The 72089-nt window shown below is 43.0% G+C and overlaps 3 protein-coding genes and 1 pseudogene across 3 annotated transcripts in view; 2 read left to right on the forward strand and 2 right to left on the reverse strand.

The window, feature by feature from the left end:
• The window catches only part of LOC139782128 (uncharacterized), a 9296-nt gene extending 3536 nt beyond the window's left edge, over positions 1 to 5760 (reverse strand). Inside the window, exon 1 of the mRNA XM_071721079.1 lies at positions 5400 to 5760. Coding sequence (XP_071577180.1) covers positions 5400 to 5760 — 361 coding nt within the window. The remainder of the gene's footprint in view (positions 1 to 5399) is intronic.
• A 14299-nt stretch (positions 5761 to 20059) lies between these two features.
• Positions 20060 to 37573, reverse strand: LOC139782129 (uncharacterized). Its single transcript, XM_071721080.1, has 4 exons — positions 37506 to 37573; positions 37141 to 37434; positions 29959 to 29970; positions 20060 to 20327 (listed from the first exon to the last, which is right to left on the reverse strand). The coding sequence occupies exons 1-4, from the start codon at positions 37571 to 37573 to the stop codon at positions 20060 to 20062; spliced, it is 642 nt and encodes a 213-aa protein (XP_071577181.1).
• Positions 37574 to 42490: 4917 nt separating this feature from the next.
• Positions 42491 to 44358, forward strand: LOC139782130 (uncharacterized; annotated as a pseudogene).
• Positions 44359 to 67668: 23310 nt separating this feature from the next.
• On the forward strand, positions 67669 to 69351 carry LOC139782131 (putative nuclease HARBI1). The gene is made up of 5 exons (XM_071721081.1): positions 67669 to 67786; positions 67865 to 68065; positions 68352 to 68546; positions 68659 to 68874; positions 68954 to 69351. Exons 1-5 carry the CDS (start codon positions 67669 to 67671, stop codon positions 69349 to 69351), a joined length of 1128 nt encoding a protein of 375 aa, XP_071577182.1.
• Positions 69352 to 72089: the final 2738 nt, after the last annotated feature.

The following is a 72089-nucleotide window of genomic DNA, read 5'->3' on the forward strand; positions in this document are numbered from 1 at the left end:
TTCACTTTTCGATGACTTTACCTTCATATTTTTATACACAGAATGGTGAAAGAAATCGAATAATAATATTAATTTTTATATTTGCAATTTTCAAATTAAATGCGTCTACAAAATGCAATCAAAGTTTTTAAAATAATTTTTTCTGTTTTCTTTTTACAACAATCGATTCCTTTCATTATTCTATGTATAAAAGTATCGAGGTAAAGTCAATCGAAAAGTCAATACGTTACAAAATATTTCATATTTTATATTTAAAAAATATCATTGACAAAATTTGAAATATCTCAGAAAATTCTTTGATTCTTTTATGAGCCTTTTTTCATGTGATCCAATTATTCTGTTTCTACCTGTTTAATGTAACGGTAACGATAAGTTATTTCTTTCAATGAGTAATGAGTAACGGTAACAAGTTACTTCTTTCAATAAGAATAACGAGTTATATACAGTAACGATGAGTTACTTTTTCAATGAGTAACGAGTAACGGTAACGAGTTACTTTTCTCAATGAGAATAACTAGTTATATACGATAACGATGAGTTACTTCTTTCAATGAGTAACGAATTACGGTAACGAGTTACTTTTCAAACGTAACTTTCTCTGATATTATATTATTAATTAATACACCCTAAGATTATATTATTAATTAATGATTTATTTATTTGAAATATATTATTATAAAATATTCTTAAAATATATATTGGGACAACTTTGCCGAGTGCTTCCGCACAAGACTCTCGTATAGTAATGTAGCGTAACGTAACGTAGATCAACGCACAAAAAACGTATAACGCCTTAACCGATACGTTTTTCGTGCGCTGACCCACGTTATGTTACGCTGCATTACTATACGAGAGTCTTGTGAGGATACTCTTAAAGTCATGATGAACGAATATCTAGAGACGGAGCACGCGCTCTGAATATGCTCCGATACGCGTGCAATTTCAAGTGAGAAGGCATTCCTGTCCCCGTGTGTACAAGAGCAGGTAAAATCACTAATGCCACCTTTTTTATAATTACCAAAGACAATATGCCTTTCCAGACAGTAGATAATGAAGGAACCTGATGAAAACTACTGTGCCTCTTTATTCTGTACCTGGAAGAAAGTCAATCACAAAAAATGGAAGAAAAATATGAATACCTAAGGGCATGTGAAAAACAAAAATTGGAAAAAATTGATTATTTCTCGGTAACGGCAGATATCTGGACCGATGTACTCAACACCATCAGCTATTTAGGGATGACTGTTCACTACGAATTTGAAGAAGAATTACTATTGTTGTGCCATGCCTTGAATCGGAGCTCAGGGCCGGCACCGGGTCCTTGAGATCCGCCGAATTGGAGGGAGAGAGGACACTGGAGATATTGTGATTGCAGTCGGGTTTAATAAACAGATTGTTTTATTGACGCACTTATTAATTTGTCACTACCCTGACTTGCGGGTTACAAAAGATTAACGTTACGGTTGACTCGCGGTACGCGCGCGGTTCTTCGACTGCCCGCCGTTCATTGGAAGGGCGGGCTTTTTATCGCGCTCGGTATTGCTGACTTAGCAGTCAGCGCTTTTGATTTCGGAATCAGAGGCCTAGCGGGCTGGTGATGTCCAGAATGCCCATATATGGTCATTACCGCGACTCGTGCTGGCCTTCGCGTCAGCGGTCCTCGTCGCTAGGGTCAGATTTCCTATAGGCGGCAACTCGGAGTTGCCAAGTGCAATAATTGATCTTTAATACGTTGTGCGCTCACAACATCCCTTCCCCCGCGGAAAAAGAAAAACTGAGGTATACGAAGATCTTCGTTATTTATTTATTTGTGTTTTTCTTTTTCTTGAGAGGTTACAATCTAATTTTCTTATATGCTAATATGTATGCTGTGGTTTTCCCCTTTAAATTCTTAATGCTTCCCTTTTTTCTTTATTACATAAATGATTACAAGTATAATGGTTACTACGGCTACAATTATGGTCGCGGAACCTACAGGATATACAATATTCTTATTTGCAAAAACGCTTGGTTGGTTATTTTCCACTTCTTTTTTAATTTCATCTAGACTTAAACTTAATTTTATTAATTCCGACGGATCTTTGATTACTGGTTCTAACTTTATTTCTTTTTCGGAATCTAATTTGTTGTCTAAAGTTATACTTTTTTCTATGGTATTAGTTATATTGAATTCTGGTAAATACATTTGTACATATTTAGTATAAATTCGGTTTTTTGTTTCTAAAATTATATCTGGTGTAGTTATTTTACAATTACCGCGTAATGTTATTTTTCCGGTTTTTTCAATTTTAATTTTATTTTCTGGCAGCTCATTACATTGAATTATTATTTCCGATATTTTTGTAGTGGAATATAACCATGTTTGAGTTTCGGCTAATGTTATCCAGAATGTTACATTTGAAATGATGTGACGTTGTCTACGGTTTTCTAGGTATCTAGGTGCTTTTACAAAAAGCTGCACCTCGCTTGGTGCATTCGCAGTTACAAAATACACGGGAAAATTTGGTTCGCATATAAACTTAGTAGTTTCTCGCGTACATTTATTTAAGTCGCTTTCTTTTAATATTATATAATTATGATTTTCTCGGTTTATTCCTAATAGTGTGTGTGAAGGTTCTAGTAGGGTAATACATTATGGTAATACATTATGGTCGTTATGTATTGGTACAGGTGTAATTTTTATTATTTCGTATACCGGATATGCTATTAATTGCTTTCGGTAGGTATTTTTATGTATTCTTACTCTTGCCTATTCTTTTTCTATATATATTTTTAATTTTCAGTAAAGGTCTTTAGTCTGTTTGCGTGTACGCGTAACGTTTTTCGTCCTTTTTTAATTATGTAATTTACGTCATTAATTTTTTCCATTACTGTGTACGGTTGTGACCGGAACAACGAATGGAATGATAAAAATCTTTATTATAGCTACTTACTACTTGGGCTGAAATTACGGTCGTCACTGTATTTTCAGGCATCAATACAGAAAGCCTAGTTAGCTGCGTTGCCCCGTCCTTCCTCTCAGCGTAATGGCTGTCGTCTTCTACGTCGCGGACGTGTTCAAGGCCGTCGGCCACGCCCTTGTTATGCGAAGCGTAATATGCGGATGTACGGATAGGATATTCACTGGGGTCGCGAATAAAGACTCGTTGTTTATTATAAACAAATAACAAAGTTTATTTCTGCTGTAACACTTTCGAATGCGGACGCGTTCGCTCGCACGCGTATCTGCGATGAGTTTTCTCGAAACGACGTGCCGCCTATGTTAGTTACAAGGCGCTAGGAATTATCACTTCCCGTTATCGCGCAATACTAATCACGATTATAATTATCACGCTACTCACGCTAGCGGACAACGGGATAAGAACTCGCGGCTCGAATTTGTGATGCGTAACCGATACGTGTTAACGCTTCGAAATCTCACGAAGAACTGTCCGGGAGAAACGGTCTCGGCTCCCCCACTTTATCTCGGCGCACGCGCGGTGCTACCTATTTCGGCGCGAAGCCGCTAACACGCTCTGCTCGCTCATTGGCCAGTCGGACTTCGGGGTGTAAATGGTACGACTCCATTTGCACCCTGTGCTCTCTATGTGCTGAGTCGTTCTTTGGGCTTAGCACTTTCTCGACAAGTGCTACTCTAAAGTGCAACAACGTGAGTTGGCTTTCGCTCGCTTTCCGTGCGTGAACCAATCACGCTGCTGCACGCTCGTACCTCGCGCAACGCGCAACAGGAGTCACTCGATTTGCACCGAGTAACTCTTCAAAAGTCACAAAAACGAATCACGAGTCTAGGTAAGTATTCACAGATAATTTTACCCATTATTAATCTATTTTTCTTTTTTACCCAGGATCCCATTTCAACACCGTAACCGACGTAAGTAAAGGTAAGTATCAAAGGTAAGTATAAGTGACTTAATTCTATCGCACGCATAATTATAAGTAAATCTAATTTAATCAATCTCTAAATCGGCAGGGAATAATATGAAAGTGTCAAAATCATTATGAAATAGTTAAATGGGCTGAAAGCCGTCAAAGGTGTAACAAAGTACTGTAAAGTGTAATAAAGTGTAATCACAAATATGAAATAATTGTCAAATGTAAAATAAATCCTAAAATTAATGTGTTTCGCCTGGATTCGCTCCATTTGGCTGTTCTCGTTACTGAAAATAAAGATTATTAATAATAAACTGAAAATAAAATGTTTTTAAGAAAATCTGCACCTAAAGTGCTAAAAGTGTTGTCAAAAGTGTAGAGCCGTCGCTGGCTCATCTCGCATGCTTAATCCTAAGATGTAGGTGTAAATAGTGTAGAAAGTGTAACAAAAGTGTAGAGCCGTCGCTGGCTCATCTCGCACGCTTATTTTAAGCCGTCGAGTGTAGATGGTGTAAAAAGTGTCGGAAAAGTGTAGAGCCGTCGCTGGCTCATCTCGCACGCTTATTCTAAGTCGTCGAGTGTAGATGGTGTAACAAGTGTTGGAAAAGTGTAAATGTTTAAAATGTGTCTAAATACGCAAATCTTAATAAAATACTCGGGAATTCGTCCCGCTCGTTGTCAATGTAAGGATATCACTCAAAATAAATGCATAATATAAAATATGTCGAATTATCGACGCTGGCTGGAATTACTTGCAATTATATAGACTTAAATATAAAAATGAATGGTAAATGAACTATTTGACTCGACTGTTACTCGCGGATCAATCGTGGATCGACTTCTATGCTTAAAATTAATATGTATAATGTGAATAATGTATAAAGTGTAAGGACTATGTCCATGTTCGGGAAACAGGTAAGTATAGGGAAAAATATTATTACTGAAATTATTATAAACTCTTTAAATCTCATCTTAATGACTTTTACGGTGAATAATTAGGTTCTGAACTTGTTTTAGCTGCATATAATAAAAGGATCATGTAAATGATAAAAAAGGTAAAAAGGATTAATATAAATGTTATTATCGTAATGTAAAATCTATCTGAAGGCATCTCTAATGAATTTATATCTATGGGAATGGATAATTAAGGTAATTCGTTTATGTTGTGTTTCACAATGTATGAATCTTGTCTTTATTAAAATGTCGTTATCCTTGTACTCTAATGTATCAAGTGTATGGTAAGTGTAAATATCTTTTATAATTAGTCCTAATGCTAACGCGCTGGCTCGCTGCCATATATCTTTATAAAATATCTGTACTTCGTGTACCTGAATGCACTATAAAACGTCAAACCGACTATCTGTCGTATCTCGCAATATAATATTAATAAAAATGACTCGAATTTATGAACGTAATATCTAAATGCTAATAAAATCTGTTCAATATAAAATCTCTTAAAATTACTTTGCACAAATACATAACTAAAAGGGATATCTTGTGTTACAGCTATGTGTAAACACTTCCTGCACCTTGGTCCTGATGACAGGTTTCCTCCGGTTGCAGCTCCTGCTGCACCTCCTCCTCTGCTGCAAAAATCTGGCTTCCGGGCGATGTTCTTTCCACGAATTGCGTGTTACCCTTTGCCATTAACCTCTGGACCTCCTCGTCCGGTAGTTCCTCGAACTGGGGTGACTCGGTAACGCCCTCGTCTGCTGTCGGGCCTCCCTGAGTCAGGATTTGCTGCTGTTCAGCTTCCTGGTGTGCTCCGCTCGGCTGCACCTGTTGCACCTTTTGCACTTCGGCCTTCCCGTTGTCGTGGGACATGTCAGGTGTCTCACCGGTAGAGTCCCGGCTCTCTGGGGAATTCGCTACTTTAACATGCGATCCCATGGTCCTATCCACTGGGATTCTAGCTTCTTTGATCTTCCTCGCCGAACCATTTCGTCATATAACAGTACTGGATCTCCTGCTTTAAATGTTTCTATATTCGTTTTTTTATCGTACTGTTGTTTCGCCTTAATCTTTTCATGCTTGGTGTGTTCTCTAGCTATTTCGTTTGTTACGCGTATTCTTTCTCGAAGTTCTTGTGCGTAATTGTCGTAGGTATATGTCAGTTTTGGCGGTTTCGTTAGAGCTGTCGGTAATAAGCTTGATAACCGTAAACTAATTCGAACGGTGTAAATCCTGTCGTGGTGTGGGGGGTTGTGTTATATGTAAACATCGCATAGGGCAGCCATTCATCCCAGTTCGTCTGATCTTCATTTATATAGTGTCTTAAATATTCGGCTAATGTGCGGTGCGTCCGCTCCAATGCTCCGTTACTTTCTGGGTGATAAGCTGTCGTTTGTATTTTTTCAATTTTTAATAATTTACACACGTTTTTAAACATTTCGCTAGTAAAATGTGTACCCTGATCCGTGAGTACTTTTTCCGGTATTCCGTGTTCTAACACGATTTTGATAACAAAAGCTTTTGCGACTGTAGCTGCTTCTTGATTTTCTACGGGAATTGCTTTACTAAATTTTGTCAGGCTATCTTGAAAAGTCAAAATATATTTATTTCTGTTATCCGTAGTAGTTAATGGTCCTACAATGTCAAGGGCGCATTTTTCGAATGGTCTTTGTGGAGTATCCGTAATTGATAAAGGCATTTTCGTATTTCTGCTCAATTTATTCTTTTGGCAGTATTCACATTTATTTATATGGTAATTGTTTAGATGGGGGGGATCACCTTGGATGACCTTTATATTTTAGTATGTTGTCAAGGTCACCCTCCTGAGTGACCTTCAGAAGGTTCAGCCCGCGCTCGTTATTCGTTAAAAGTTATTAACAAAAAAAGTTTGGAAAATATAGCAGCTATTTTGAGTATTGGAAGGCATAAATGACTAATATATATGTCGAAATAGTTCACAACTTCTATAAAGCAGGGCATACACACGTGTGTATGTGCTCTGCTTTAATGAAAATTACAACTTCTATAAAGCAGTGCATACACACGTGTGTCTGTGCCCTGCTTTATAGAAGTTGTGAACTATTTCGACATATATATTAGTCATTTATGCCTTCCAATACTCAAAATAGCTGCTATATTTTCCAAACTTTTTTTGTTAATAACTTTTTAACGAATAACGAGCGCGGGCTGAAACCTTCTGAAGGTCACTCAGGAGGGTGACCTTGACAACATACTAAAATATCAAGGTCATCCAAGGTGATCCCCCTCATCTAAACAATTACCATTTATATAATCTTCGACATCCTTAGTAATTCCATTTCAATTGTGAGTTAATCGGATTCGATTTATAGTTCTTGTGACTCCCTGGTGTCCTCCCATAGGTAAATTGTGATACTCGTGTAATATTTGCAGTTTCTCTTCTTCCGAGTATTCGCTCGGCCTTTCTTCTTGATAAATGTTATTTACTTGTGAGTCCTCCACTATCGGGTTTCGACTCAATGCGTCAGCGTTCGCATTCATTTTTCCTGCCTTGTGGACGATCTCGTAATCGTACTCTTCCAGCTTGAGTCTCCATCTAATTAATCTCGAGCCGGGGTCTTTTACGTTAAATAACCATATTAATGGTCTATGATCAGTAATTATTTTAAATTTCGTTCTATATACATAAGTAGGTAAACTATGACAGTTGTAACTCACCGCGGGGTATCGGGTTACACAAGGGTATCGGATTTCGCGGGGGGGGGGAGGTACCGCGTTTTCGCCGCGCCGCGGGGGAGGGGGGGGTACCGCGTTTTCGGGGCGCCGCGGGAAGGGGGAGGGGTGACCGCGTTCGCGTTTTCGTCGTGCCGCGGGGGGTAAGGGGTCCGCGTGCAACGGCCGCGTCGGTCCGCGTGACGTCACACGGCACGCTCGCGTTATCTCCCCCGTTCGAAGCTCTCGCTCCCGGCCCCCGTTCGCGCGCGTCTTCTCGTTCGCGGCCCCGTTCGAAGCTCTCGCTCCCGGCCCCCGTTCGCGCGCGTCTTCTCGTTCGCGGCCCCGTTCGCGTTCTCGTTCACGATCGCGTATCTTTTGACTTTTCTTCGCCAACGATATTTAATCGTTTAGATCTTCGCAATATTTAATTTTTAATATTACATTTAAGTAAACGATAAACGAAGACAGCTTAATTCTAATGACAGGGAATGGGATGAACGGTAGATAAAAAGGAAAAATCGTTTAAACTTTTTACCATATTATATACTTATTTATTTGTCATGTGGCATGAAATTTGTGTCGACAAAAATTCATACAAATAGGTTAGATTACTATATCCGTAACTTCGGAATAAGGATTGGCTCTGAGGAGCGGGGCGTGTCGGGCTTGGTCGGGAAGCGGGTTTGGCTGACGTGCCGGGCCTGGGCGAGGTGAACCGATCGGCGTTCTCGCGCCGGTCCCCGGGATCCGAGCTCGGTCCCGTGCCTTGGCCTCCCGCGGATCTTCCTTGCTGCGAGGCTTCCGTGGCGGCGCGAGCCGTCGTGGTCGTCCTCTTCGGCCGCCATTCAACGCTCAGCTTAGAACTGGCACGGACTAGGGGAATCCGACTATCCCCGCTGGTTGCTGGCTGTCCGGGTACGCGGATGACGTGTACCTAGGGGTCAGCGGGGAGACCTGGCGGGAGGCACAGAGGTTGGCCAACGTGGCAGCCGCTATAGTGGTGCGCGCAATAAAGGGGCTGGGCCTCCGGGTGGCTCCGCAGAAGACCCAAGCCTGCTGGTTTTACAACCGACTAAAACGCGGCCCTGGCAGGCCGCGCAGGATTCTGACGGGTAGACCGGGCCGACCCGTCAGGGAACACAGTATGGTGTCTGCCGGGGCCGGGCGGGCTCTGCGGGAACCGCCTCCTGGGGGCCTCTGCCTGGAAGTAGAGGGAGTCCGTGTCCCTATTACCCACGAGATGAAATATCTCGGGGTATGGTTGGGCGGCACGAGCAGCTTCAGTGCGCACGTCGACCGCGCAGTCCCCAAGGCGAAGGCTATGGCCAACAGCCTGGCCAGGCTGTTGCCGAACTTGGGGGGCGCAGGCGGACACGTGCGTCGCCTGTATGCTATGACGGTCCACTCTGTACTCTTGTACGGAGCGCCGATATGGTCAGATAGGGTCGCAGAGAATCCGGCGCTCTGCGGAAGGCTCGCGGGTGTCCAGCGCCTCATTGCGCAACGGGCATCGCGAGCCTACAGGACCGTCTCGCATATCGGGGCGACTGCCCTCGCCGGGATCCCTCCGGTGGATCTCCTCGCTAGATGTCACGCGAGGGTCTACCGGAGGATCAAGGAAATCGAGGCAAGAGTGGGCGAAGTCACGCCCAGGGCGAGGGCTGCACTGAGGTTGCAGGAGCACGAGACCATGCTCCAGGAGTGGGACGAAAGACTCCTGGACCCCCGCATGGTCTCCGGGAAGAGAATCCGTGAGGCCGTCCAGCCAATTCTCCGCGATTGGGCGGAGAGAAGGGGACGCGGCCTCACGTTTCATTCGACACAGGTGCTCGCTGGACACGGCTGTTTCGGCGAGTTCCTGTACCGAATAGGGAAGGAGCGCACTACCGGCTGGCACCACTGCCCGGAGGCAGTGGACACGGCGCAGCACACTCTGGAGTGGTGTCCGGCGTGGGAGGAGGAGCGCCGTGTCCTCCGGGCGGTGTTGGGGGACGACCTCTCCCCGGCGGCTGTACTGCTGGCGGCAGTCGAAGCACGGGGAGAGGAAAAGTGGCGAGCGTTCACCTCCTTCTGCGGCCGGGTTATGGCGCAGAAGGAGGCGGCGGAACGCGTCAGGAGAGGGGAAGTGGCCCCTCCTGACAATGATGGGAACGGGAGGGGGGCGGCGGTGGACAGCCACCACCACTGCCCCCGAGACAAGGACGAGGACGACGACAGCGGCAGCAGCAGCAACAGCGGCAAGGGCAGCAGCAACAGCAGCGGGGTCGTCGTCGTCGCCGGGATAGGAGCAGCGGGGATGGGGGTCGGCGACGGGACGGAACACCTCCGTCGCCGACGCCATGCCCCCATACTCGCGCCGCAGCAGCGGCAGCAGCACTGAGAGGGACGAGCCGCTACAGCAGCGGAAGCAGCAACGAGGAGCCGCAACCGCCGCGACGACGCGACGGACAACACCCTCTCGCGGCATCCTCCTCCTCCTCCAAAGAGAGAGAGGCGGCGGGGGATAGGTGACGGCGGGGAGCGGGGATGGTCGGCTCATTGGAAATCCGCGCCACGGTCTTGCTGTAGGCCTCTTATAGGCCTGCTCCCCATTTCGCTCTAAGCGGAATGGGAGCGCCGTGGACGCGGGTGATGATGCCGCCCCTCCCCCTCCCCCCATGCTGGTTCCCGCCCCCGGGCGGGATTTCGGACAGAGGATAAGGAGAGGAGGCCCCCCACCCTTGTGGGAGGCAGATCTCGGGGGCGTGGGCGCGTGGGCGGGGACAACCACGCGTCCGCAGCAAACGCCCCCGCACGAAAGGTGACGGGTTGGGGAGGTGGTGTCCCTCCAACCTGTCACACAAACAAAGGTTAAGGTTAGGCCAACAAGGCCTCGAGGCCACAAGGCCTCAGAATAGGCGCCCACACTGGGCGAGAGGCGCGGGGGGGTCCTGGACGAATCATTACGCTACCCGGGTCCCCCCTACCGCAAACGCGCCGAGATGGACACCCGCGGGGGTTTTTAGCCGGTAGGTATCCGGCACTCCCCTTGCCTCTCCCCGGAGGCAGGGGGGTCTTCCCCCCTCCTCTCATAGAGGGGGGCTACTGGGCCACATACCGGGCTTGCCCGGGAACCCAGTAGGCGAAGATTTTCCCTGCGTCAAAAAAAAAAGGTTAGATTACTATGCACTTTATTCCCCTGATGGGGTTGAAAGGGCGTTTTTAGAGACGCCAACCCTTTACAAAATCATCTTACATTGACTCGCTTTCTGCCGCCTAAATATATATTGCTTATAGATAAGTTACAAAATTGATATAACGTTTTCTTAAAAGCGCAACCTTAACTGAGGAAGTAAGAGAATAATGGGAGTTCAAGGCAACTTCTTTACCTGAAACACACAAATGTAACTAGATGATTAATATAAAGCAATGTTTATTCAATATTTTGTATTGGAAAAACGAGTAACTTACCAGTGTTCTTCTTCTTCTTCTTCAAAGTCCTCCATATCGAATAAACGACGTATTCCAAAAATATCGATGTCCCCGGAATTTTCCCAGATTTCAGCGTTATTTTCCTGGTCAATCGTACTAAACCAATGCACCCAACGCTGGCGCGCCAAATTTACGAATCCTCGTATATTTATCTCGTGCATGTATATATGGTGCTGAAAACAGGATAAACAAAAATTTAAAAAAATGTAAAATCTATGAAAATATTCATACCTACCGGATTGCGAGGGATCCGAATCCTCACCATATTATTTAGTTCTATTTCAATTACGGGCATGTTGTCTACCCATATCCACTGTAACAAAAAAAGAAAGATTATTTTAAATATTTAAAAATTATTAAAAATATTTTAAATATACAATTATGTGTACTTACTCCTGCAGCGGGATAAATAACTTCGATGAAATCTTCAATTCTTGCTTCCATTCTTCCGCTAGTATGTCGCTTAATCACGCCTCAGAATCACGTCGGCTTAACTGACTACAAAGGCTGAACCAGAGCTCAATTTGAACCAGAGCATCACCGAAACTAAATTAAGAATGAGTCATTTAAATAACGAAGAAAGAAAAACGTTAGAACAAATATGCGATGATTATTGCGATGTATTCCATTTAGAAGACGACAAGCTAACGTGTACCCCGGCGGTGAAACACGAGATCCCGACGCGAGCAGATAGCGCGCCGGTGAACGTCCGACCTTATCGCCTGCCAGAGCGAACCAGACGCTCGGTGATTGATTCGCGCTCTTCTGTTGTGAGTATGTCGGCCGTGTTCAGTCACCGGTGCCTCTTCTAGAGTTACATGCGGCGTGATTATTTCGACGGGCTTCTCTGTTACGTTTACTACGCTTATTGGACAGAGAAAATCTATCGGTTTTACCATACAATTACCGATGAATACTCCCGGAATTATCTCTTCACCCTTCACGATACCTACTCTGTTAGTATTGGTTATCGCGGATATTATGGTTTCACTGCGCGGCGGTAAGGTAAACTTTCGATACGGCTGCAGTTTAAATGTCGCGGTACCGATTTTCAATCGATTTTCGGAGTGATTGGGAACGGCTCGATGTTTTTTCAGGAAGTCGATTCCCAGAATCCCTTCATAATCTATTGGGAAATTGTCTCTTACTACGTACATGGTATGCCGTATGGTTTCCTTGCCTACGAGAATTGTGGCTCGTATTTTTCCGAGGGTGTATATTTGATGTCCAGTTACGCCCGTTAGCGCTATTTTCTTTTCTCATAGTTTAGTCTTATCTTTTAGTTTACCTATCTTTATGAAGGTGATGGCGGCTCCGGAATCAAGCAAAAAATTTAGTTTCCCCTTAGTTGCTTCTCGCATCGGGAGAGTGACAAGGTCTAGATTAAAATTCTTATCTGGTTTACCTGTTACTTGAGCTACTCGGTACTCGAGCACGTGTCGCGTCTTATGCTTTCTTGATCTCTCTTCTTTGTCGCTCCTGCTGCTACTGCTGTCGCTATAAGACGTTTCCTCGTCCGACTCCGGTGTCTTAATTCCTCGACTCTTTTCGGTCGCATTTATTTGTTTCTTTTCCCGCGGATTATATTTAGATGGGCGAGTCCGTTCTTTCTCGGGTCGTCCGTTTAGTGTCCAACAGTCCTCTCTTTTGTGTCCTGGGGGCCTATTACGTATCTTTAAAGGAGTGAAAATGCGAAAAGTGAGCAGTGAGCAGCTCCCCCTATTTTGTATGCATTCACCTCGTAAAAATACGAAAATATTCCCGGGAATTTGCTCGTCATGAATTTTATTAACAGTTGAAGAGTGAGTTTAATCGAAGGTTTATTAATTGGTGAAATCGGCCCTTTTAAGTGCTATAAATAATAGAAAAATAGCAAATAACACGCACGTCAACGTCGTGACTGATTATTAATTATTAAAGTACAAATAATAAGAAATAAATTTTTTTGAAAAGCAAAAAAAAATATTGTTGAAGTACATGAAAGAACATGCCGATTTTGGTAGAGAACGTCTGCGTTGTGCGGGTGAAAATAATTGAATAATGGTAAAGGAAATTTTATGTTACAATGAATTTTCATTATGTTGAAATTATAGGTTATAATTATGAAATAATATGTATATTGTTCCAAAAAATTTATAGGATCAAATGTGGCAAGAGATCGCCTTGAAATTAAATTTGAATGGAAATTGTCCACAGAAACTGCCCAAAGAGTGGAATAAGGTATTTAAAACAAGTGAATAATTAATCAATTATAAAAGAAATCTTAATTTTAAGTGATAATACAATAGTTTCCCGACATGTTTTCGCAAAATATAATTTAGAATAACTTACAGACTTGGAGAGACTGGAAGGGGAACACTTTAAAAAAGGCAGCGGACAATAAAGCTTATGCTACAGGTACTGGTGGTGGACCGCCAAAAGTAAAGATGTTGACCAACTTAGAGATGAAGCTCCTCGACTTCTTAACTCCAGAAGCCAGTGGCTTAGATGATATCGCTTAAGGTGGATTTCAATATTTGACGCCAAAAGTAAGTAATGAATCAATAAAATCGATGCTGTTTTATGCAGTGTTATTAATCATGATGAATTTTATTTTTCTATGAATATAGCAATCAAATATAAAAACTCCTACACCATTGGAAGATGCTCTTAATATTAATATAACCTCAAGGAAAATGCAAAGACTGCCAGTATCCAGTACATTATTTCAAGCAAAATCTAATTGCACGGAGTTTTCAACACCTAAAGTATTTGATTCCCTGAATGACGATGATTCTCTGAATGACGATGATTCGGACATAGAATTTTCGGTATTAACTACAAGCAATAACAAAGAAAATATTAAAAACCAAGAAACTGCATCACGTGAAACTGAGACAATTGCTCGAAAATTAAAGCGTGATACCTTAAGTAAAATGCCTTCAGTACCCAGTACATCATTTCAAGCAAAGTCTAATTGTACTGAAATGGAGTTTTCAACACCTAAAGTATTTGATTCTCTGAATGACGATGATTCTCTAAATGATGATGATTCGGACATAGAATTTTCGGTATTAACTACAAGCAATAACAAAGAAAATATTAAAAACCAAGAAACTGCATCACATGAAATTGCTCGAAACTTAAAGCGTAATAAAACCGCAAACGAGGAAGTTGATTACTCTTTGACTGGGAAATCACCAAAGACACAGTTTAAAGGTATTTATTATTTACATGTATATTTAATTGAATATAATGTTATCTTATTGGAGATGCAAGTGTAACTTTTTATATTTTTATGTAGGCAATAAAACAAAGACTGCAGAGACTGCTGTTGATTTATTACGACACAAGATGCAAATAAAAGAAGAAGAAAACGAGCGAGCAAGAAAAAATGCGGAGGAACGGATACAAATAGAAAGAAAAAAATTACGATTAAAAGAAGATAAACTTCAATTTGAAAAGTCCAAGTTCCAGTACATGACAACAGTCCATACTGAATACCTGGGACAATTGGAAAACATAAATAGCAATATTGTTGAATTGCGAGAAGTTGTAGAAAGATTCGATAGCTCACATTAAACATAAAGTCTTGTTTATTACATAAATATCGTACCAAAGTCTTTATTAATGTTATAAAATGTTACATAAAAAACATGATTTTTTATATTTTATCAAAATACATTGTTTATGAATAGATTTAAAAAATTGTGTTGTCTTGTGTAAAAATCTGCCAATAGAAAAATATAGGAATATTAAAAATATATACAATTTTAATTGTTACATCAATCTATTTTTTATCTAAAGTTATTACTGCATTTAGTAATATCTTTGAATAAAAAAAAAGATTAATTTGTAAAATATGTCCGAATCAGTCGTTCCCGAACTTCAGTCCCATTTTCCAGCACACGAGGATTATCCACTTCATCTCGATCAATTTCGTCGTAATATAATTCGTCCTCTGGAAGTCGCCAGTGAACACCAATATTGTGTAAAACGCATACAGCGTTGACTATTCGAGCTGAATGATACAACATATTTGCAGAATTATAATTTTCTTCTAATCAGAATGTTATATGGTAACTCACCTGCAACTTGTGGTGAATAATGCAAAGCTCTTTCTTTACGCAAGCATCGCCATCTTCCCTTCAAAACACCAATGCAACGTTCTACCGACGAACGAGCTCGTACATGGTGTTGCGTATACCGCGCAGATGGTGTTCCTTCCAATTGATTCAGTTTAGGTGTCATAACATATGGCATCAAGGGATACGCACTATCAGCTGCGAAAAAAGTGCATATGCAAATGATATTCACATTTCTTTTAACACAAATAAAATGTATTACCTAAAATCCAGGTATTCCTTCGTCCTTCAACGTATTTTTCATGTAGATGATTTGATACGATGGATGCTCGCCAGACTCTTGCATCGTGAGTTCTCCCACCACGAGTTGCATTTACAGTTAGTATTTTACCGTGAAAATCGCATACATAAAATTATAAGCATACTAATATGTGCATCAGTTTCATTGTGATTTTAACATAATTACAATATTTACTTACGATAAGCACATTTAGAGAATGATACAGCTTTATGTTAATATATAAATGTTTCCTGTGACTCTCAGGAGGAACGATTGCAACTTGCGTACCATCAACTGCTCCTATGACACCTGGGAATTCTGTGTGTTCCCAATAACTGCAATATTATAATATAACATTTTTTTAAATTGTTTTCCAATGAACTTTGATTGAACTGTGAAACATACACTTCTTTATTACGTTGTAACTCTGCAGGGTCCACCGGAAACCTAATCCAATCTCGCATCAGTGCATTTAAGCCATTTACCACATTACGTAAAATAACAGAAACAGCTGGCTGGCTTACGCATGACAAATAATCTTGTCCGACCCGCTTTTGGTATGACCCAGAGGCGAAGAAATTCAACGCGGTTAAAATCTAAAAAAAAAATAACTTATAATACTATGCAATTAATTTAAATGAAATAATATAATTAACTTTGAGTACCTGCAATTCCACAGAAACTGATGTTCGCCGTCTTGCAACAGGTAGAAACGATCGTAACTCATCAATAAGAGATCGTACAGCTTCTCTTGATAACCTTAAATAAATAATAAAAAATAGTACGGGTAATGAGGATTGATTAATCTATGAATAATTTACTGAAAAATATTTTTATATAAATCTTTAAACATTTATCTGGAGATCGAATCTATAAAGTATATAATCACAGTTATGTATTAGGTTGGCAACTAAGTTTCCGCGGTTTTTTTAAATGTTACTAGACACTACAGACGCGCGCTTCGCGCGCGCTATTTAGCTTTAATATTACACACATATACAATGACAGCTGCTTATGAAGTAAGCACAGCGAGAGAACCAATCGGCATCGCGGAAAAGAGGGAACAATAAACGCGATATATTCGAGTATCGACTTTGCACGTCTTTTTTTAGAGAGGAACATTCCGCATGTCATTTGTCTATGTTTTGTTTTTTTCAGATCATTAAAATGGAATGTCAAATTGAGAAAAATGAGCATTTTCGACACCTCCTTCTTTTTGCTTTTAATCAAGGTTCTAAGGCCGCAAAAGCTGCTCGCGACATTTGTGCTGTGTATGGAGCGGGTGCCATAGCTGAAAGAACCGTTCGTGATTGGTATGCCAAGTTCAAAAATGGAAATTTTAACCTCAAAGACGCACCTCGTTCTGGCCGTCCAGTTGAGTTCGATGAAGAGCGATTCAACCATTTTCTTTGTCAGTTCCCTTGTCGTTTGATGCGAATTTTCGTGCAAAAGTTGGTTTAATCGCTCTTCATCGAACTCAACTGGACGGCCAGAACAAGGTGCGTCTTTGAGGTTAAAATTTCCATTTTTGAACTTGGCATACCAATCACGAACGGTTCTTTCAGCTATAGCACCCGCTCCATACACAGCACAAATGTCGCGAGCAGCTTTTGCGGCCTTAGAACCTTGATTAAAAGCAAAAAGAAGGAGGTGTCGAAAATGCTCATTTTTCTCAACTTGACATTCCATTTTAATGATCTGAAAAAAACAAAACATAGACAAATGACATGCGGAATGTTCCTCTCTAAAAAAAGGCGTGCAAAGTCGGTACTCGAATATATCGCGTTTATTGTTCCCTCTCTTCCGCGATGCCGATTGGTTCTCTCGCTGTGCTTACTTCATGAGCAGCTGTCATTGTATATGTGCGTAATATTAAAGCTAAATAGCGCGCGCGAAGCGCGCGTTTGTAGTGTTTAGTAACATTTAAAAAAACGGCGGGAACTTAGTTGCCAACCTAATATATTATGTAAAGCTTGCCTGTAAAGGCTTCGAAATTCATTTTCAGGTAACGCAAATGGATCGGCAATGTCACGTATCCTTCTTCTAATTCGTAGTACAATATTATCCCTCTGTCTATCTTCATTTTCTAAAATAAGGGCCACCACAATGTCTATGTTAATTATTCACCGCGATCTTCCTTCAATGTAAACACAAGTTTTAGATTAGAAAGGTTAACTTATAGCGCTACATGTAAAATTCATAACGAGTAAATTCCCGGGAATATTCTCGTATTTTCACGAAGTGAATCCATACAAAATAGGGGGAGCTGCTCACTTTTCGCATTTTCACTCCTTTAGATACGTAATAGGCCCCCTGCTTTCTTGCAGTGGGAGCAATATTTCTCAACGGTATTTATTCCGCTGGGCTTGTCCGCCTTCGGCAACGGGAATCTATTTGCGTGTCGGCTCGTACGGCAATCTCGCCCGTAATGGCCTAGCTTTCCGCATTTATGGCATTCAACTCCAACGCTTCGAGCTTGTCGGGTTTGCTCCTGACCGTTTCTGTTTCGGTAGGTATTATGTGTCGAGCGCTGAGGAGGTCCTTTCACCTTCTCCTCAGCACAGGCGCCTGTTATTGCTTCCTGTAGCGTTTGGTATCGTTGCGCTCTGACTACCATTTTAATGTCCTCATGCAGCCCGATCTGGTAATTATGGAGGGCCTGCACCTTTATACTGTCGAGAATGACCTTCTGCTGCTCTTGCGAGTGCCCTTGGCCTTCCTCCATAGCCTCGTACAGTTCTCGCGTTAGCTTTTCTACGCGCCGCCCGAATTCCTGCGCGCTTTCTCCCGATTGTTGCTTTAGGGAGTTAAACTCTAGTTGCAGGTGGGTCATACTGCGCTTACCCAGATATTCTGTTTCTAGTTCGCGTTTTAACTGTTCAAAATCATGAATATCGCGCGTGTCAAAATCTATCATGGCTTTGCCTTTAAATTTTGTGCATAACATTGCCTCCAGAAGCCTCGATTCGTCCGCGGGCGGTATGTTTTTCATCGCGTAATTACTTGCGTTTAGAAATTCGCGGACGCGTTCACGGGATTCTCCGTTTATCTCGGGTATCACATTTCGGGCTTCCTTTAAGCTAAGGCACCCGAGGTGATGTCCTGGTTGGTTTCGGACGTCGGTATGCGTTCGCCCGTAGGTAACGTCCAGAGGACCTTGGCTGCGTACGCGGCGACCTATTTCGTCGGGGCTATCGTAGTTTGCGGCTTCTAGCCTGCTTACGCGGTCCTGCATATCGCGCATTGCGCGAAGGAGTTCGACAGAGCGCTCGAATTCCGCGGCCTCTGTACGGTTCATGCGGTCCTGCATGTCGCGCATCACGTTCAGGATGTCGTCGAGCACGGAGTCCCGTGCTCCTGGACCTGCTCGCACCGGCTCAGGGGCTCGGCGTTGGTCAAATTCGGACGGTCGCCTGTTGACCGAGGGTCTGAGTCGCGCTATTTCCGCGTCGATCTGCTCTGGTGTCACCGGCATATCTCGAGTTTCGTCGCGGAGCGTATTAACCGGAACCGCTCTTCCATGCTGGCTCATAGTGTCCTCCGCGGAATCTTCGTTAGGATAGAATATGCTGTCGTATGACGTGAGGTAATATTCTCTTCGATGAGAGATTCTGCTATTCGTACTGTTTGCGACGTCAGAGTGTGCGTCTGTTTGTGTCGGGGTCAATCTATCGTCGCCGTTACCGCAATTATTATGTTCGCGCGCTAAACTTGCGTCTATTTCATCGAACGAAAATTCTCGCTCTACAACGACGTTCGGGTGCAGTTCTAGCACCGGTGTGTTATTGTCTGTAAATCGCGAGTTTAAATTCCGTCGCACGCGGTCTAATGCTTCGCTATTAGTATGTCTATCGACGCGTACGGGTCTTCGCGAGCTATTTTCAATCGCGCGCCGTGCTGGCTCGCTGAGTAGGAACGACGCGTTTCGAACGGGGCGATTTCGCCGTCTGACATTTATTGGCTCTCACTAGTTTTGTTATTGGCGTTCGCGATCCGTATCGCGTCGCTCGCGAAGTTTTACATTCGGCGCTAGTAGGTAAGCTAGGCGGTTTCTAACCCAAGTGATGGTGCCCGAGGGGAGGGTGAGGGGCGGAGGGGGTACCGCGGGGGGTTCCGCGTTTTCGTGCGCCGCGGGGGAGGGGGAGGGGGTACCGCGTTTTCGGGCGTCGCGGGGGAGGAAAAGGAGGGTACCGCGTTTTCGGGCGCCGCGTGGAAGGGGTGACCGCGTTCGCGTTTTCGCCGCGCCGCGGGGGAGGGGTGACCACGTGCAACGGCCGCGTCGGTCCGCGTGACGTCACACGGCACGCTCCCGCTCGCGTTATCTCCCCCTCGTGGATGTTCTCTCGCGCCCCCGTCCCCCGTTCGCGCGCGTCTTCTCGTTCGCGCGCGGTCCCTCTCCGCCGTTCGCGTTATCTCTCTCCCTCGCGCGCGGTCTTCTCGCTCCCGGCCCCCGTTCGTGCGCGTCTTCTCGCTCTCGTCACCCATTATAGTTAGATTATTTTTTATATTATTTTAAGTGATTTATTTATTGGAAATAAGAGGAAGAATATTTAATAATTTATATGAGACAGATGAGAGAAAACGTTTAATGATCGCGCGACGAGTGCGGCACGCGCATTCTTATCGAGAGTTACCGCTCTGTAATTCTAAACCGCTGACGGTGGACAAGGGAACGGTAGACAGAAGGAAAAATAATTTTAGATACAGTGATATGCATTTTAATATACATTTATTTCTCATGTAATACATCGTGTACAATATTATCTGCAGCATACGCCAACAGTTCACAATCAATAATTGAATTTTTATCATAAATATCACGCAAGATTCTAACTGCATTATATTTATCGGTGATACAATTTTGACGTAAAATAGTTACAAATTGTTTAAATTTTTCACTTACGCCATGAACATTTTGGCATAGTTGAAAATACACATTCTCGACACAATGTTCTAGTTCGAACAAGAAGAGTACGTTTGACGGTTTCATGTACAGGGTGTATCATGACGATACAGAGCGGTACGGCGGGTTGCCCATTCGAGCAGGCGCGCATGGTCGTTCACAATTGCGTTGACTTCGGTGCATCACCTATAATCACTCGCATATCTTTTTTACAATAAAATGGACTTTGTAGCGCCCGAAGTTGCAATACAATTGTGACGGATTTCCGTAGCAGTAACGTTAAAACAGAAGTCGAGATGACAATACAGGTTATGAAATAAATTTTATTAAGAAAACGAAAGACATCTTCTCTCTTACGAAAAAAGCTCGTACCATAGTCCATCATAATCATTATATATTATAATTTTATTACTTAAATTATTTTTTGCACACAATGTTTATGCACAGGACAAAAGTCAGCAATTAGTATATGTGTGCAAATTTAAATTATAAGTCGGCTAATAAATTTCATTCAATGTAAGTTTAAATAATGGCAGAAATCACCATTAACAAATCTTACAATATTCATTTTGTTTAATTAATAAATAATTTATCATTAAATTGATAATCAATTTAATATATCAATACTAATGAGCATTATATAATTCTTTATATAAATGATGCTGCTGCATCTTAAAAATCTTAATCTTAATCTCATAAACAAGAGGTTTATTAGTATAAAATATACATTTTAAATATGATGCTAATAAATAGTTTATATAAGGCAAATTATCATAATATTTAATGAATACTTTTCAGTAATAAATTCCTTGTAGATTTAAATGAGATTCAGTAGCATTATTTACATAAAGATGCTTATTAGCATCAGTATATTGAATTAATTATTAATGTTAATGATGAAATATTAATAATCTGAAATAAATGTTGTTAGACATAAGATCCGCTGATAATCGTTTTTATCGTTATAAATAACGATGGAAACGGTTATCAACGGATCTCGTGCCTAATAACATTTATTTCAGATTATTAATATATATATATATATATATATATATATATATGGGGCATTCTTTCTCAACGAGAGACCCCCCGCCCCAAAAGTTGGTTTTGACGTAAAGAGTTCTAATATGGCTTAAAATTTAGGTAATTATATCTACTTTTAAATGCAAAGTGGCAAAATAAAAAATTAAAGATGGCCGATCCAATATGGCGGACAATGTACATAAAATTGCTTAAATTCGCTTGAAACTCGTTACTCGGGGATTTTTGGTGTCGCTGAACACGAATCTGACATTAGATTTTCAAAATTCAAAATGGCGGATCCAATATGGTGGACAATTTTTTAAAATTATATCGAATTCACATGAAAATTTTTACACGGGGGTTTTAAGGTGATTGAATAGAAATGTGACATAAGATATTAAAAATTGAAACAAAGGCGGATCCAACACAATGTTCCCAAAGCATAATAAATACCAAGACAAGTTTTCAGTCCAATAAGCAAAGGCAAAGCAATATAAAAGTTCAGGCAGTGAAGGCAAGACTAGTTAAGGTTCCAACTAGTAAAAGTAAGACACGTTGCTGGTCCAACCAGCAAAGTAATGACTAGTTAAGGGCTCAACCAGTAAAGGCAAGACAATTGCTGGTTATTTCAGCCAATAATCAGCCAAAGCTGATTATTAAACAAATCTCGTTAATGATATATTAAATATTTCAATGTAGTAAATACCTCATATGTTGTCATAGTTTCATTTAACATAGTCATATTCAACAAAAATGTTACTTAAAATATAGAAAATAATAAATACATTATTAGTAATAATATTTAACATAATAAGTGTATATCTAGATAATACAGTACACACATACATTAACGCAATATTTTTACATTGCTTTTGTTTATATCTTTGAAGATTTTCATATTTTCTGCCAATATTCGTTTCCTATGTAAAACGGTAATGACATAATGTACGAAATTATTATAAAAATAATGCGTAAAATAAATATGCTAAACTATGTTATTGTCTTGCCTTTGCTTTTTGTTCCAGCAACGTGTCTTACTTTTACTAGTTGGAACCTTAACTAGTCTTGCCTTCACTGCCTGAACTTTCATATTGCTTTGCCTTTGCTTATTGGACTGAAAACTTGTCTTGCTATTTATTATGCTTTGGGAACATTGTGTTGGATCCGCTTTTGTTTCAATTTTGAATATCTTATGTCACATTTCTATTCAATCACCTTAAAACCCCCGTGTAAAAATTTTCATGTGAATTCGATATAATTTTAAAAAATCGTCCACCATATTGGATCCGCCATTTTGAATTTTGAAAATCTAATGTCAGATTCGTGTTCAGCGACACCAAAAACCCCCGAGTAACGAGTTTCAAGCGAATTTAAGCAATTTTATGTACATTATCCGCCATATTGGATCGGCCATCTTGAATTTTTTATTTTGCCACTTTGCATTTAAAAGTAGATATAATTACCTAAATTTTAAGCCATATTAGAACTCTTTACGTCAAAACCAACTTTGGGGGCGGGGGGTCTCTCGTTGACAAAGAATGCCCCATATATATATATATATTGTCACGTCTTTTTCACTCCCGGAGCGGTCCGGGCCGTGTGGCGGATCAAAAGGGGAAGGAGAGAAGGATGATAGGCCTCTCCGGCAGTTCTCTCGCACCTCCGACACTCCACTAACCGAATTTTATTGTTGGGCGCCAGACGCGTGAATTCGCGTCCGCGAAATCGCGAGAAACTAAAGAGAGAGACGCAAGGCGAAATAAGTCGGTGTGCGAGGAATCGGCTAGCTCGACCTAATAGCAGGGCGCGCCCTCAGAAAAGATTTCTAATAACGAGCCAAAAAATATTCTTGACATGTTTAATCTCATCACAACCTGAAGTAGTATAAAAATAAAACAATATTGAGATTAAATCAATAATTCCTATTCTCTTCTCTCGAATAAAATAACATTGACTTAATATCTTGAGACAAGAATATATAAATTTAAGCTTATATATTCTTGCGTTTAGACTAATCTTCACGCAACGTTATAACTTATAACTTATAACGTCGCGTGAAGATTAGTCTAAACGCAAGAATATATAAGCTTAAATTTATATATTCTTGTCTCAAGATATTAAGTCAATCTTATTTTATTCGAGAGAAGAGAATAGGAATTATTGATTTAATCTCAATATTGTTTCATAACGCGCGATGTTAGAGCCATAATATTAGGCGCGATCCGCGCGACGGCCGCGCGCCTCGAAACGCCTGAGATACATCTAAATATCCTTTATCCAGATATTATTCCTGAAATAGGTCCTCTTGAGCCATTATCATGTATTAGAATGGAAGCTAAACATAGAGAAGGAAAACAAATAGCCTATTCGTCTGCCAACAGAATCAATTGATCTTATTCTATAGCTATAAAAGGCACCAACTTAAATTTTGCTGTCGGTTACTGGCTGGGAGAGGTTTATCCTTGAAAATATCATTTTCATCCGTTCAGACTGTCCATATAGGACTGAGGTAAAAGAATTTTCTAGTTTTTGTTATGTTCCGTAATTTTCTCGCGATCGCGGATCAATACCGTACCGGTAACGCCATCCGTCAGTCGACCTCCGAACGAAAGGATTTCGCGCCGCTCCCCCCGTCAACCCTTACCGCGAAGTCTCTCGCGACACGTATCGATCCTGTCATGCCGTGATCGCATGATCCCGGAAACGCAGGTGATTGATCGATACGCGTCGCGCAAAGGAAAGCTCCCGAAGCACGAGAGTTCGCGTTCAGTAGCCAAAAGTACTCCGGTTCACAAGGTCGTATACCGTCGTGCTTCCGTTAACGTTTACTCCGGTTCACGCGGTCTCAAATATACCGTCGTGCATCCGAGTTTACCGCTCTGTCAGAGCACCGCTAATTATCGCGCCGTTCGTGCGTGCTGCAATTCGCTCTCGTCTCCGCGAGCAGTGAACATTCGCGTATAAGTCACCCTGCGTGCCTCGCCATTGTGCGCTCGATCATCGTGATCGAATCGACGATTTGTGAACATTCTCGCGTTTTGTGTTACGAACAAGTGCGACTGCAGCATAACGCCTCAAGTGCGTTCATCAAGTGCAAGCTACATTGCGCGTCTTAATTGCTAACGCTTCCGCGCTCTACGAACACGTTCGTATCACGTGACCAGCGCTCATCGAATCACGTGCGCGCCGAGTGTCGTGCTCAAATGAGAGCGCGTCAACCATCATTTGTATTAACCCGACGATTAAACGATATTTGTGCTTTCCTCCCAAATCAAGTGTCTCATTCTAACCGCACGTCGGATCCCTGTCGGGGTCGACCCGGCATCTTACGCCAATTGGCGAACCGGAGTTACGCCCGGAAACCATAAAATTCGCCAACATAATTTCTGGTCCTTCGAGCCGGATCGGCGTGCTTGTTGAGGACGAGTCAAACCAGCTGGTGCGAAATGGCAGAGCAATTGGGCGGTCAACCGCAACTCCAAAGAGTGATCGAGCGTTGTCTTGAGAATTTCAAGAAGCTCGGGCGAAGCAACCTAACGCCAGCAAAGGTCCGTTCGAGGATCTCCGCTCTCAAGGAGACATGGAATCAGTTCGTCAGCGGACACGCCGCTGTAGCCAAGACCATCCCTGAGGACCTGCGAGCATCCCTGTCCTACTTCAAGGACAATCACTTCGAGACTACGCACAACGCCTACCAAGCAGCCCTGGACCACATGTCGGAGAGCCTGGAGGAGTTGGAGCCGGTCGTGAGTCACAACCAGTCATTTGCCGCATCGACGATGCGCACGGATCAGTCCGCGTTTTCTCTTTCGCACCTGCCGCGTATAAGTCTTCCTAAATTCTCGGGGGAGTTTCGCGAGTGGGAAGCGTTTCGAGATCAATTTACAGCCTTAATCATTGATAATCGCGAATTGTTAGATGTTAATCGCTTGCAGTATCTGCACTCTTGCGTGAAGGGTGAAGCCAGCGATGCCATACGCAATATGGCATTAACTGACGCGAATTTTAAGATAGCTTGGAGTTTGCTAATAACGCGATATGATAATCGCCGTCGCTTAGTACATGATCACATACACGCTCTGCACACGCTTCCCCAAGCGACTTCTGATTCCGCAGTGGCTCTCACCGCGTTGCGCAATAAGGCGAACATAGCGATACAATCGTTAAGGAATCTCGGTCGGTCTGTTGACACTTGGGACGACATTTTGGTTTATTTGCTCGTACAAAGGCTGGATAAATTCACACGAAAGGCCTGGGAATTGCAACTTGGCGATACGTCAGAGTATCCAACATACGATCGACTCGATAAATTTCTTCTATCACGAATACGAGCGCTCGATAATGTTCTCCCGGCTTCGTCTCAAGTCAAGGGCAATAAACAAAATTCCTCTGTTCAGAGTCACGCAGCGAATGCAAGTTCGACCAAATGTCCCATGTGTCAAAAGACGCACTTCTTGTCCGCGTGTCCGGACTTTCACAATAAAAGCGTCGCTCAACGGCGTGATCTCGCGAAGAAATATCATTGTTGCTACAATTGCTTGAGTACACGGCACACTCGCGATGCGTGTTCGAGCAAGAACACATGCCGTCAATGTCAGCAGAAGCACCATACGTTGCTTCACACGACCGATGTAAATAATAATAGTTCGACAAGTGAGAGCTCACCTTCATCTACGGAAACGAAAACAGACTTCACTGACGAAGTCACTTCGCATTTATTGTCTCACACTAGCTTTTCAAAATCAAATATTTTGTTAGCTACCGCCTGGATTAAGGTGCGCGGGCTCAACGGTCGACATAGTATAGTCCGCGCGTTATTGGATCAAGGTTCGGTCACTACTTTGATCACCAAACGTTTAGCTCAGCGATTGCGTCTCCCGCGTACGCGCGTCTCCGTATCTATCACTGGGATCGGCGAGACCGCTGCCACCGCACGCAGCGCAGCTAAAGTTCATGTGTCAGCGCGTGACGGCACGGGCCCGGCGCCCTCCGTTTCCGCTCTTGTTCTCAAGTCGCTCACGACTTACATTCCGCAAAGCGTTCCGGATATAACGAAACTGTCGTACATTCGCGAACTTACGCTAGCTGATAACGATCCGACTAGCGCGGCGCCGATTGACGTCATTATCGGTGCTGATTTGTATGGCGCGATTTTACTGCCGGAGGTCCGTAATCGCGCCCCTCATGAGCCCGTAGCTCAAAAATCGATTTTTGGATAGTTCCTGTCTGGACCAATGCCTATGCCGTCGCAGTCACGGCCGACTCGCATTCAAACGCACCACTGCACGGTGTTGTCGGAAATCTCCGATCAGCTGAAACGGTTCTGGGAGGTCGAAGAACTTCCTCAGCAAACTCATCTCTCACCGGAAGAGAGTCAATGCGAAGAACACTTCGTGTCTACACATTCTCGTGCCCCCAACGGGCAATATATAGTGCGGCTGCCGTTCAAATCGGAGCCCCCTATCGACATTGGTGACTCAAAAAAGTCTGCAATCGCGTTGTATTCGCGTCTCGAGTCACGGTTAAGGTCGAATCCCGACCTTGCGAAGGAATACCACGACTTCTTGGCGGAATATGAGCGTCTTGGCCACATGACCAAGGCACCTCTCGATGACCCCCCTGATGGTCAAGTAGTGTATATACCGCATCATGCAGTTGTCCGCGAGCATAGCGCAACAACTCGTTTGCGCGTTGTCTTCAACGCCTCTCAACCGACCTCCAATGGTCTCTCGTTGAACGACCATCTAATAATCGGCCGTAAATTACAACCCGAATTATCTTTCATTCTCTTGCGATGGCGTCAATTTCGGTTCGTCTTCACCGCCGACATCGCCAAAATATATCGCCAAATTCTTGTCCACAAAAGCGATGTAAATTATCAAAGGATCTTATGGCGACCCGCGCCAGACGGGCCCTTAATCGCATACTTATTGCTTACCGTCACCTACGGTAATGCAAACGGGCCAAACGTCGCTCTTCGCGTGGTCGAGCAATTTGCCGAAGACGAAGGCGCTGATTTCCCTTTGGCAGTTCCGGTATTACGGCTTCACACGTACGTCGACGACGCTGTGTTTGGCGCCGATGACATACCGCTCGCGCTTCAGACGCGAGATCAACTGATTTCTCTCTTGAAACGAGCAGGATTTCACCTCCGAAAATGGGCGAGTAACAATCCCGTATTGCTCGAAGGCATCGATCCGCAGGATCATGGCCTTGCTTCCGCAAAAACGCTCGAATCTGACGAGCGTCTCAAGATACTGGGTATCAAGTGGCATCCTCACACGGACGTCTTTCAATTTGACGTCACGCTTGCAGAGTCGGCTCCCGACACGAAGCGCTCAATTCTTTCGACAATCGCTCGAATTTTTGATCCTCTCGGGTGGATGGCTCCAGTGGTCATCACCGCAAAAATCATGATGCAGCAGCTCTGGCTTCTTCGCTGTAAATGGGACGATGTAATCCCTGATGATCTTCTCCGTAGGTGGAGAGATTACTATTCTCGATTACCTATACTGCGACAAATCGTCATTCCGCGTTGGACCGATTACGGTTCCGATACACTCACCGCGGAGATTCATGGGTTTGCCGACGCCGACGCCTCCGCATACGGAGCGGTTGTTTATTTAAAGGTTACGCATCTTGACGGAACAGTCGAAATTACGCTACTTCTATCGAAGTCGAAAGTAGCTCCGCTCAAGCCCATGAGTATTCCTCGTTTAGAGTTGCTCGCCGCGGTTCTGCTCGCGCGGTCAATCGCCGCCGTGCGATCCGCGCTCACGATTGCTATTCAGATCTACCATTGTTGGACAGATTCAAAGGTCACTAAAGCCTGGCTCTCGCAACCACCCTCACGTTGGAAAATGTTTGTCGCGAATCGGGTGCATGAGGTTCAAACCCTCTTGCCAAACGTCGAATGGCATCACGTGCCATCACAGCAAAACCCTGCCGATCTCGTTTCGCGGGGCGTCAAACCTGAAAATCTGATTCAGCAATCTCTATGGTGGACAGGGCCTGACTGGCTCAAATTATCGGCAGATCAATGGCCCTCCGAGCCTCAATCAAATTTGCAAGAATCGCTACCGGAAGAGCGAGCGCACGTTTCCGTGCACCTTGTGCACCCTTGCCAACGATGGGAGCTCGGAGAAAAATTCTCCTCGTGGAACAAGCTGGTGCGCGTCACCGCTTATGTAATGCGATTCGCTCGCCGCGCTCGCGAAATGAGTTGCTCAAATTCCGTCAATGCGACCTCAAAACCCGCGTCGATATTACTTCTTCCGGAAGAAATTAATCTCGCGCGCGAATTCTGGCTCAAGACAGTGCAACAAATGTTATTCCCCGTGGAGTACGCTCAATTAGAGTCATTAAATCGAATCTCGAACAGCAGTAAACTGCTACCGTTAAACCCGTTTCTCGATAAAACCGGACTTATTCGCGTCGGAGGCCGACTCCGCAATTCTGCGTTTCCGGACGACAAGAAACACCCGGTCGTGCTCGCTGCACACCCGTTAGTTGCCGCGTTAATACGCGAAACTCATATCCGTGCCCTCCACGCTGGGCTGCAATTCACGTTGCACCTGCTACGTGAACAATACTGGATCTTGCGCGCGCGTCAAACGATACGAGCTGTTCTCCATAAATGTGTCAGATGCGCTCGTGAAAGCGCCAAAGCCGCGCACGAGTTAATGGGCGACCTGCCCTCGTGTCGCGTCACGTCGACGCGTCGCGCGTTTCTACACTGCGGGATAGATTATGCCGGAACAATACAGGTCAGATCTACTCCCGGTCGAGGACACACATCAAGAAAGGCGTACATCGCGGTGTTCGTCTGCATGACCGTCAAAGCTACTCATCTGGAGTTGGTTGGCGATTGTACGACTCCCGCGTTTATCGCTGCATTCGATCGATTTTGTGCACATCGCGGCGTTCCCAGTGATATGTATTCGGACAACGCTACGACTTTCCACGGTGCTCAACGCGAAATCTCCGTCACATGGAGTGAGGCCACTCGCGATTCGAATTTTCAAAATAGAATAGCAACCCAAGGCGTTCGGTGGAACTTCATTCCTCCGTCCGCGCCGCATTTCGGCGGTCTTTGGGAAGCGTGCGTCCGCAGCGTCAAGTTTCACATGAAACGCGTCATCGGGGCGCACACGCTGACATTCGAGGAGCTAAGCACGCTCCTATGTAAAATCGAAGCGTGTTTGAACTCGCGACCGATCGCTCCCGGTTCAGACAATTTCGATAATTATAATTCAGTGACACCAAGTCATTTCGTGATAGGAACGGCGCTGACAAGCGCTCCCACCCCCTCGTTACTTGAGGAAAAGGAAACGCGTCTCACTCGGTGGCAGCTAATTACACAGATGCGCGACAGCTTTTGGAAGCTTTGGTCAAATGACTATCTGCATACATTGCAGCAACGCCCCAAGTGGCGTCAAATTCAGAATCTAGCTCGAGTCGGACGCTTAGTACTTCTGCGAAATCCTCTCGCTCCTCCCAGCAGATGGGAATTGGGAAGAATCGTCGAGTGTCACCCCGGCGACGACGGACTCACGCGAGTCGTCTCGGTTAAAACAACGCGATCCACGTACAAACGTGCCGTGGTCAAGCTATCATTTTTGCCGGTCGATATAAACACTCCGGAGTGACATTCCACGATGCCTATACGACAATAAAACTTTGTAAATACTTGTAAATATTCCTATGTATCATGTCTTATGTAAATTGATCATTCTAGTTTAAGTTGTTTCAGCACTCGCAGTGCTCCGAATGGCAAGCGGCTCGAGATCAACAATTCGTCACGGCGGGCGGCATTGAATTGTTGCGAATTGTTATTCGCGGCGGGCGGTTATGTTCCGTAATTTTCTCGCGATCGCGGATCAATACCGTACCGGTAACGCCATCCGTCAGTCGCCCTCCGAACGAAAGGATTTCGCGCCGCTCCCCCCGTCAACCCTTACCGCGAAGTCTCTCGCGACACGTATCGATCCTGTCATGCCGTGATCGCATGATCCCGGAAACGCAGGTGATTGGTCGATACGCGTCGCGCAAAGGAAAGCTCCCGAAACACGAGAGTTCGCGTTCAGTAGCCAAAAGTACTCCGGTTCACGAGGTCGTATACCGTCGTGCGTCCGTTAACGTTTACTCCAGTTCACGCGGTCTCAAATATACCGTCGTGCATCCGAGTTTACCGCTCTGTCAGAGCACCGCTAATTATCGCGCCGTTCGTGCGTGCTGCAATTCGCTCTCGTCTCCGCGAGCAGTGAACATTCGCGTATAAGTCACCCTGCGTGCCTCGCCATTGTGCGCTCGATCATCGTGATCGAGTCGACGATTTGTGAACATTCTCGCGTCTTGTGTTACGAACAAGTGCGACTGCAGCATAACGCCTCAAGTGCGTTCATCAAGTGCAAGCTACATTGCGCGTCTTAATTGCCAACGCCTCCGCGCTCTACGAACATGTTCGTATCACGTGACCAGCGCTCATCGAATCACGTGCGCGCCGAGTGTCGTGCTCAAATGAGAGCGCGTCAACCATCATTTGTATTAACCTGACGATTAAACGATATTTGTGCTTTCCTCCCAAATCAAGTGTCCTCCCAAATCTTATTCTAACCGCACGTCGGATCCCTGTCGGGGTCGACCTGGCATCTTACGCCAATTGGCGAACCGGAGTTACGCCCGGAAACCATAAAATTCGCCAACACGTTATATATTACCTGAAGTTATATGTTTCGCAAAATGGAATATTGTTAAATGGATTAAAATTAATGACTCTCATTATGAGAATGGCATGTTGGTTGTTGTAGATTGGGAAAGAAGTAAAAATCCTCAATTTGGTTATATTTATACAATATCTGTATCCAGAGATAATATTGTATATTTTTTACTTAAGAAACTTACCACAGTAAATTTTAATACTCATTTCCATGCTTATAAAATTGATTTAACTGATCAATGGCATTACTTAAAATTTCAAGATTTGGCTATCCATACAGCAACCAACATCAGAATTATTGCTAATGATCAACGATTGGTTCCGTTCCGTTTTATTCTCCATTGATTTCTCTATGAAAGATAAATCAATGGAGAATAAAACGGCTTTCTATCAAATACGTTTTGTATGATCATAAGTGTAAAATCATAAATCATAAAAATAATCGAAAATCATACGTTTTGTATAAAAACGTAATAATAAAACGTTACAAAATAATAGCTGTTTTTGTTCATAAATACCTTTATTTCATTCTATCACAAAAAGGATCTTGAAAAAATAATATAATAGATTCCTAACAATCTACAAATTCTCTTTTTGCAAGAATAGAATAAGATTTTTTTTCAGATTCGTCTATTATTGAATCAAGAATATTATAGGATTGTCACAAAGTTCTATCTGCATCTTTCTGAGAAAGTTAGAGGGATAGTATCAAGAATATTTTATTCTAAACTTAAGAAATTTTCTATTTAAGATTAAAATATTGTTGTTTCAATACTAAATATAATTGGCCCTATTTCGATCCTATTTTATGATTAGATTTAAGAGTAATAGCATTGTATCTAGAAATCTTTTCTGAGGGTGGCGGGGTTGATTAAGGGCAGCGCGATGTTCGGCGGGGTGACACGCAAATCATTAACTCAGTCAGCTAACAAATGAAAAGAAACATTTATTGTAGAATAACTTTCGGAAAACAATGCGGCCATTTCGGCTTTCATTAATCAGAAAAAGCAAATAGATAGCTGATAACACGGGCGTCAAGTTTTGAACAATAAGAATGGCAGTAACGCGGACGCCAGAAATAAGCGGAGAATTACGTTAATTTAGTAAACGCGCGGAAGGCGTCGTTGATGAGCAAGATAATACTGGTAGAAAACTAAACTCACAAATACTTCGAAATCATAGCAGTCACGCAGATGATAATAATAGTAGAGTATTAAACTAACAAATAATATAGAATATCTACAGAAGTTACGACCGAATGCGACATAACTGGAGTAAACGCGAAATAATCGTGCGTCACGCTCGGAGCGCGTGAACTCAAGGTCCCAAGCGGCGCAAGGATTCTTTCGCCAAATTGCCTTAATCTAACGCAGATAGGGAACGTAACACAAGTGACATCCCAACGTAATAATGGTCGAACGCAACGCGTAATATCGCCAAGGGTATCCTGACGCGAAGAATAAGGCGCTTAGGCGCTTGGCATAACACGAAATACTAAAACTAACGCGGGGAAAGGTACGGAATTACCGCGAGTAATAACGGGACGCAATATTAGGTCAACGCAAGTAATATCTTAATGCAAATAATATCCTAACGCAAATAATATCCTAACTAGAATAATCAGTCGGTGTGAATAACGCGAATGACACCCCGACTCGAAAAATCAATCGGCACGATCAATATTCTAACGCGAATAATATGTCGGTACGAACGACATTCCGACGCAAATATGATTCTAACGCAAAGGCTTGCACGCAGTTAACATCGGAGCACAATCACACCAACGCGAATAATATCTCGGCGCAACCAATATCGCGTGGATAATCTAGGTGTCCTAACGCGAATCACACCTGACGCAATTAAACCAATGTATTTACAATATGTATTTATTTTACAGGACATGTTCTACATGTCCACCATTGTTCTCCAAACACAATGCGACTCTCCGCATAAAATTTTGTCGCACTCTACTTAGTGTGACGGGTGTAATATCGCGACTTGCTACCCGTATTCTTTCAATTAATTCGTTGCGATTCATGGGTAGTGTCTTATATACCTGATCGCGTATAAAACCCCATGCAAAAAAGTCCAGAGGCGTGAGATCAGGTGATCGCGGTGGCCACTCGTGCAGATCACTGTGAATGCCTATCCACCTGTTCGTAAAACGACGATTCAAAATCTTACGGGCGAGAAGGGAAGTATGGGCTGGATGGCCGTCTTGTTGGAAGATGATGTTTGGGCGGATGTGTAATGGAACATCTTCCAACAAACCGGGCAGTGTTTCCTCCAGAAACTCGTAATATACTTCTGCCGTGACATTGACATTTTCAGGGAAAAAGTACGGTCCAATAATCGTATCGTCCACAATCCCCATCCAAACGTTGACGTGGAATCTTCCCTGGACGTGCGTTTCTTTTATACAGTGGAGATTCTCTACCGCGTAATGGTGTTCATTATGGCGATTAATCATGCCATCACTGCGGAAAGTGCTCTCGTCTGTCCATAATATACTCCGCAGAAAGTAGTCATCCTCAATATCATCAATATCGTAAATCTGTATGATATAAAGGTACAATAATGTATCTGTGTATTTTTTTTTCATGTTTTTTATGCCTTTTTTGCAATTAGTTAAAAATTATTATTAATTTTCTGTTTATTACTTAGGTTGACATTTTATCGCGTAGACTTTAGAAGAAACGGTGATATGATTAGCCACGATATAAAAAACGCGTCAACGAGAAATATTCGATAAATGAAAGTTATTTGCCACGATTTCGTATGAAAGCTTAAAATATAGCTAATACATTATTAAACTATATAATTTACCTGTTTTGAGACCCAATCACAAAATCTTTCTCGACGGAGCAAATCTTGGGGGAGCTACATTTGAGTTGTGTGTCTCTTGTAAGGATGCATTCTTAAATCTTTCTTAATAATCCTATGTGCCTTGTTATGGTCCATACCGAGATCATATCCGATACCTCTTGTGCTGGTGTGCGGATTTTCTGTAACTGCTTCTCTCACTTGATTGATAATTTCTTCCGGGCGATGATGATGATTTAGCGCGCGTTTTGACGCGTGTAACGTGCCATGCTGGACAAGGCGAGTTAATAAGGTATGGAAATACCCGTGTGCCGGGTGCCGCTTTTCAGGAAAGCGCTCAGCGCACAAAATTGCGGCCTGCCTTCCATTTTTACGACATTCGCCGTAAATTAACAACATATTAGCCAACTCTTCGTTAGTATAACGAGGATGCTCCATCGTTCACCATTTGACGTTTTTAAAACAGACGAGTGCATTTTCCGTAGACGGACAAAAAACTATCTGGTCCGACGTTCTTTTCCTTGCGTGCAACGCGAGGATTGAAAACGCGGTGAACGATGGAACGTCCTCGTTATACTAACGAAGAGTTGGCCAATATATTATTAATTTACGGCGAATGTCGTAAAAATGGAAGGCAGGCCGCAATTTTGTACGCTGAGCGCTTTCCTGAAAAGCGGCACCCGGCACACGGGTATTTTCATGCCTTATTAACTCGCCTTATCCAGCATGGCACGTTACACACGTCAACACGCGCACGAAATCATCATCGCCCGGAAGAAATTATCAATCAAGTGAGAGAAGCAGTTACAGAAAATCCGCACACCAGCACGAGAAGTATCGGATATGATCTTGGTATGGACCATAACAAGGCGCATAGAATTATTAAGAAAGATTTAAGAATGCATCCTTACAAGAGACACACAACTCAAATGTTACTCCCCCAAGATTTGCTCCGTCGAGAAAGATTTTGTGATTGGGTCTCAGAACAGGTAAATTATATATTGCTTCCTCATAGAGGAAGCTTTGTTTTCGTAAATTCGTATATGAACTTTTGATTGTGTATAAAGTTGGTTCTAATTAACCAAATTTAAAAGAATTATATATAAAATTGGGGTAGAAGAAACCAAAGAAAAGATTGTTTTTTGAGTTTTTTTTTCAATTTTTTCTACCCCTATTTCATATATAATTCTTTAAGATTTGGTTGATTAGTTTTTTAGTTATATAAAAAACACAGTGTAGTGTTAAATGTTAATCTCCTTTTAAGAAGGTATGAAATCGATGTTTGAACTTTGCGAAGCTGACCGAGTGTCGAGCGTTTATTTTATAAATGACTGTATAAGTTACTGATTTCATTTAACAGTAGTACCTCATGGGTGACGAAGAAATCTATTATGATTTTACAAACGTCGGTTAACTTTAAAAAAAAACCTTAGTTTACTCACTATTCATTTCTTTCTAAGGGGAACAGTTAGAACATCTCAAGTCTCAATAATTGAGACTTCAAAAAATGATGTTTTAAAATAATAAAAAAGTGTGCAAGTAGAAACTTGCACATTGTTTCCTCATAGTTTTTATTCTATATTATTTGTTAGTTTAATACTCTACTATTATTATCTGCGTGACTGCTATGATTTCGAAGTATTTGTGAGTTTAGTTTCCTATTTCAGGAATAATATCTGGATAATGGATATTTAGATGCATCTCAGGCGTTTCGCGGCGCGCGGCCGTCGTGCGGATCGCGCCTAATATTATGGCTCTAACATCGCGCGTTATGAAACAATATTGAGATTAAATCAATCATTCCTATTCTCTTCTCTCGAATAAAATAAGATTGACTTAATATATTGAGACAAGAATATATAAATTTAAGCTTATAAGTTGTAAGTTATAACGTCGCGTGAAGATTAGTCTAAACGCAAGAATATATAAGCTTAAATTTATATATTCTTGTCTCAAGATATTAAGTCAATGTTATTTTATTCGAGAGAAGAGAATAGGAATTATTGATTTAATCTCAATATTGTTTAATTTTTATACTACTTCAGGTTGTGATGAGATTAAACATGTCAAGAATATTTTTTGTCTCGTTATTAGAAATCTTTTCTGAGGGCGCGCCCTGCTATTAGGTCGAGCTAGCCGATTCCTCGCACACCGACTTATTTCGCCTTGCGTCTCTTTCTTTAGTTTCTCGCGATTTCGCGGACGCGAATTCACGCGTCTGGCGCCCAACAATAAAATTCGGTTAGTGGAGTGTCGGAGGTGCGAGAGAACTGCCGGAGAGGCCTATCATCCTTCTCTCCTTCCCCTTTTGATCCGTCACACGGCCCGGACCGCTCCGGGAGTGAAAAAGACGTGACAATATATATATATATATATATATATATATTAATAATCTGAAATAAATGTTATTAGGCACGAGATCCGTTGATAACCGTTTCCATCGTTATTTATAACGATAAAAACGATTATCAGCGGATCTTATGTCTAACAACATTTATTTCAGATTATTAATATTTCATCATTAACATTAATAATTAATTCAATATACTGAAGCTAATAAGCATCTTTATGTAAATAATGCTACTGAATCTCATTTAAATCTACAAGGAATTTATTACTGAAAAGTATTCATTAAATATTATGATAATTTGCCTTATATAAACTATTTATTAGCATCATATTTAAAATGTATATTTTATACTAATAAACCTCTTGTTTATGAAATTAAGATTAAGATTTTTAAGATGCAGCAGCATCATTTATATAAAAAATTATATAATGCTCATTAGTATTGATATATTAAATTGATTATCAATTTAATGATAAATTATTTATTAATTAAACAAAATGAATATTGTAAGATTTGTTAATGGTGATTTCTGCCATTATTTAAACTTACATTGAATGAAATTTATTAGCCGACTTATAATTTAAATTTGCACACATATACTAATTGCTGACTTTTGTCCTGTGCATAAACATTGTGTGCAAAAAATAATTTAAGTAATAAAATTATAATATATAATGATTATGATGGACTATGGTACGTGCTTTTTTCGTAAGAGAGAAGATGTCTTTCGTTTTCTTAATAAAATTTATTTCATAACCTGTATTGTCATCTCGACTTCTGTTTTAACGTTACTGCTACGGAAATCCGTCACAATTGTATTGCAACTTCGGGCGCTACAAAGTCCATTTTATTGTAAAAAAGATATGCGAGTGGTTATAGGTGATGCACCGAAGTCAACGCAATTGTGAACGACCATGCGCGCCTGCTCGAATGGGCAACCCGCCGTACCGCTCTGTATCGTCATGATACACCCTGTACAAGCTGGTGTCGCACGATGTCAATTTTACAATATCTGCGTCACGTATTTTAACGAGTTCCAGATCTCGAAACGCTAGCGATGAAGGCGCCGGTGACTGCACGAGTCGCTGAATATCTGCACGTTTTTCAATGAACGTCACCCACGTTGCATGAGGCAGAATTATCCGATTGCCTTGGTTATCGCCAATAAGTATATCCACAGAGGACATAGGTCCCGCGTTGATTCCAACATCTAAAAATTTATATGCTGTCGATGTCAAGGCAAACCTTTTTCCCAAAATACGAGGCGTATAACGAGGTTTATCAAAACTGAAAAAATACAATTTTTTATAAAAGTTTTTTCTTTTGCACAAGTATATACGAAAATTAGCAGTACTTACTCATTGTGCTGTTTCTCGCATGTTTCATCCTGAATCGGAACGTAGTAGTTCGCACCGTGAGTGTTCATCGTAACTGGAGGCTGTTTGCGACGTACTCGAACCGTATCAATCTCTTGACTGCGTTCTAGAATCCTCGTAGACTATTTATACGTACAAAAAAATTGCGAATCTTGCAAATAGCGCCAATGTACGGCTGCTGCATGGTGACCACCACCACAATCCACATATATGTTAAATGTGATATCTTTGTCAAGAACATTCGTGATGAGATCACCTCATCGGGCAATAGCATCAAATATGATTTTTTTTCAAAGACACATCGCGACGTGTCTCGCGATGATTTCATCGAACACGTGCAAAATTGCAAATTTTGCAATTTCGCATACGTCAATGGCGCGTTATTGTTTTCAAGAACATGTCGCGACGTGTCTCGCGATGATTTCATCGAACACGTGCAAAACTGCAAATCGTACATTTTTTCGGAAGGCGCAAATGTACGGATGCTGAGATCACGATGAAATTAGATATGATAAAAAAAGCAAACGATGCATCATTAGTAGAATATAAATTGACGAATCTGGGGGATACGCTCAGTAGTCGAGAATTGGAAGTCGTGAGTACAACAAATTGTGTTAGAAAGAGGATCGTGTAATAACATGGAGCAAGAGTTGTTGGAGCAATCCACCCTTTTAAATTCGAGGGAAGACTTTACCGCGTGGGAGCAACGATACGACGAGTTTATCGAATCGTTGGAAGAACAAAGCCGAATTAAACGGCCGCGATTATCGATCAATCTTAAACAGTCATCGATCGGTCTTAAACAGTCGTTGATCGCTTGTATCGCACGACTCGAAGGTTTGAAAGACTCGGTACGTCAACGTTTCGTGCATGTGGGTGCAGGATACAGTGCGAGTGAGACAGGACTTAGATGGCGCGAGATAGATACGGCTTTTGAAAGTCGTATACTGACTGGTGTGGTGATAAATTCCAAACACATCGACCCTCGTCAATTTCTCAGAGATGCGAGAGACATTGTACTAATTCATGTGCGGAACGTCATGCAACGACATCACAATGTAAAGATAAACACAATGTTTAATGGTGAATTTGTTGCGGGCGACAAACGCGCAAATAAAAGTCGCAACGAGAAACTGTGAACTCTTTCGTATGTCCGATCTGCGCGAGTGGTACAAGCGACACATTATCGAGCCTACCCTAGCATCGCTGGAGGAATTCCAGGAACGTGATAGCGGATGGGCATTGTCGCGTATACTTAATTTGACTGTTAACGTAAACAAATATAATCCATTGCACGCGGGGTGTTTTGTGAAAATACCGCGAGAAATTAAAATGAAGAGAGCGGTGATAAACGTGCGATCAATGGGCAATGCATGTTTCGCATGGTCAGTGACGGCTGCTCTGCATCCAGCCCAAAGACATGTAGATCTGCAATCGTCGTATACACATTACACATCGGTGCTAAATCTTACAGACATTGAGTTTCCAATAACGTTGGATCAAATTAAACGGTTTGAAGTTCACAACGACATCTCCATCAACGTCTACAGCATCGAGAAAAAAAACAAGGAATTTGCTATCTTGCCAATACGGGTTACTGGTCGAAAAATGGACAGGCATGTAAATCTGCTGTACGTGCATGACGACAACGTGGGGCATTTTGCATGCATCAAGAACCTATCCCGCCTTGTGAGCTCGCAATTGAGCAAGAAAAAGAACAAAAAATACTTTTGCGATCGGTGAGTATACGTCCTAATAAAAATAAAAATAATTTTTATGTAAAAGATATATATAAAAAAAATTTCATTATTTACAGATGTTTGCACTACTTCAGCTCCAGCGAGAAATTGGAAGCCCACACCGTCGACTGTCAGGAAATGAACGACTGCGCGATCAAGTTACCGAGCGATAACGACAAGTGGTCGGCCTTTAAGAATCACAGCAGGAAGGAACGAGTTCCGTTTATAGTATACGCCGACCTGGAATGTACCCTGGAGAAGATGGAAGCGGATCCGGAAACGTCCAGGTACACATATCAACATCATCGCGTGTTTAGCATAGGGTACTACGTGCGTTGCTCGTACGACGACTCATTATCATTGTATCGGTTTCGTCGCGATAAGGATTGCGTCGCGTGGTTCGCCGAGGAGCTAAGACGTTTAGCTCACGACGTAAAGACAATCTTGTCCACTAATGTACCCATGGCGGATTTCACGCGAGACGAGTGGGAAAAGTTCAACATCACAACGCACTGTCACGTGTGCGAAAAACCGTTCGAGCCAGACGACGTGCGAGTACGCGATCATTGTCATCTGACCGGTCAGTACAGAGGTCCCGCGCATTTAAACTGTAACTTAAATTATAAAGATTCGCATTGCATTCCCATAGTTTTTCATAATTTATCGGGCTACGACGCGCATTTTATTATAACGGAAATAGCAACAGCGTACGAAGGACATGTAGACTTACTCTCAATCACAAAAGAGAAATACATTTCGTTTACAAAAAACGTTAAAAGCACCGAAGATAAAGATAAGAAAACTTGCGTCAAATTGCGATTTATCGATTCGTACAAGTTTCTCACCGCTAGTCTCGACAAATTGGCATCTTATCTCAGCAAGGATAAACTGCGCATCTTGCAACGCGAATTTTGTTAATTATTCGCAGAAAATTTTAATTTACTGACACGAAAAGGCGTATTTCCGTATGAGTACATTGACTGCGTCGAAAAGTTGAAGGACTCGCGTTTACCACCGCGCGACTCGTTTTACAATTCATTGACAGGTGACACCGTATCCGAAAGCGATTACGCGCACGCCGTCAACGTCTGGTAGCGGTTCTCCATTCGAACGCTCGGTGACTACAGCGATTTATATCTCAAAACCGATGTCTTGCTGTTGGCCGATATCTTTAAAAATTTTCGCGATAGTTGCGTCGCGAGTTATGGACTCGATCCCGCGTATTATTATACTCTACCGGGTTTCACGTGGGACGCTATGTTGAAGCATACGCGTATCAATTTCGAATTGCTCACCGACATTGACATGGTCATGTTTATAGAACGCGGTATACGCGGCGGTTTGAGTCAATGTTCGAACAGATACGCGCTGGCCAACAACAAGTACATGCAGTCGTACGATCCATCGAAACCGTCGTCGTACCTGATGTATTTCGACGTAAACAACTTATACGGCTGGGCAATGTGTCAACCATTGCCATACGCAGATTTTCAATGGGTCGACGACGTAACCAATTTTAATGTTATGGATGTCGCGTTGGATTCCTCGATAGGCTACATTCTCGAAGTCGACTTGGAGTATCCGCAACATCTTCACGACGCGCACACTGACCTACCGTTCTGTCCGACGCGCGATAAACCACCCGGTAAGCGGCAGGACAAGCTCCTCGCAACATTATACGATAAAGCCCCTTGCACAATAGGCAATAGCGATAGCCATAGCGACAGCGATAGCGATAGCGACAAAATTTCCGACGAGTTGGAATTCTGTATCTATTGCCTTGTAGCCAACCAATCAGCGTTCAGAATTTTGCCGAGACGAACGTTTTGAATGTTTTGAGTCGTACGTATATGAAAGGTTATGATCTAAGGGTCGCGAAGCTCTGATCGCATTGCTCGCAACGATTATTGCCACGGAGACAGGCGTGCACGCGAAAATTTCCCAACTTGGAGAACTGCTGCAGGTACTGATTGCATTTGTACATTCGCATCGACGCGGTCGCCAGGCATTTCTCTCGTACCTTAACCTTCCACATTCGAAAAGAACTTCTCGATTATCGGATCCTTTGCTGATTGTGACGTTGTCACCCGAATCGGAGTACGGTCCCAGAATTTCTCAATTTGCACGACTTTTCTGGTGTAGAGCCTACCCTCGCTATCCACACATTCCTCCGTGCGCAACGTGTTCATCGTCTGTCGCTGCCGTGCATTCGCCACATTTTCCGAGCCTTCGGACAACACGGATACCGGACTTGTCGTCGCCAGATCATTCAACTGCTCCGCCATCTCTAGCAAAACCTCCTGGCCATCGAGGAACTGCTTGATATGGTCCAGGACGGAGTTGAAGCTCATTTCGCAACTGGTGCAACTATATACAGCGTCAGACTCGAGATATGGATCATTTTAATTATACGACCAACTTGGGAAGAGAAGAAGAACAATACGACGCATCGAATGAATATTATTACAACGTTAACGATAATTGCAACATTAACGATAATTGCAAATATGGTGATGAACTGTTAATTGATCTTGTACGATCTCGTCTTTATCTCTACGATAAAACTCAAAGAGAATACAAGGACACGAGATTGAAAGAAAATGCATGGAGAGAGATGGCTAGCATTTTGAATATGACAGGTAAGTTAATTATGATTTAAAATATTTGTTTATTAATGTTCTTTATTTCACAATTTATTGAATGTAAATTGTTTACTAAACATATTTAACCATGCTTTATGCATGTATGAAACCACCAATCACTACCTCCATGCATTTTCTTTCAGGTGGTTAAATAATAACATCTATTTATATTTTCAGTATCAGATTGTCAAACACGATGGACACGTCTCCGCCAACGTTTTAGCAAAGAACGAACGTTGCACGAACAAGAAACCAGAAGTGGTGCTGGAAAGCCTACACGGCCAAAGTGGTTTCTCTTTGAGAACCTTAACTTTTTAGAAAAGCATATGGTCCATAGAAAGTTAGTATACTTTTGTTACAATTATTATGGATATTTATGGTACTGTGTAAACATTTTTGTCATAACTTTTCAACATTTTAGAAGTATTACGAATATGAGTTTTTCTCAGCCATCAATCTTGAAGATGCATCAAGCGAAGAGAATAAATCAAGACTTCAGGGTACAAGAAGCAATTCTTTCTAATATAACATCATGTATTCTACTTGAACAACATATTTTCAAAACTTATTTTATTTGTTACAGGAAATGACTTCACCAAAGGTGACCAACCAGAGATTGCGCTCTCAGAATATTTCCACGAACAACGTATCTGCATTGGAACGAGTAAGTATAGTATACTTGCAATAATAACACATGTAAAAAATAAAATGCTAAAACAAAATACATACTACATGTAATAAAAAATAATTAACTGCACTTGTAGTCATGGACGCCTTCACCGTTGCAGCAACAGCCGCAGCTATCGAGTCCAACGATTAAGCAAGTCGATAACTTGATACTTGTCTCGTGCTCGACTGGATTTTGTTGGAGCGCGATGAATGCCGGAGCCACTCAGACAGAGTGCGAAACGAGGGTGAGGGCGGCGAATGAGAACTCGTCGATTGATCACGCAATTTATTTACAAATCAGATTTTGTTACACGGACACTGTCGTAGCCAGAATTCGATTGGCGATCTTGCTGGTCTTTAGCGGAGACGACACGGATCTTGCCGTGCGTCGACCGGATGCTCCTCCTTCGAAGCGAACGAACTCTTGGCAGCGAGACGGGCTAACGCTCCCGCTTTTCACTGACAAATGTCCAGAGCTGAACTTCGGGTTGAGCTCGATTATAACGGTTGGAGTGTCTATCACTCGCGCACTCAGCGAAAGACTGGCGGCGATGCCGCGCTTAACGGTGGAGAAACCACGCACAAATTTTCAGCCGTGATGCGAAGAGAACTTTCCGCTACCGTGTACGAATCGAGTCTGTCTGCCGTTCGCTCGCTTTCGCTCCGAGGGCCTGCGCGCACCTCTCCAAAGGGCCGCGTCAACGCGTGATCTACCACACCGGACCGCGTGATCGATCAACCCCGTGCGAATCGAATCCGTGCCACGAGACTGACTGCAGGCGCATAGCCGTCAGCCTCGCGGCACGGTTATAACGCTCCTTAACAATACTCATTCCGATAGATATCCCTGACACGTCACCTGTACTAGTGAGTAATTTTATAATAATATTAACATTATCAACTATTTATAGGTTTTTTGAGTATGAATTACGAATTGAGATAATTGATTCTTTTACACGTGTAATAAAATGTAATTAACTGTACTTGTAACCATGGATGCCTTCGCCGTTGCAGCAACAGTCGCAGCTATCGAGTCCAACGATTAAGCAAGTCGATGATAATTTGATACTCGCTTCGACAGATATCTCTGACACGCAACCTGCACCAGTGAGTAATTTTATGATATTAAAATTATCAACTATTTGTAGGTAGGTTTTTTGAGAACCACAAATTAAGATAATTGATTCCTTTACGGTTCTGTTGTAACGTTGTTTATTTTTTGGCCAATGTTTTGACAAACATATTGTAACAACTTATTTCTCCTAAGTAGTCTTTGAGGAGAATTTAAAAGATAGGTCAAAATGTTGGGTAAGAAAGAAATAATGTTAGAGCAACCGTAATAGTTTATTTCATTATTTAAAATAATAGATTGAATATTAATAGTAAATTAGAAATAAGTGTGTATATCGAGTGTCTTTATTGTTGTAATTGTAAGTAATTTAATTAAGGATTAAAAACAGATCACTTATGAAAATGTGAATTTATTTTTTAATTATCTGCAGGTATTACTTCCTCCGTCCGAGACACCTCCACCGTCACAGCAATCAATTGCTTCAACACAACGATCAAATGCTTCAGAGCAATCAGCTGCTTCATCATCACAGCGGTCAACTACTTCCTCCTTGCCCCGATCGACTGCTTTTTCCCAACAATCGATGCCCTCAGATTCAGATTCTGAAATATTGAGTCCTCCGTCTACTTGTTTTATGGGAAACCAAAAACCAGTAAAGAGACAAAAGATCGACCTGGTAGAAAATGCATTCTCTCAAATTAATACTACTTTAAGTACGATGGCATCGCGGGTATATTCCAAAAAGAATCCGACACCGGACGATGACGATCCTGATGTCCTTATTGGGAAGCTGGTCACCGCAGAATTAAAAAAGACTCTTGAACCAAAGAAAAGTATTTAAAAAAAAATTTATGAAAATTTTGTATTGTTGACAACTTGAACTTCAATAAATACTATAATAGATATTTTATGGCAATCCTCAAGGTCATTTATTTATTAAAATATAAAAATTAATACATATTATTATTATTACTTCTATACCATTTCACAGTATAATATTAAAACAGAATAGCGCGTGCATAGAACATGTCAGTTTTATAAAAATTATATATACAGAAACGGCAGAATTTCAACTCGCATCACGATGTAGTCCTTGATGTATATATTCGTACTGCCACGGAACTTCGCCAGCAGCTGTCATAAAATATGACGAGAGAGTATCCCGCATCGAATAAGCCTCTCTCGTAGTTCTATATGCTCCACATCTTTCGATGGGTCTTAAATGATCATTTCCTGATAATTCTCGCCATTCTCCTTCAATTATTTGCCCATCAATTTCTCTATCAGCGAATTGAGGGGGGCAATATCTTTGCTGCTGTGGTGCTGTCTCGTCGTTTTTTGTTTTTATAAAATTGTGCAAACACATTGCTGCTAGCACAAATTTATCGACGACTTCTGGCCCAGCGCAAATTGGCCTCCGAAGTATCCTCCATCTGGCTGCAAAGATACCAAATGTATTTTCTATTGTTCTCCTAGCTCGTGACAGCCGATAGTTAAAAATTCTTTTTTAGTCATTTAAAGCCCTGCCCGGGTAAGGTTGTGACCGAACTTGTGGTCTATGATCAATAAAATCTTACTTTGAGATGAAAATAACGGTCGCCACTACGTTTGACGCTAGAACGTAGAACGTATCTGAGCCAACGATATTATCGAAAGCTGCTTATCTTCCTTCCTTCCGGTCTATCACCAAGATGTGAAATGTCCGCTGCTCAGCTTTGTGCGATGTATAAGACAATGTCATCGGCCAAGGTCACGCACTAGTACTCGGTTCACGAACGATTTCGTCAAGGATTAGGATGAGGAATATTTCAATGTTTCGTATTCCGTTTTGAATTAACAAAAACAAGAATGTATATTTGCACTTTGCACACGAATATAATTATTATGCAAAGACGATTGAATTACAAACTGGTCACGGGCGTTACCCGGGTACTATCTCGAACTCGGTATTTGTCGTTAATATCGTGTTATATTATTCGTAAAACGAACGATGAGTTAAGACTGTGTAACAGTAATCACGATTCGCGATACTTGTCTTTCCAGATACATGTAATACGCTCTCGAATAAACGATATAATATTTTTATACAATCTAGAATAATCTAAGACCGCTTTCGACTCTAAGTCCGCACTCTACCGAAGCTCGTCGAGGAAAGACCACGAAACACGTCTCGCTGGCTCGCTGGTCACTCGAGGAAAGACCACGATCCCCCCTTGGAATCTCCCACTTCGGTCGCAGGCATGCGCGATAGGCGCCTGGATGGACATGCCTCGCACATCTGGCATATCTCCCTCTCTCTCTATCATATAGTTGTCTCTCTCTTACTTGTGTAACCGAAACATTCCTTTCGACGTAAACAACTTCTACCACGATCAAAACATGCTAACAGAATTTTTCCTGAACGCGAAAATAATATTATGAAAACGAAAAAACCTTAAACGGGCAATAAGAGCACAAGCGTGTCGTTAAAACGCTAAACTTTATTCTCAGAAGTCGAAATTAGTCAAATTCACGAACGTTTCGACCTTTATTTGGGGTCCTCCTCAGCGTAACTCCTACATATAAAAATTAGTACAAATTGGTCCGACGTCGCAAACATACATACAGATATTCTACCGCCGTAAACAACAAATCATCGTTGGTCAGTTATGTTAGATGTGCACTCCGACACGTTCCAGAATATCGTCGCATAGAAGTTTCCTAGTTGGAGCGCCAGAAAATTTTCAAACGGATGTAATGTCGTTGTCATTGTGACGCAACGCCTGTGGACAAATTTGGAGTACCATCCTCTCTCAATATTCATACAGGAACACAATAGATAGCACAAAAGATATCAACCAAGGTAACTCACAGATTTAACATACTGGACAATAGTCAAGTCTCCGAGGACGTTCACACAGAGAATGGCACGCTTGCCTTATACAAGATATCGACGACATAGGAAGCGGGGGGAAAGGTCACGCGTAATTTAAAACAAGTCCGCGTAACAACAATAATTCTAGACTTTAACAAGTCCATCGATAACACTAATGTATGTTTTTGGTATATCTTCCGTATCCGTCTGCAAATTTAAACCTTCTCTTTGCCTTTTTATGTAAATCATTTCTGATATTAAACGTTTACTCAGGGACGGTTCCTGGTCTAATATTTCCACATCTTTCCAATTGAAGTCATGGTTATACTGCAATCTGTGGTCTGTTAAGACCGAATGACCCGCACCACTCCTTCTGATATGCGAGTTATGTTCTTTAACTCTCGTTAAAAGTTGTCTCCCTGTTTGACCGACATAGGAAGCCTCACAATCATTACAATTAATTCTATACACGACATTCCTATGCGATAATCCAGGGAGAGTATCCTTGTGAACTCTGATAAATTTGTTCAATTTATTAAGACTGAAATACGAGAGCTTTATATTAAGATCCTTAGTTAAACTTTTATATTTCTCAGTCAACCCAGGGACGTATGGTATCGTGAAATATGGAACTTTATTATCAATGTTCTCATCGTTAGTAACGTGTCCACCATTAAGCAAAATTCTCAAACGCTCATGTATTGTCCTAAAAATAAATTCCAACGGATAACAATTATTTATCAGAATTTGAATCAAAAATCTTATGTTTTTTTGGTGAAATCTCGGATGCGACAACTTGAATACTCGATCGATCAAGCCGATGACCGTGCCCTTTTTCTGACAAAGTGGATGTTGAGACAGGAAATTTAAATATCTTCCGAAAAAAGTGGGTTTATGGAACCAGTCAAATTGCAAATGCTCACCTATGTGAAACATGGTGACCTCTAAGAAATTCAATTTGCCACCCACTCCGATCTCCATAGTAAATTGCAATCTCGGGTGAAAGGAGTTGAATGTTTCTAATACGTGAGTGCATTCGTTCAGAGGCACTGCTATTGCAATATCATCCACGTATCTCTTATAAAAAGAAGGGGCAAAATTCAAGCTTCCGAGCGCTCTAACCTCCGGGTCCTGCATCACGATATCCGCCCCTATGGGTGACAATGGGGAGCCCATAGGAGAACCGAAGGTTTGCTGATATATAACTCCATTAAAAACAAAAAAGGTCGATTCCAATACCAATCTTACTGCCTGAAGAAATTCGGGCTCCGGAATCACGCAACTCTCAGAAACATAGTTCCACCTTTTTGCAATGCTATCAATAACCATTTCAGTAGGCACGTTAGTAAAAAGAGAGATAACGTCAAGAGACATTAAAGTGTAGTCTTCTCTAATGTGGGTTTCGGATAGTTTTTTGACCAAGTCAAAGCTATTCGAGACATGGCTATCTCTTTTAGGAAAGCTATCAAACATGACTTTATGGAGAAAAGCAGCCAAATTGTACAACGGGCTATCCACACATGAAACGATGATTCTAAGAGGACAATTAGTTTTGTGGATCTTCGGGAGTCCGTACGCTCTCGGCAATGTTCCGTCACTACAATATAGCCATTTGTACAATGAGTCTGAGATGAATTCTGATTTCCTCCATCTAGTCAAAAGTTCTCGAACCCGAGTTGTTATCTTTCTAATTGGATCTCTAGAGACAATCTTGTAAGTATCGGTATCACCTAAGAGCTCCTCCATACTGGCTATATATTTATCTTTGTCCATTGCTACCGTGACGTTACCTATTATACTATATTTACTACTATTATAGTACTATTATTATAGTACTATTATTAACAACTGATTATTATTGTCTCCGTTTTCAGAATCTTGTGAAATGTTATGGAATCATCTACTGTGATTAACTTTGTTGCTGTGTTTATCATGGAAGGATCAATGTGCTTCTTATCTTTACACATGTTTGCAGAATGTATAAAGCGTTTATATTTTTAGGCAGGTAAAACCTGTGTATACTTTATTAATCATCTTTAACGAATTATCCACAGAATGCATCGTAATATATTATCTAAGCCGTGGTATTTAAATAATGTACGTGTCGTGCATGTTATGAGCATATTCTCACAAATGCATATAAATTGGTAAGTAAAATTTGGTAAAATTAAGCTTATAATTATAGTTGTAATATATAATATATATATATATAATATTGCTTTCCGACATTTTACTTCGACTCGTATATATACACTATCTTATGATCAAACATAAATGCCATTCTACAAAAATTCTTTCAAGATAAAGGTTTGCTTTCCCAAAAACTCCAATGGCTACAAGGATGTATGATACATAAATGTTGATACTTCTGTATATAACGTTGCACAAGATTCTAGTAAAAGATATAATCATAAACTCCCGCTTAATGGACTCTCGGACATTGTAAGTGAAATTTCTTTTGATACCTAAAAACATTTGATAGCTTACCCTACAAGTTACTACGGACGCATAGGATATTTTTTCAGCCTTTTCAAGTATAAAATAGATATTTAACAATCTTAATTCAAAACATTACGTTAAAATTGTACAATATCTTATTAAAATCCAGTAAATAGCAAATAATTTTGAAATTAAAAAGCAGTGTTCTAAACGCATCTCTTAAAGCACCGATACATAATGTTATATTAATAAATATTTAGATACACTAAATAACACTTAGTCAAAATTGTGATGTACCTAATTACATATAAAGTGAATTTAAAGGGCCAAAAAATCCATAGTTTGTTTTATTATACATATAAATGCATTCGTAAATATGGTATTGCAGATAGGAACTGTATATTATTAGACTTTTTAAGTAAAATATTTGTGACGCATATAATGCAGTATACCTATAATATTTTGGGTATTTATATGTATTAATATACTATTTTCTGATACATATACTAGGTGCGCAACTAAGTTTCCGGGTTTTTTTTATCAATCAAAAATGGAAAATTTCAAGAGAAATACAAAAAATGGTTTATTCAAAGTATCGTCCCTCGCTAGCTATACATTTTCGCCATCTCTCTGGCAATACATGAATACCGCGACAATAAAACGACGCGTCTTTGGACCGAAACCATTCATCCAACCAATTTTGCACTTCTTCGAAATTGGTCAAGTGTAGCCCAGCCAAGCCATGCGCCATCGACCGGAACAAGTGATAATCGGAAGGCGCCCGGTCTGGCGAATACGGCGGGTGCGGTAGCAGATCCCATTTCAGCGTTTTGATGGTGTCCTGGACGATGGAACTGCGATGGCACGGAGCGTTGTCGTGCTGCAATATCACTCGTTCGTGTCTCGTGTCCCATTCTGGCCGTTTTTCGAGCAATGTATGGTTTAAATTGATCAGTTGTTGTCGGTAGCGATGCCCATTGACAGTTTCGCCCGGTTTCAGCAGCTCATAGTACACGATTCCTTTCTGGTCCCACCAAAGCGCTCCTTGTCCTCAGTGTCGAAATCGCCACTTCTGAAGCGTTTAAACCAATCTTCACAGGTAGTTTTCGATGGTGCATGTTCGCCGTAGGCCTTCTCAAGCAAACGACGTGCTTCAGCTGCATTTTTTTTCAAGTTAAAGCAGAAAAGCAAAGCTTCCCGCAAATGCTGTTTATTTGGCACAAAACTCGACATCTCCGTTGTTAGAAAAAATATTTTTGCGTTGCGATATGTGTTTATATAACGACTGGTTATTGTTAACAGATGTCCAAGCTATAACTTCAGACAACTTCAGACATGTAAGTCGAGTACATGTGTTATTGGTGCCATCTATGTGTGAAACCCGGAAACTTAGTTGCGCACCTAGTATGGACTGAATAGCAACATAAACATTTAACCAATCTTTTATTATACACATTGACAGCACAGAATTATTGCTTCTTGAATAAACACGGAAATTTAATAGAGTGATGATGATATTGTCATATATCACATGATTCAATAGTAGAGACCATAATGTTGAACTTTATAGAATAGTATCATCAACTCTTATTAGTAAAATTGATGTTTATTGAAGAAACAATGATTCTGTACTGTCAACTTGCATGTTAGATTGATTAAATGTTTATATTGCTGTTCAATTAATGTATGTACTAGAAAATAGTATTTTAGCATTAATACTAAAATCCTGAATACTGTATTACCTGCATGGCACAAATAATTTATTTAAAAAGTTTAATAAGATATAATTTTTATCTGCTTACGAACTCTTGAAGTTTTAAATTCCATTAATAAATAATTACATACATTACTATTTTGAATATGTGTTATGTGCTGCATCCAAATACGTCTTATTAATAGAAGGTTATCCATCAGTTATAAAAGAGATGCACTTACAGTGTAAGATGTCGTGTTTTTAATCTCAAGATTATTTGCTGTATATATAAAATATATATATACATAGAATGCACGAGAATTTTTTACACAATTCATGATCATGTATCCTCTATTAGAGTCCTGTGGAACATTATGGGAGTATCAACATACATCCATGTAGCGTTTGAAAGTTTTAAAAAACCAGTCCTTTACCCTGAAAGAACATTTGCAGAATAGCATTTAATATTTGTGGAATGTTATGGAAGTATCAACATATTTCCGTGTAGCCTATGGAGGTTTTAGAAAACTAGTTCTCTATCCTGAAGGAATATTTGTAGATTGGCTTTTATGTTATATTACTATAGGTAACATATACAAATCAAAGTGAAATACATATTTTAACATATGGCAATTGGAAAGCAATATTATTATGTATAATATATGTGTCACAACTATGACTAGAAGCTTAATTTTATCAAATTTTACTTACCAATTTATATATTTGTGAGAATACGCTAGTAACAGACATGACACATACATTATTTAAATACTGTGATACAGATAATTTATATGCTGCATTTTGTAGATAAATCATTTATTGAGTATTGAGTTTAAACTGACGCCTTATGGCATCTTACCGACAGTTAGTCTAGTAAGTACCATGATACCGATATGCTATTCGATTGGTAACTGTGAGTGCGCTAGCGTCTCCGGGTTCACGGTGATCACTCACTCTTCACGTGCAAGCACAGAGAGAAGCACGCACGCTCGTCTCGCCGCAAGTATTCTCTATTGTTATTAAAGAAACCATCTGTACACACTATTGATTAATAGTCGTTGCAATAAACCTTTTCTTTTGTCTGTGGAGCAACAAATCGAACGCCCGTTATTGTCTTTGCCACTCCATAACCTCGTAACAGGTTATGGGCCCAGTGCACGTGTCAAGCCAGATACGTTAACGAATGGAAATGGCAGAGCTCAAGGCATTTAGTATCCATAAGTTTAATGGTCAAAACTATCAATTATGGAAGAGACAAATGGAGATATATATGGCAGATAATAAACTAATGCCGTATATTTTAGGTGAGGTACATTGTCCGAGCGTGAACTCTGAGGCTTGGCTAGAGAAAGATCGTGCGGCGCAGGCTTTTCTAATGCGAGGTCTAGAGTTGGAACAGCTAAAATATATGACCGACTGCACGACCTCCGCACAGATGTGGGCACGACTGCGGGCAGTGCACGCAGAGAAGAGCGATCAGTCTGTGCAGGTATTGCTAGACAGATTCATTAATTGTAAAATGGACGAAGAAGAGAAAATGGCTGACTACATAGCCAGAATGACCGGTTTGGCGCAGAGATTGAAAGACATGGATCTGGAACAAAAGGATCCAGTGGTGATTGCAAAGATTCTAGGAAGCCTACCAGCGAAGTACGACAACATTAGAACTGCATGGTATGCCGTGCCTAGAAGAGATCAGACCATTGAAAGACTCACTGATCATCTGGTGAATGAGGAGACTCTGTTGAATTTGCGTTCACGAGGTGAGAATCAAGCGTCTGAGGCATTGGCTACAAATGCCAGGAAAACCAGAAGATCAGCCACTGCCTACGATAAGAACGGTCAGAATAAAGGTAAGCTGACTAGAAGGCCTGGCAAGTGCAACTTCTGTCACATCCCTGGACATTGGGCACGTGAATGTGAGAAAAAGAAGAAGGCACTGCAAGGAGCGAATGAGTCATTGGTTGTTAAATCGAAATCGTCAGATGGGATTCAAGCTGCCGACACAGCCAAGCTTCTCATGGTTGATTCAATCAACGATTCAAAGACGGAAGATACATGGTATGCAGACTCAGGTGCGACAGAACATATGTCGTTTCGCAGGCAATGGTTCAAGAATTTCAAGCAATATTCTGAGGACACCTACACAGTTAAAATTGGAGATGGCACGCGGATTGATGCCAGAGGGAGAGGCGACATTGACGTCAGGGTAAGCTATGCAGATGGAAAAACAGCCATTTACACTATGACAAATGTACTTTACGTACCCAAGCTCAGCAAGAACCTGCTTTCGATCATCAAAACGACAGAAAGAGGTATTAAAGTCATTTTTATGGAAGGTGGTAATCGTGTGCTGTTTGAGAAGAATCAACAGCTCGTCATGGATGGTATAAGAAATGACAACTTGTACAAGCTTAACCTGAAACCACTCCATGCTGCTGAGATCCAACTGGCGATGTCCGAGTCCCTGAAAATATGGCATGAACGTCTCGGTCACGTGAATTATCAGATGTTGAGACAGATGCGTGACAGAAAAACAGTCGAAGACCTGCAGTTTAATGACACGGATGGCGGTAATCTCTTCTGTGAGGGCTGTGTGTATGGGAAACAACATCGGCAATCTTTTCCTAAAACAGCTAGAAGATCGACCGTTCCAGGCGAGATTTTCCATGCGGATCTATGTGGAAAAATGAGCACAGCATCTTTGGGAGGTGCAAACTATTTCTTGCTGTTGAAGGATGATTTTTCACGGTACTGTTTCATCTATTTTCTCAAGAGTAAGACTGACGTGCTGGAGAATTTGAAGCAGTTTTATGCTGAAGTACGAGCCGACGGGCATCAGATCAAGAAGCTCAGGACTGACAATGGTCTGGAGTTTTGCAATGCAGAGGTCAAACAGTTCCTGCGTGAAAGAGGTATCAAACATGAGACATCGACACCCAGAGCTCCGGAACAGAACGGATTCATCGAACGCCAAAATAGAACTGTCATAGAATCAGCTAAGTCAATGATGTACAGTCGAGACATTCCACGCTATTTGTGGGCCGAAGCTGCTAATACGGCAATCTATCTAAAGAATCGAACGGGATCAGAAACTCTGAGTGGGTTAACGCCCTTTGAAAAATGGTTTGGAGAGAAACCGTCCGTAAAACACTTAAGAATCTTCGGAAGTCACTGTTATGTCCATGTGCCAAAGGATCAGAGGACCAAATGGGATATGAACTCAGTTAAATGTCTAATGATTGGTTACAGTGATGGAAACAAGGGATACAGAGTCTACGATCCAGCTGCCCAAAGGATCCTGATACGAAGAGACGTCATTCTTCACGAGGACGGAGAACCAGAGACGGTCGTAGAGAGTGCCCTGCCGAAGATCACTTTATCAGTCCCCGATGAAGAAGAAACTAAAGCAGTAGATGAGACCAATCAGACTCCGAGGAAGTACAAGAATCCACGCCTTCCGATACCGAGGTCACCATACCCGACGAGAAAAGGTTCAAGGTCAAGTGACACTGATGAATACGAGCAAGCGATAGTTGCTGAAACCTTCATGGCGAGTTCAGAGCCAACAACGATTCAAGAAGCCTTAAGAGCTGAAGATTCGGACAAGTGGCGTGAAGCAATCAAATTAGAGCTTGACTCATTGATGGAGAATCGAACATGGACACTAGTCCCTAGACCGAAGGATGTCAACGTCATCTCAAACCGTTGGGTGTTCAAGAAGAAGTTGAAGAAAGATGGCCAGGTTGCGAAATACAAAGCTAGATTAGTGGCCAAGGGATATTCACAAAGGCAAGGGATTGACTATGACGAGACCTTCTCACCAGTAGTTAGGTTGTAACCGGACGGTACAATTTCGTGCCCGATTCACGCGGCTATGTGTCCTTTTAACGGTCGCCACTCGGTTTGACCTATGTTCACCGAGAAGGTATAGGTAAGTGTTTCCCCGTTATGTTCTATGAATGTGTCATCTAACTAATTATTCCCCTTTTTATTTTCAGGTTCCCGCCACGGATGGACGATCTCCAGCGTCGCCCCTCGGATCATCAATGCCAATCGCCGTCGTATCACCACGTGGAACGAAGATGGCGGACCACCGCCTCTTCCGGTAAGTATCGGTACGTCGGTCAACTAACTTCCAAATTTAAATAAATTTTTAGGTTCCCGCAACGGATGGCGCGTCTGTGCCGTCTCCCCAGTGATCACCGGTAGCGACCTTCGATCAGGATCAACGAACGGCCGAGATGTCTGACCATCACCCCGCATGGGTAAGTATACGTATGTTGGTCAATCAACTATGTTAATTAATCAAAATTTTCAGGTTTTCGCGACGGATGCCTCTTCAGGGTCATCGCCCGATGGATCACCGATGATTTCCAGCGTCCAGGATCAACGCCCGATCAAGATGGCTGACCACCGTGCGCCTGAGGTATATATACGTAACTCGGTTAGCTAACTTTTTAACGACCGCACTTTTCCAGATTATTCGAACGAATGGCCGATCTCCATTCCCCAACGATGAATCACCGACGATTATCTCCGCTCAGGATCAACGATTCTCCAAGATGGCTGACATCCGCTTGATCAGGTATTAAGGAGATAATTAACTGACAATTCCTTTTATATTTTGCAAATAATCAATTGGTTTATTCGCAGGCTTCGGTTTACACACACTTGGATGTTCACAATATTTCTTTACACAAGATGGCGTCGCACATTCGCTAAACGCACGCAAGTCCTTCGTTTCGGTAACACAGTACCGGTCGTCTTTCGTATCGACGATAGTTAACGCGTTTCGCGGGCGTTCCCGATTGTTATGGATGTTGGCAACGATTGTTTAAACACTCGACTTATACTCGCGGGACTTAACGCGAACGCGGGTGAATATCTTAGAGAGAAGTTACCGTGCCGACGATCCTCGAGAGACTGCCTCGAGCATCGTCGCTCTCTGTGGCTCCCCACTTACGGCCGTTACCCCCACTCCGGCTTCACGGCCGCTTTCTCTTTCTGGAATGTTCGTCGCGGCGCAATAACAACTTTCTCTTTTGTGCGCCGAACGTTCCAGAAGTTATTGACGGAAAATTCCAACGGTAGTACCATAAGGTCGACCCCCACTTTCCGCTCCCGGGTAGCGGTTTTCCAACTCGCTCATTTTTTTCGTTTTTTCGACGCCGACCCGTGCGCTCGACCTATTCCGCGTCCCTGATAATGCATCCGGACCGACTTCCCGTGGAAGACGTCCGGGTATACCTCGCGTCGTCGGCCGTCGACGCCGACCCCCGGTGACTCATCTACGCCACCTTCCCAGTCGGAAACCGTGGTCTGTTCTCGGCGATGACGCTTGGTTCGCGAGATCGCGGACGGTCACGTAACCCCACCTTCGCGTGGTCGGACTTTGACGCCGACCCGATTTTCGGGTGTACCAGGTCCCGTGCGACGATCATCGGTCATTTTTTCTCGGAAATTACCCATGTTCGCTAACTTCGCATCCGGGCGTCCGATCGTGACGCCGACCGGCTGTGATCGTTCTCTCAGTCTCGCGGAAGAGCCATTTGTTACCCTCAGTCGCCTGAGACCCTCGGTTCCGCATTTCGCGAACGCGTTCTCGGATTTGACCCGCGGTCGCTGATGACCCCTCCGTGGGTCGCCCCGGCGAGCCATTAGTGACTCTTTCGGTTGTGCGCGCGCCTGATCGCGATTTGTCGGACGCGCCGACCAATCGAAGATTGCGTGTGGCCTTTGCCTTGTCGCGCTTTACGCGTCGGTTCGCGCGACGAAAATAAGTGGCGCTGCCTGCGCTTAGGCCAAAACTCAGAATAAAGGAAATTGAATCGACAAAACTTATACATTTAGTTGCGGGCTCGGAGGCTAAGGCTCGCCCGTCTTGTTAACTTACAATCTAATTGCCCCTGATCAGCGGCGGGATGCATACGGCTGCATACTCCCCGTCAGCCCTGACGCTCGAGTCGCGTCTCGCTCAGGGTTCTTCCTTCCCCAGGCAGTCGTAGGCGTCCCTGAGGATTGCATAGAACGGCGGGAATCCCATCCCGTCCTCGGTATCGGAGGAGATCTCGATCACCCCGTCGTGCTCCTCGTCAGTAGTTGTTTGGAGGTATCTGTCGGCTATTTCGCGCCATCGGCATTCCTCCTCCCTTTCAGCTTGTGCGCTCACCTGTCGTGTGGCGGGCCGCCTGTCAGCCGTTTCCTCGTTGTCAGATTGCATTAACCTTTCCATTATCCTCCGCCACGGTGCATCGTCATCTCGCTCGTCTTCGGGACGCGTTGCCTCCCGACTCATATTCTCCTCCGTCGTCGTGTCACTGCTCACGTCGACTATCTCGTGGATGGGGCCCTGGGCGTCAGGCGCCTCGGGGGCCCTGTCTTCGCATGGTTCGTTCTCCGGTGGTCCCCTCAGGGCCGGTTCCGGGACTCCTTCCGTCTCATCCAGTTCGTCATCCGCATCAGCGCCGAGCTCGTCCGCTCCGTCGATCCTTCCGTCTACGTCGCTTTCCACGTCGCTGGACTCCGGTGACTCCCCGTCATTCCTGTCACTCTCTTCGCCGCTTCCTCCCGTCTCGGCATCGCCCTCCTGGCTTGCGCCTTCGTCCTCCTCATGTAGATGGTCGGGCCGCTCCCCGTCATTCTCTCCTTCCTGGTCCTCCAGGCCCCCTTCCGATTCTGTTTCTTCCTCGGGTCGCTCCCCATACTCGGGTTCCTCGTCCCCCTCTCCCCTCAGTATGGCCCTTCGGTTGGGTTTAATTTGTCTGGCGTTGAACACACCTCGCGCATGTCCTTCAAGGGTCTCAAGGAGGTACGCGTTGGGCCGTATGATCCGCTGTACTCGGTACGGTCCGTCATATACCAGGTGGATTTTCCTGGTTATTCTTCTGTTTGCGTCAGAGCGCCGGTGTAGCTTCACCCATACTTCCTGCCCCACCTGGTACTCCGCCGTGCCGTGCTTCTCGGCCTGTCTCTTCCGCTTTGCCGCGGCCTCTCTTAGTTTCTCTCGGGCAATGTCGACTTTGGTTTCCCAGGGCAGCTCCTCCGTCACAAGCGGCCGTAGGCGCGGATCTATGTCCAAATGTCGGACCTCCCCGTCGTTCAATTCGCACGGCGCATATCCCGTTGACGCGTGCGCGGTGTTGTTGATCACGGTTTCAGCTCGGGGTATTATCCGCGACCAGGTATATTGTCGATTGCTTGCGTAGGTCCTAACGATTCGTCCGAGTTCTCGCATCACCCGCTCCACCGGATTGGACTGCGGGTTGTACGGGGACGTTCGGCGGACCTCAAATCCCTTCTCGCGGGCGAAGTCTCTCCATCTCTCCGTGAGGAACTGGCCACCGTTATCCGTCAGTATTGTTTGTGGTATTCCGATCTCGGCAAAGAACCCGTCCTCCAAGACTTCCGTGATGGTATCCAGTTTTTGGTCTGTCATGGGGTACAGCTTTACGTACTTTGAGAACTGGTCCATCACCACTAGTACATATTTTTCTCCTCGCGCGGTCCGCGGTAGCGGTCCGAAGATGTCGAGTGACAGCGTCTCCCCGGGAGCCTCCGGCAGGTCATAATACTCGCTCCCCACGGTGGCCCTGGTGTAATACTTGGTGGCCTGGCAAACGTCACATGAAGCCACTACGTCACGGGCGACTCGTGCAAAGTTTGGCCCGTGAAAATGCCTTTTTATGAAGTCGTGTACTTTGTCAGTGCCGAAGTGTACTAACAACTTGTGTGCCCCCTGGGTGATTCTCCAGACGGCTCTTTGTGGCAAGGCTATTCGGTCCCCGTCGGGATACCTGATTCTCACCATGCCGTCCCTCTCATACACGTTTTGAGGGTCCTCGCGCTTCGCCTCTTGCAGCGCGTCTTCGGCTTCTTGCGCGGCTCTTATCGTTTCGATCCATTGGGCGGTCTCCGCCCCCTCTCTCGTGTCATTGATGACCGCTATATGTTTATCCTCGGCTTCTCCGTCTCCCGCCGTTCCCCTTCTCGAGAGGGTGTCCGCGATTATGTTCTCCTTGCCCGGTAGATGGTGAATCTCCAGGTCGAACTCCTGGAGGAACGCAAACCACCTGGCTATCTTGCCGTTGTTCTGCACACACGTGCTCAAAAACTTCAGCGCCTGGTGGTCGGTGTAGACCTTAACGTGGCGCCCCAGCAGCAGGGTGTGCCACTTCCGGAGCGCCCAGACTAGCGCGAGGCACTCTAGCTCGGTCACTGTATAGTTTAGCTCGGCGCCCTTTAGGCTCCGGCTGACGTATCCCACCGTCTGTTTCTCGTCCGACCCCTCGACGTACTGGAACAGCCGGGCTCCTAGTCCCGACCTTGCGGCGTCCACATACATACCGAATCGCCAGCCAGGGCGGATCAGGTATAGGTCCGGCGCTTCCTTAAACGCTAGCTTGATCTCGCGGAACGCGGCCTGCTGTTCCGCCGTCCATTCGAACTTCTGCCCCTTCTTGAGCAGGGCTTCCAGCGGCCTAGTCATGCGCGCCATATTTTTGATGAACCGTCTGTCCCAATTTACCAATCCCAGGAATGACTGGATCTGCCTCTTGTTTCGTGGTCGTTCGAAGTCCGCAATCGCATTGCGGGTCTCCTCGTTGATTTCGGCTTTCACCTCATTGAAGGTGTGTCCCAAGAACTTGATCTCCTCACGCAGGAACTCGCATTTGTCCCGATTCAACTTGAACCCCACGGCCTCCATTCTTCCCAGCGCCCAGTCGATATGTTCGAGGTGTTCCTCGAGGGTGTCTGAGGCGATGAGTACGTCGTCCAAGTACTGGATAATAAAGTCCATGGGTATCAGCGCTCCGTCCATTGCTCGCGTAAATGACGCGCCGGCTGTTTTAAGCCCAAACGGCATTCGCTTGAACACGTAGGTCTGGCCGTCGAACAAGAATCCGGTATACTGCTGGGATTCCTCCTCCAGCGGGATTTGCCAAAATGCCTGCGTCACGTCCAGAGTCGTGAAGTATTTCTTCCGCCCTATTCGCCGGAATACCTCCTCGATCGTTGGCGGCTGGGCGTGATCGTTATCCATGTATCTATTCACTTCCCGCGCATCCAGACACAGGCGGATGTCTCCGTTCTTTTTCACTACTACCACCAATGGGTTAATGTATTGCGTGGCCTGCTTCGCAATAATCCCTTTACGTTCCAACTCCTGGATATAAGTCCTAACCCGGTCCATATGGACTTCCGGGATCGGGTATGTCTTCTTCTTGAATGGCCGGGCCATGTTCATTTTTATCTCGTGCTTGTAATGTTTCACTTTCCCGATCTGCCCGTCGAAGACTTTAGCATGTTTCGCGATTATCTCCTGAAGTCTCCCTTCGGCTTCCTCCATGGTAATCGCGTTTATGGCCTTTTCGGGCTCGATCGGTTCTCGGAATTGTATCTCCACCCCACGTTCGCATTCCATTCGCATTCGATGCTTGACCTGGAAGTCAATCCCCAGGACAATATCGTACGCCAGGGTATCTACGACACAGTATTCGTGTGTAAACTCCTCCATTTTGTAGCGGCCCGTGATACGCGCCTTGCTCGTTACGGCCGTGCCCCTTTCCGCGAACGCTCCCCTTAGTCTGAACCGCTTAATCGGCACCGTCTCGATTTCCTCACCGGCTGCTATCAGACGTTGGTAACACTCACGCGTGATCGCGGTGATTTGCGACCCTGTATCGACTAGGGCTCTCACGCTGCACTTTCCGAATTCCATCGTTATCATAGGCACGTCGGGGCATGTCGCGTCCGTCCGTTGTGCCTGCTCAAGGTCTCGGTCGATCTCTTCGATGATTTCCTTGGTCCTTATGATGTTGCACGGCCTCACCCGCTCCTTCCTTTCTTCCGGCGCGCGCGTTATCACGTAGCGTCCTCGCCTGTTCACTCCCGCGGGGTTGCTTTCGGCCACTCCCTCCGCGCGCTTTCGCTTTTTTCCCTGACCGCTCCGCTCGGTCGTTTGCTGGCCCCCATTTGGTGGGCCTCCGCTCGCCTTGTCTTCGGGTTCCGGTCTAATGGCGAAGCACGTCCTGTCGGCCTCGTCCGACTCGGTGTCTTCCGCCCCGGTGGTTCTATCCGCCGCGATCACCGCCAACTTTCTTCCGCGGCCTCCGGGCCTCTCTATCCTGCGCGTGCCTCGGGGTTTCCTCTGGCTGTCGTCGCTGTCGGGTTCTTCGACGATGTCGACTGGCTCGCTCCTCGGTGCCGCGGGCCCGTCCGCCTTTCGCCAGCTGGTCGACTTTGTTTGCGGCGATATTCTCGTCGCGTCGCGTCTGGCGAAATTGTTTGGGCGCACGCCGTCCCGGACATCGCTGCTGCGGTTGGCCGCTCCATCGCCGCCATAACTTGCGCGTGTCGCCTGCCCGTCGTTCGCACGTCGCGCTCCCGCGCGTAATTTCCGAGCTTCTCGCTCGTTCTCCAATGTATCGAGCATCTCGATCATTTCGCTGACCGTCCTTGTCACCGAAGGCCGCAGCTCCCTCGCGATCTCACTGTCGAAGTGTTCGCGGAGCGTCTGTACAACCTCTTCGTCGGTCATTGGCGGTCTCAGCGTCTTCGCCTGCCTCGCGATATTCAAGGCATATTCGGTCATTGACCCATCTGCGGGTTTGTACTTGCCAAAATATATAGCTTGTCGGAATCTCATCTGGGCTTGGCATCCCCAGAAATATTTCTTGAAGCTTTCCTTGATCTCGTAGATATTCTCCGCCTGTTGTAGCTCGAACCACTGTCCGGCGGCTCCCTTCATGCATCTTCCAAAGTGGAAAAGTTGTTCTTCTTCCGAGACATCTTCGTATCTCGCCAACTTCTCGAACTTTTCGATGAATCGTATCGGGTTCTGCTTGTCGGCTTTCCCCTTGTACGACATTTCGTCGAACGGGTTTTTTATCCAGCCTCCGCGCGGCAGTCGGGCTTGGAGTGGGAACACATCAAGCCTTCTCACGTCACGCAGATCACCGTCGCCGTACGCGCGCTCGTCCGGTTGTTTTTCGGGAATCATTCCCGCCGGACCGCGCTCCGTATTATTTGTTGCGGCGGAATCGCGTCTCTGCTGATGCATCGCTCGCATCTCCTCCAACTGTGCCGTCAGGCTTTGGACTTGCAACCACATTCGCCTCTCGTTCTCCGTCATCTGCTCCGGGTTTTCCATGGTTTTCTCCCGGCTCAGATTCAACACTTCTTTCTGCAGATTCTCGTCAGGAATCGCTAATACCTGAAGCTCGCTGAGCTGTTGGTTCTCAATTTCTTCACGAATCTCTCGCTCGTCTTGCGCCGGTCCTTTCGACCTGGTCGTCACTCGCGTCGGAGTTCGCGACACTGTGGCCATCCGCCCGGATCGCACACAGCTCGTCCTACCTCTCGTTCTGACTTTCGGCCCTATTTTGGCCAATCGGCTTTCGCCCTGTAGCAGCGAACTCTGAGTTTGCCGTGCCCGTCCGTACGGTTATGCGACGCGTTTTGGTAGACCGCGCGCCTCCCTCGCGCTCCGGCCTCGCGTGATGTCCCGCACGTTGTTTCGACGTCGTTGGCGTTCACTCTGTTCCCGCGATGCTCCTCTTCGCACTTGTACGCATCTTCGCTCTTGACACTTCTGCGCTGTTGCTTCTTCTTGACGTTATGGGTTTTCTGGCCCTCGACCGTTATGCGCAATCCGCGATCGTGTCGCTTTTCGTGTGAGTTGTTTTATCGTGAGGACACTTTGCCCCACGATCTCACACTTTTCGCGCACGTTGTATCACGCGGAGAGTCGCTGGTCTCGTCGGTGCCTCACCGTATAGTCTTGAAGCGTTCCTCGCTTGACGCGTGGGATGTCGTTACATTAACGGACACTCCCGTAGAACCTTTCGCTGCGCGTGTCGCGTTGGGGTGTCGTCACTTTGACGCGCACTCCCGATGCTTCTTCACCTATCACGTGGGGTGTCGTCACTTTGACGCGCACTCCCGATTCTTCTTCACTTTCGGCGTTGGGTGTCGTCACTTTGACGCGCACTCCCGATGCCTTTCGCTTATCGCTTGGGGTGTGGTCACTTTGCCGCACACTCCCGATGCTTAAGCACCGCTGACACTTACGTGTCCTGTCACGGTCGCCATGTTTGGTGAGATTTTTGGAATGTGGACTTTCCTCGATTCCCGGGTACCCCCTAACCCTGCAGGTTCCGACACGTGTGTCGGTCAGCTTGTGCTTCTTCGCGCTTGACGGTGCCCCTATACTGTAACCGGACGGTACAATTTCGTGCCCGATTCACGCGGCTATGTGTCCTTTTAACGGTCGCCACTCGGTTTGACCTATGTTCACCGAGAAGGTATAGGTAAGTGTTTCCCCGTTATGTTCTATGAATGTGTCATCTAACTAATTATTCCCCTTTTTATTTTCAGGTTCCCGCCACGGATGGACGATCTCCAGCGTCGCCCCTCGGATCATCAATGCCAATCGCCGTTGTATCACCACGTGGAACGAAGATGGCGGACCACCGCCTCTTCCGGTAAGTATCGGTACGTCGGTCAACTAACTTCCAAATTTAAATAAATTTTTAGGTTCCCGCAACGGATGGCGCGTCTGTGCCGTCTCCCCAGTGATCACCGGTAGCGACCTTCGATCAGGATCAACGAACGGCCGAGATGTCTGACCATCACCCCGCATGGGTAAGTATACGTATGTTGGTCAATCAACTATGTTAATTAATCAAAATTTTCAGGTTTTCGCGACGGATGCCTCTTCAGGGTCATCGCCCGATGGATCACCGATGATTTCCAGCGTCCAGGATCAACGCCCGATCAAGATGGCTGACCACCGTGCGCCTGAGGTATATATACGTAACTCGGTTAGCTAACTTTTTAACGACCGCACTTTTCCAGATTATTCGAACGAATGGCCGATCTCCATTCCCCAACGATGAATCACCGACGATTATCTCCGCTCAGGATCAACGATTCTCCAAGATGGCTGACATCCGCTTGATCAGGTATTAAGGAGATAATTAACTGACAATTCCTTTTATATTTTGCAAATAATCAATTGGTTTATTCGCAGGCTTCGGTTTACACACACTTGGATGTTCACAATATTTCTTTACACAAGATGGCGTCGCACATTCGCTAAACGCACGCAAGTCCTTCGTTTCGGTAACACAGTACCGGTCGTCTTTCGTATCGACGATAGTTAACGCGTTTCGCGGGCGTTCCCGATTGTTATGGATGTTGGCAACGATTGTTTAAACACTCGACTTATACTCGCGGGACTTAACGCGAACGCGGGTGAATATCTTAGAGAGAAGTTACCGTGCCGACGATCCTCGAGAGACTGCCTCGAGCATCGTCGCTCTCTGTGGCTCCCCACTTACGGCCGTTACCCCCACTCCGGCTTCACGGCCGCTTTCTCTTTCTGGAATGTTCGTCGCGGCGCAATAACAACTTTCTCTTTTGTGCGCCGAACGTTCCAGAAGTTATTGACGGAAAATTCCAACGGTAGTACCATAAGGTCGACCCCCACTTTCCGCTCCCGGGTAGCGGTTTTCCAACTCGCTCATTTTTTTCGTTTTTTCGACGCCGACCCGTGCGCTCGACCTATTCCGCGTCCCTGATAATGCATCCGGACCGACTTCCCGTGGAAGACGTCCGGGTATACCTCGCGTCGTCGGCCGTCGACGCCGACCCCCGGTGACTCATCTACGCCACCTTCCCAGTCGGAAACCGTGGTCTGTTCTCGGCGATGACGCTTGGTTCGCGAGATCGCGGACGGTCACGTAACCCCACCTTCGCGTGGTCGGACTTTGACGCCGACCCGATTTTCGGGTGTACCAGGTCCCGTGCGACGATCATCGGTCATTTTTTCTCGGAAATTACCCATGTTCGCTAACTTCGCATCCGGGCGTCCGATCGTGACGCCGACCGGCTGTGATCGTTCTCTCAGTCTCGCGGAAGAGCCATTTGTTACCCTCAGTCGCCTGAGACCCTCGGTTCCGCATTTCGCGAACGCGTTCTCGGATTTGACCCGCGGTCGCTGATGACCCCTCCGTGGGTCGCCCCGGTGAGCCATTAGTGACTCTTTCGGTTGTGCGCGCGCCTGATCGCGATTTGTCGGACGCGCCGACCAATCGAAGATTGCGTGTGGCCTTTGCCTTGTCGCGCTTTACGCGTCGGTTCGCGCGACGAAAATAAGTGGCGCTGCCTGCGCTTAGGCCAAAACTCAGAATAAAGGAAATTGAATCGACAAAACTTATACATTTAGTTGCGGGCTCGGAGGCTAAGGCTCGCCCGTCTTGTTAACTTACAATCTAATTGCCCCTGATCAGCGGCGGGATGCATACGGCTGCAAGGTTTAGTTCAGTTCGGATGCTGCTATCCATTGCAGCAGCATACAACTTGGAAATATTTCAATTTGATGTCAAAACGGCCTTTCTGCATGGAAAGCTAGACTTGCCAATTTACATGGAACAACCCACTGGATGCGAGGAAGACGGTGACGAGGTATGTCTGCTCTACAAGGCCATTTACGGACTGAAGCAAGCGTCCAAGCAGTGGAATACAGAACTGGTAAAATTCTTAAAAGCTCATAACTTTGTTCAATCAAATGCAGATCCTTGTGTCTTCTTTGAAATAAAAAAGGGACTATACTTAGGCGTATACGTAGATGATGGGATCTTTTGCGGAAAGAATGTGTCTGAAATGTATAACTTTCTAAACGCGTTGCACAAGGAATTTAGAATTACTTTTTCGAAAGCGGAGTTTTTCGTTGGTTTGCAAATCGAGAGGAGTCGAGACGGAGAAAAGCTAAAGATACATCAGAATTCCTATGCTAACGAAGTTCTGAAACGTTTCAATCACGAAAACTGTAATCCCGTCTCCACTCCTGCCGAATCAGGAATTAAAATGTCTGGTGTAGGTCAGAACACTAAAGAGAATACAGCCTTCCCATATAGGCAAGCGATAGGTTCCTTGATGTATTTAATGTTAGGATCAAGACCAGACATTGCGTACATTGTAGGATTTTTAAGCAGGTTTATGGAAAATCCACAGATCGAGCATTGGAATGCTGTAAAAAGAGTGTTGAAATATTTAAAGGGAACTGCTAATTATGGAATTAATTTCAGCTGTGGTTCGCGAGACACGACGTTGATTGCGTACAGTGACGCAGATTTTGCAGGTGACATTGATAGGAGGCTCAGTACTACTGGGTGGATATGTTTTGTAAACTCAGGTCCAGTAGCCTGGAGCTCGAAGAGACAGACAGTCACTGCTACGTCAACAACGGAAGCAGAGTTCATAGCTCTTTGTTCGGTCACGAAAGAAATAATTTGGCTTAGACGTTTACTAGAGAATCTTTATAATATTCAGAGGGAACCAACTGTGGTTTATTGTGATAACCAGAGAGCAATAACTATTGTTAAGACACCCGAGTCAATTAAGGGCACTAAACATGTAGAAGTGCAATTTTACTTTACTTGTGAAAAGCAGAAGAACGAAGAGATTGACGTACAATATGTGTCGACGGATAGCCAATTAGCAGATACGCTCACTAAACCTCTATCGAGAGAGAAGTTTCATAAATTTAGATTAGCTTATGGAATTTGTTAAACAGATGTTAAGCGCGTGGAAGAATGTCCGAAAGTTTTTTTTTGTTTATATAGATATTTCTTTTGTAAGATGGCAAAAGGCGAGAGGGAGTATTGAGTATTGAGTTTAAACTGACGCCTTATGGCATCTTACCGACAGTTAGTCTAGTAAGTACCATGATACCGATATGCTATTCGATTGGTAACTGTGAGTGCGCTAGCGTCTCCGGGTTCACGGTGATCACTCACTCTTCACGTGCAAGCACAGAGAGAAGCACGCACGCTCGTCTCGCCGCAAGTATTCTCTATTGTTATTAAAGAAACCATCTGTACACACTATTGATTAATAGTCGTTGCAATAAACCTTTTCTTTTGTCTGTGGAGCAACAAATCGAACGCCCGTTATTGTCTTTGCCACTCCATAACCTCGTAACATCATTAAGATCATATTAAAGATTATTTTAAAGTGTACAGATACATACACAGATATTACCTGGCAAATAATATAAATGATATGTATTCTGCAAACATGTGACACTAGAAGTGCATTGATCCTTCGATAGATACAGCAACTAAATTAGTGATAGTGGATGATTCCATAACATTTCACAAGATTCTGAAAGCGGAGACAATAATAATGAACTCTCGCTTAACAGAATCTCATGGTTTGTAAATGGATTTTTGTTTAATATCTAGACATCCAAGGCCTGCTGTGCAATTACTATAGATGCACAGAACATCTCTCCCCAGCTCCTATAAAAGTTGAAGAAAATTGATAATTAATAATCTAAATTAAAAACATTATAAATTTTGTATACAAGTAATTTTAGTAGAAATGTTGTCAGCAATATCGTACCATTGCCAGCTACTAAACATATCTCATTAAAGGTTAGCAAACAGCAAATAATGTTCAAATTTAAAATTAGAGTCCACACTGTAAATGCATGCTTTTACGGTACTCCTGTGTATTGCGTAGATACAGAGATACGTCATTTCTCAGTAAAATAATTATCTGTTGTGCCACTGAAAGAAAAGGAAGCTAATTAACTATTAAATCATTGCTAAGACATTGCTATAAATTAGTAAACTGCAATCTCAGATTATTAACAAATATTTAAATGCAATAAGCAACTGTAATGTAACTTATTACGTATAAAGAGGAAGAATGTACTTTTAATTATTAAGATAAGCAACTGACCTCATATCTGGACGAAAGTATGCTCATTCAACACAACTTTGTGTGAAAGACAAAAAACATTAAAATATTTTATGTGTTTGGAGACAGAAGTAATGTTAAAGCACTGAAATCTGACAGCGTGAGGTTAGGAAATATGTCATGTCAATCTATAGATATAAGGTTTGTTCTTTTTCGCTGTACTGGGACTGCACTGGAACGGTGGTAGGACAGTCCAGTTCAGCCGACATTTGTACGAGTGCAACAGTACAGAAGGAGGTAAAAGAACGCAGTAGTGCAGTGACCAAAATGGCGCACCGTGTTGTTAGAGACATCGTAAATTTAGAAGTAATGGAATCATCTGACGAAGAGGATTTTCTTCTAATACCACCGCCATTAGAACCAATACCAGACGAAGACCATGATGGTAATGTATAATTAATGTGATAAAAAAAATTCCAAAGTTTCTAAATAAATAAACCTAATCTAATAATCGTTATTTTAGATCATAATGAATTACGATTATTTCACCCAATTTTTGGGGTTTTACAAAGAATTGACCATGTAAAAGTAATTAATTATGTCGAAAATATTGTAAGAAATTATGACAATATGGACTTTATTATGCACTTCAGATTATCAAGAGTAGTTGCATATAGATTGATAGACCAATTCAGTGTATCTGAAATATTTACTTCCCTGCAAGGTATATTTTACAAGATATATATTTGTTTATATATATATATATCTATATCTATATATATATATATGTTTATGCAATACACATAAATCACTTTCTCATTTGCAAAATTAGTAAAATGTTTTATATTACAAAGTAAAATTTTTAGTACTAACTTGACGCTATAAATACTTCAAACCATTCATCGAATGGACCATAGTCTTTATAATAATGCCAATAATTTTTACAGATGAAGTAGGACGTTTGAAAATTACAGCAGAGAAGCATATTCTCTGCTATCTTTGGTTTGTAGGGCACGAAAGCGCATCATATCGTGATGTCGCTGATAGATTTGGGATCACATTAAGTGCCTTATATAACATAATTTCCAGAGTTACAGATTTTATTCTTACTTTGGCAAATGATGTGATCCGATATCCAAATGCAGCTGAAAAAGCAGAAACTGCAGCTTTTTATCAAAATACAAAAGGATTTCCTGGTATTATTGGTAATATCTATTTATACTTGTGCTGTTTTTAAATCTTATTAATATAAATAATATATTTAATTATTAACATAAATATAATATAAATTTTATTAATATATTCATATCTTTTTAGGTGCTATAGATGGATCACACATTAGAATAGATCGACCTGCTGAAGATCCCGACTCCTACATAAATCGAAAACAATATTTTTCCGTTAATCTTCAAGGGACTGTAAATCATGAAATGAAATTTTTGGACGTATTTATTGGATACCCAGGATCAGTTCATGATGCTAGAGTATTTCGAAATTCGCCATTATACCGTGATCTTCGCGAACTGTGCACAGGTAAACTAGAAAGTATATAAAACATGATTTATAAAAAATAATAATGACATCTGACTGTTATAATTTGTTTTTCTTATAGATAATTATCATTTGTTGGGGGATAGTGCCTATCCTTGTTTAATAGGATTAATGGTACCTTACAGAGATAATGGGCATTTGACACGTGCTCAACGAACATTTAACAGAAAATTAAGTTCTTGCCGTGTTATTATAGAAAATGCTTTCGGATGCCTAAAACAACGATTTAGGCAATTGTATCATCTCAAATTAAGAGATATTGGTAGAATAGTATCTGTGATACACGCATGTTGTGTACTTCACAACATGGCAAGTGCAAGAGATTTAGAATTTTTAGAACCACCTATGAATAACGAATATCCTGATGCACAAAATGATGTTCAAGAAGATGAAGTACACAGAGACTATGAAAGTGGAGTGCATATTCGAAATGAAATATGCCAACAATTATTGGAATAAATAATAATAACATAATTATGTCGTTTATAATAGAAAATGTATATGACACAAATTATATTAAATTTATTAAATAATTTTTTACTACAATTTTTCTGCTTTATTTTCCTGAAATCAATGTTCCACTCAATATTTAAAAATACACATGAATATAAGTATATATTTTTATTTGTACATTTTCTTATATTGCATACAAAAATAAAACAAAAATATTAATATGAACTAAATAAACTAAAAAATTACATTCATAGAAACAAGAAAATTTTCTATAATATATAATAATCCATAATATTACAACACAGCATAAATTTGTACTTTATTTTGTGTTAAGTCTCACTTTGTCTATTTTATAATAAAACAAAAAAATATTAATAGACAAATTACATTAACAAATAAAAATTTTATACATAACTCTGCAATATAGAAAAATATAAAGTTCAACACTTATAGCATATTTTATAGTTTAAATCTTCTAACTTGTTCTATAGTAGATATGTTTCTCCGTCTCTATAAGTTTAATTCTCTTTATTATGCACATATGCATACCCACTCTCTTTTCTTCTCTCTCTCTCCCTCTCTGTGAGTATCATTGCTTGTCTCTTCTCTTTGCTCCTGCTTTAAGTGAATCTATTTTCTGCCGTAAGCCGCCTTCGAGCCATTTTGTTGCAGGTATTAGCAGGTTTTTTGTTGCTTGTCACGTGCTATCATTATCTTTCTGGTGCTTGCTACCTAATTAGAAGCATTTCTGCGGCAAATATCATCGCTTGTTCTAACCATGATGGAAGAATACTAGGTGTAACATTCCCGTGGATGCGCAGTCGTTCAAAGTAATGGCCGCTCTTGAACCAATCAGAAATTAGCCCCAAATGTGAAAAACCAATATGGCCACCGCCACAAGTTAGGTTAGTGGAACCCATGATCGCCGTTGCCGCGCGTGTACCAGGTACGTTTATTAGAGCCTTAGTACGCTCGTTGTCGACGACGTTACTGAATGTGTTATCGTGGTTCACGTGGTGAATTTGTTATATTTTGCGGCGATTTTGCGGTGGTGTGCTTGGACTGCTACGAGTACGAGAGATGGGGCCTTCCTGTTGAAATACGAGAATACAATTGGATTGTGCAATCTCCACCGCCCGAGGACAGTCCCGACGCGGCCATAACCAGATTACCGTCGGGCGAAAGGTCCGAGAAAGTGGTTCCACCGACATTAACCGTTAGGCCAGTGCGAAAGAACTGCTCACCAAAGGCACCCGATAAAAAGGCACCTGCAAAAATTCCGGAGAAGGAACAAGGTCTACAGCCCGCCAGCACCAAAGCTCAGCCAACCTCGATTGGCAAGTCCCACCGACCCAGTTCCGGCGTACTACCTCAGGGTCACACCCCGGGACCTGGACCGGGCGGGCAGCAGAATAGCAGGAGCTTCGCCGCCGTTATATCGCGCGTGATCCTGACGTCGTTCTCTTCTCGCCTGGGTCCTTCGCATATCTATATAATCGCACGATAATCCGACCGCCACACTGTCAAACGCGAAACCGCTACCATTTAAAGCAGGAGCAAGACCAGTGTAAGGTAAGTTGAATATCACTGAATTAAATGAATAAACCACAAAATACCTGTAGCTTGTAAAAATGATAAAAATTAAGCAATTGTAAATAGTGTATCAGCTTTTTATGAGTGTACTACATATTTGTTTTCGTTTGCAGACACAATGCCTTCATGCTGCATAATAAATTGCAAAAGTCGGACATATTATGCAGAGAAGAAAGGAATAACCTTTTATAGATTCCCAAACGAAGAAAATATTCGTCAGGCGTGGGTAAATGCTTGTCAAAGGAGCGAAGAGAGTCTAAAAATTGATTCTGGTAAGTTAATATATATATATATTTTTTATATAGTAAAATATAGCAAAATGACCTATAGTATTATAAATTATATCAGTATTATATATCTTTTATTTCATTTGTATTATTGTAGCAAGGATATGCAGTCTTCATTTTGATGACGATTGTTTTATAACAAAATGGACACACTCAACAAAAGCACCACCAAAACAACTGCGGCGGTTAAAAGAGGGTTCCATTCCTACAAACATGTTAAGTTTGGAAAAAACGAGAAAAAGAAAAATGTCCAACGGTGATATGACAATCACAAGCAAGAGAATTAAAGTATTGTGAGTTTTTCTTTCTTTTTATAAATATGTATTTACAAATTTTTGTAAATATTGTAACATTTAATTACAAGTACTGCTATCATTCACTTTTATTTAAAGTAAATAATAGTACTCATTACCAGATGGGTATGTTTGGAATTGGAATCAATATTATATACGTACATCGTGGTGAATATCGTATCAATATCTCCATCGCTTGAATAAAGACTGATAATTTTGTGTATTTACTGCGATGTATGTGTACGATATTGATTCCAATTCCAAAATTAACCCATTCGATAACAAGCACTATTATTGTTTCCTTCTAATAGAAGGTGAATGATAACAGTTACTTGCAACTGTATGTTAGAATATTTATGAAAATCTAGTGTGAACAAATTATTTATGATTTGAAAATGTAGCGTTTCTGGGGCCTGGATATGTATTCTTGAAATCGTTCGTTATGAAACGAATTCGTTTATGAACGAAAAGGTGCGCCAACTGGGTTCCCATTAGTGCTCAACTGGGAAATCCCCACCTTTTCGTTCATAAACGAATTTGTTTCATAACGAACGATTTCAAGAATAGGTAT

This window comes from Temnothorax nylanderi, unplaced genomic scaffold (genome assembly GCF_030848795.1).
Source record: "Temnothorax nylanderi isolate EJ_2023f unplaced genomic scaffold, tnyl_v1.0 TNYL_tig0389_pilon, whole genome shotgun sequence".
Classification (NCBI taxonomy): domain Eukaryota; kingdom Metazoa; phylum Arthropoda; class Insecta; order Hymenoptera; family Formicidae; genus Temnothorax; species Temnothorax nylanderi.

What these genes read in the sequence shown, in the direction of transcription:
- LOC139782129 (XM_071721080.1), bottom strand. Translation starts at nt 37,573, where the DNA reads ATGAACACTCACGGTGCGAACTACTACGTTCCGATTCAGGATGAAACA. An exon ending in TGCGAGAAACAGCACAATGA is followed by an intron (nt 37,435 to 37,505) that starts GTAAGTACTGCT and finishes GTATTTTTTCAG; the next exon opens with TTTTGATAAACCTCGTTATA.
- LOC139782131 (XM_071721081.1), top strand. Translation starts at nt 67,669, where the DNA reads ATGGCGCACCGTGTTGTTAGAGACATCGTAAATTTAGAAGTAATGGAA. An exon ending in AATATTTACTTCCCTGCAAG is followed by an intron (nt 68,066 to 68,351) that starts GTATATTTTACA and finishes TTTGGTTTGTAG; the next exon opens with GGCACGAAAGCGCATCATAT. An exon ending in AGGATTTCCTGGTATTATTG is followed by an intron (nt 68,547 to 68,658) that starts GTAATATCTATT and finishes ATATCTTTTTAG; the next exon opens with GTGCTATAGATGGATCACAC.